Source organism: Mytilus trossulus, chromosome 12 (assembly GCF_036588685.1).
Source record: "Mytilus trossulus isolate FHL-02 chromosome 12, PNRI_Mtr1.1.1.hap1, whole genome shotgun sequence".
Lineage (NCBI taxonomy): Eukaryota > Metazoa > Mollusca > Bivalvia > Mytilida > Mytilidae > Mytilus > Mytilus trossulus.
In genome coordinates, this window is record NC_086384.1 from 12,691,280 (window position 1) to 12,763,368 (window position 72,089).

A 72,089-nucleotide genomic window follows, 5' to 3' on the forward strand; every position below is an offset into this window, starting at 1 on the left:
AGGCAGCGAAGTACATTCCATAAAGATCGATAACCTATATTGGTATATCCTGCATTTCTTAACTGTAAAATTTTTGTAACAATATCAGAAATAGCACTTTCAACTCCTCTTTTTTGCAATCTCAAACGTTTTTTAATTCTATAAAATGATCTTTCGCTCAGCATTATATGATGTATGTTTAGTAAAAACCCGAGTACTTCTTTTGTTGTAAATGAAAAACTTGTATAGTATACAACTAGTTCGTCTAATGAGGCATCTATGTCTGGATATGGAATAGCACTGGCCTTGCAGAACAGGAGAAGAGCAAGTACCATCTGAAACATAAAAGTGTACAACTTAGAACTTTAGACTGCTATTTTATTGCATTTGTTCCACTGAAATGGTCTTTTTTGATGTATAGTAAACTTGGGGAAGATGTTCAGATAGCCTTAAAGATTGGATCAAAATGAATGTATGCAAAGATATTTATCAGTAGATAACTGTATTATATTTTAAGCTGCGACGGCAGCATTTCGTAATTGGATGGTCGCAAATTAACTTTACTGGCGTTGGCAGAGCCAGTAATGGGTATTTGCAATCTTCAAATCACCAATTGATGCCGTGGAGCTTAAAATACATATTGTTATCTTCATTCTTATGAAACTGAGAGAAAACTCAAATCATAAATTTTAAATCTGCCATGCATCGTTTGCGCTTGTGTGTACATTATCATAACATCAATTGTCAATTGATGCCATGAAAATTAATGACGTTATCCTATCAAATGGAACTAAAATACTGAACTCCGATGAAAATTCAAGACGGAAAGTCCCTTATCAAATGGCAAAATCAAATGACAAAACACACCAAACGGATGGACAACGACTGTCATATTCCTGACTTGGTACAGGCATTTTCAAATGAAGAAAATGTAGGATTGAACCTGGTTCTATAGCACCAAACTTCTCACTTGTATGACAGTCGTATCAAATTCCATTCTATATAAAACGATGTACATGTATGAACAAAACAGAGATAATAGGAAGCTGAAGGACGCCTCCGGGTTCGGGAATTTCTCGCTAAATTGAAGACCTGTTGGTGACCTTCTGCTGTTGTTTTTTTATTTGGTCGGGTTGTTGTCTCTTTGACACATTCCCCATTTCCATTCTCAATTTTATAATAGGTCACATAGCAATAAAATGGGTATATCAGTCATACTTGTGTAACAATCTCAAAACAAATAAATATTTAACAAAAAGTCACCTATCAAATTAAAAACCCGCAAAGGGTTGCTAGCGAACTCGTACAAGCTTTCTAAAAACTGTTTTTTTTTCAATGCCAATTTATAGGTCTAATTTTGAGATTAATGTTGAAATATGCAAACGACTTAAGGTTGATTTTGTTCTACCAAACAGATCATATTGAAATTCTATCACGATGTTAATGTTGATTAAAGAGAGGTTTGTGTGGAAAATTTGGATTGTAATTTCAACCGTTTTTAAATCACAGTTACCTTGTTGACCAGACTACTTCCGCCCCTTTTTATTTTTGCTTATTTCTAACTTCCTCTGTGGTAGTTTTTTTGACATAAAAGTAATAATTAAAAACATTTTTAAATAAAACCACGGAAAGTCATAATCAATACAAACCTATTTCAAATAAGTCATGCTCTTAGTAGTTCAAATGTAAAGAAACTGTATTTTTGCTCATTTTGATATGCATGCAAGGTGTAACAAGAGTGCACACACTGAAATGTCACGCCTTCTTTACTAATCATTGATATTATGTTGATAGTCCTAAGAATAAAGCTTTATTACAACTGTCACATAAACTTAACATTAACCAAGATAGCTAAACAAAGACCAATAAACCATGTCAGGCAGACATGTACAGCTAACAATGCTTCCATACAACAAATATAGTTGACCTATTACTTAAAGGTAAAGAAAAATAGACCAAAACACAAAAACTTAACACTGTGCAATGAACCGTTAAATTGAGGTTATTGTCAAATAAAACCTGCGGGACTGACATTCAGATCATAATTCATTTCAGTACACCAAATATAGTTGACATTTGGCATATAATATTAGATAAAAAGACCAAGGATTTGTATAGTTAGACTCTAACTATACTAATCCTTGAAAAGACCAAACCTTAAAAAATTAACTTTGACCACTGAACCATGAAAATGAGGTCAAGGTCAGATGACATCTACCCGCTAGACATGTACACCTTACAATCATTCCATACAACAAATATAGTAGACCTATTGCATAAAGAATGAGAAAAACAGACCAAAACACAAAAAACTTAACTATAACCACTGAACCATGAAAATGAGGTCAAGGTCAGGTGAAACCTGCCAGTTGGACATGCACACCTTACAGTCCTTATATACACCAACTATACTAGCCCTATTGCTTATAGTATCTGAGATATGGACTTGACCATCAAAACTTAACTGTGTTTACTGATCCATGAAATGAGGTCGAGGTCAAGTGAAAACTGTCTGACGGGCATGAGGACCTTGCAAGGTACGCACATACCAAATATAGTTATCCTATTACTTATAATAAGAGAGAATTCAACATTACAAAAATTCTGAACTTTTTTTTCAAGTGTTCACTGAACCATGAAAATGAGGTCAAGGACATTGGACATGTGACTGACGGAAACTTCATAACATGAGGCATCTATATAAAAAGTATGAAGCATCCAGGTCTTTAACCTTCTAAAATATAAACCTTTGAAGAAGTGAGCTAACACCGCCGCCGGATCACTATCCCTATGTCGAGCTTTCTGCAACAAAAGTTGCAGGCTCGACAAAAACTAAAGTTGATTATTTTCCTTTCTTTTTTTCAGGCTGAATCGGAACCAAACAATTTATTTACCCTTTTTCCCTTGGGATCAGAAAGCACTACTCAAAATGATTATTTGATGACACAATTAAAATTGTATATGATTTGATATGGTTAACCATATATGCCTGTTATAAACAGGTCGGGAACTCTAGATTTTCTGACGTGAGAAAATATTGCATAGTAAAATCCAAAAACGGAAGGCTGTTGTGGCCTTAAAATACTGACCAATCGACTCAATGAACTGCAATGCATTGTAGGCTATTTCGAGTTTACTATGACTCGGAAACACGTGGAATTAGTAGGAAAACTGTCAACTATTATAGTTTCTGGGACTCTCATAATAGATGGTGTTGTTCTGTGAATGTGTCTAATGTAAAATACATAACATAATATTCAATTTGCATGTTCAGATTAAAATAAGTCTTGTTTACTGGCGTCACGTTTCTATTTTCCTTTTCGGCTTGTAAAAGTAGTTGAACTGTTTTTTATACGCCTGTCGAAACTTTGACGGACCTACAAATGTATTATGGTATATAATTGTCGTCTGTCCGTCAGTTTTGTTCAGTGGTTAAGGTTGATCTTGCAGTTGCGAATAAGAAATTAATACCCTTTGGCAAGGGATGGAAAAGTCCTTGTTTTGCTATGGCAAACCCCGAAAATATAAATTTCAATCAATATATGAAATAAAAGGTGCACAGAGGCATTATATTATAAAGAATTTGTGAAATTTTTATTAAGTTTTGTTCAATGGACAAGGATGAGTCTCGCAGATAAAAGGTACCTCCTGCATGGCTACCATAACGGACGGAAAGACGGGTGGGGGCAACGATTTCTATATACCCCCACGTTTCAAGTGGGTGGTATAAAAAGAACAAACAGTAGCTATTATGTTGATACCATGAAATATTTACTTACCAAAAGCATTGTTCAGAATGAGGGTAGCTTCCTTTGTATGTAGTCCACTTAGTCTTCTCTAGTCAAATGAAGAAATTATTAAAATGGTCTGGTTGATCGGGTGTTGATCATAACGAAAATGGCTGTTGAATGGACGCTCACGCTACATATGTAAATTGAAATGTGCTATCGCCATAATTATGATGACTTAGCTTTAACTTCCGAAATTTAAAGCGAAAAAAAATCGTAAATCGCGTTAATTAAGTGGTACCGTTTTACACAATAAAATCATCGCAATAACAAAGACGTCTTGTTGTTAGATATAACGAAATATTGCCATAAATAAGGCGACTTGTTGTATATATATAGCAAATATTGCGATAATTAAGTCTTCTTAGTGTTAAATTTAACAAATCATTGCGCTAAATAAAGTGCCTTGGTGTTAGATACAGCGAATTATTGCGATAAATAAGACGTCATTTTGCAATATACAAAACATTATCGCAATGATTATCAAATATGGTTTAGTTATAAACAATTACACAAGGCAGCTCCAGGCTTCCGTACTTATTTAATTTGAAAGTAAATAAGATATCTCTATTATTTTTAGAGATATCTTATTAAGTAAATAAGATATCTCTTTTAGTCTATAAGATATCTCTATTATTTTTTAAGATATCTTATTAAGTAAATAAGATATATCTATTATTAACTATATAAAAGATATCTTATATATTTAATAAGATATCTTATAAATTAACAGAGATATCTTATATTTTAAATAAGATATCTTATATATTTAATAAGATATCTTATAAATTAACAGAGATATCTTATATTTTAAATAAGATATCTTATATTTTAAATAAGATATCTTATATATTTAATAAGATATCTTTATAAACATTTTAATAAGATATCTCTATTTATATATAAGATATCTCTTTTAATATATAAGATATCTCTATTAGTTTATAAGATATCTCTATAAATAATTAAGATATCTCTATAAATAATTAAGATATCTCTATTAATAATTAAGATATCTTATTTAACTAAATAAGATATCTCGAAATTGAATAACTATAATAACGGCGTGCCATATGCAAGTTGTCTCATTGGCAATCATACCACATCTTCTTTTTATATGTATTGTTTGCACTTGTCCTAAGTCAGGAACCTGTTGTTCAATGGTTGTCGTTTGTTTATGTGGTTCATTGTTTCTCGTGTTTCACATAGATTAGATCGGTTTCATTTTTTTCAGTTTGAATTTTTTTGACAATAGTCATTTTTGGGGCCCTTTATGATCCTTTATAGCTACATTTGTACATTGTAGTTTAACTTAGTCGGTGTGAGCCAAGGCTCCGTGTTGAAGGCCGTACTGAGATCTGTAATGATTTTCTTTTTTAACAAATTGTGACTTGGATAGAGAGTTGTCTCATTGGGACTCATGCCACATGTTCTGACATCTAATCAAGACATACTAAGTAGATTGTTTTTCTTACAATAGATAATCATATTAATGACATATAAAACCATCTCATATCTTATTTAAAGTTTGTGATATTTTTAGCTAATATCGAATGAGAACTTAATATAATTTTATTTGGAAATATTGAGCTGCCCATTGTACACATTCTGTCCTCCTCAACGCCCATTTTGTGTCAACTACAGATGCTCCATCTACTTCCGAGAGATCTTTACGGGAAGCTAGTGCAGACATCGGTACAAATAAAGGTCGCAAGTTTATTTCTTTAAAAATCAACGCATTCATTGAAATATCTTCACAGTATCTTTTGCTATTCCAATCAACAAGCTTCGTATCTTGCATATATTTCACTAAATATTTACGATGAAACAACATTGTTTTACCAATTGTTAAAGATGGATTCTTACCCCTAACAATGTATTCGTTCATTGAATTGACGTAACGCATATCTCTGCTGATGCCCACTAATCTGTCCGGATTTTCACTCCATCGTAATAACATTATCGACAATAATGCTTCACTTATAAGAACATCGTCATCGATTACCATGACAGCATCAGTACGTATGTATTGAGATACATTAAAACGGTTATTCATGCTGTTAACTTCCGATTGAATGAAAGTAATTTTTGGTAAATTAATATTTGGCGTAAATGATGCGTTTTTATTATTCCATAATAATAAAATTTGGTCTATCATCTGATACTTGGTGTATGCAGGTAGGATCTCGTTATAGTTGGGGAACCTTTTCGTCGAATATCCCATAAGTACAATAGTGACACCACTATTTCCCACACAAAGTGTATCAGCTCCTACTAGCATAGCAGAAGTCAGATGAGGATAAATAAACATACATGGCTCAACATAATAACTTACTTCCTTTCTCCAGTTTTGCAAATGTTGATGCGAGATCATTATTCTGATTTTACTAAATTTCAAAATGGCTGCTGTTGCTTTCGCGGTAAAATTGTCAGTTTGTATGAGTATTATTGATTTCGTATTGTCAAAATCATTGACCATCATAAGCTGACTTTGTAAAAATGTAGAATTAACATTTGAAACAAAAAATATTACAGTTTGTTTGCCTTTACTTTGCTCAAAGCAAGCAGGATGTTGTGGGATAATGGTTTTTGCCACCATATTACGTCTGCGACCAATGAAATATACACCTTGATTCTTCAGTCGACGTAGCTCCTCGGTGTCCCAAGAAGCATACACTTCTTCAAACATAGACATGATATGTTTTGCAATCACGGTTTTGATACGAATTGGGTGCAACTGAAATTCACGATCATCACCCGGTGGGGTAGCTTCACCTCGGTAATTATCCCAAAGTCGTTCATGCCAAATAAATAGTCCATTTTCTTTTATCAAATTGATAGCCGAATTAAGAATAGATAATGCATCATAAACATGTTCAATAACATTAATCATGACAAGAGAATCAAATTTCCTGGTATTATTAAGTTCTTCGGCCGGTATAGATAATAAAGTAGTCGGTAAATTCATAAAAGTACCGTTTTTGTAAAAGCAACGTTTTACGTGCGTCATATAATGAAACGCCATTGGTTCTACCAACGTTATACTGGTTGCATTCTTGTCTTTAAGGATCGTCTGTGACTGGGTAAAGGGACCTGCGCCAAGCTCGATGATGTCACCTAAATTGTCTGGTAACGATTGGTAGAAATTAAACGATTTAGCATGAGCCTCATTCCGATCTGTTGCAGTTTCACGCTTATCCCAGGTTACCTGTTCGACTCTTTGAGCACCATGCCATCGTTCACAAGAGACTGACAAGGTACCAGTTACATTGCTATAGAAACATTCGTCACTCCATTGCGAGCAATGTTTGTTGTCGTACACTGCGCATGTATCTCCATGCCATGGTGGTTTACAAAATGTTTTGTCTAGAAAAGTTATACTCTTCGGCAAGTTAGTTACCGGAGTGGTATTAACAGTCTGGGCTTTAACTTTATAACTGCCAATGCACCAACCCTTTTGGGCGCCTCTGTAAATCCAACCTTCAGGAACATGCATTTCAATGTCATGAACTAAATCGTTATTCTTTAAATAGTCAACACCTTTCAGCACCGCCGGCCAAGATTTAGAACAATCATCTAACAGCAATAGGTTATTTACAGAGGCGACTCTTGCCATGTTTGTCATGTCTGTCTTTGGAAAGTGAGCATGGTGGGCACCGTCTACATGTATCAGATCACATTTTCCTGCAAACTGGGGAACGGTTTTTGTAGAGTCACCTTTCACAAGCGAAATTTTACGGTCACTAAATCTTTTCCGTATCCAGTCAATTGCCGAGTCTTCATATTCGGCTCGATCCCACATATCAAAAGCTGTATAACTAGCAGAATCTGTTGAATGTAGAAACAGTGTTGCACTATGTCCTCCAGCAAATCCAATCTCACAAATTGTTCGGATTTGGTACTTTTTACTGAATTCTTTGATCGCAGATATATAACTTTCAACTTGTATCTTTCCCTTTCCGTTGTATATATTCCCTGTGAAAATATAAATGGTGACAATTAAAATCTTCATATAAATTAGCAAAATTATTTTTGGTTGTGTAGACTTTGTTTCCTTAGTATTATGAACAAAACGTATCACAAATGGGAAAAAACATTTTTTTTTCAAAATAAGAAAATAAGATACGCTTTAGAAGATATTTGATCATTGTTTCAAGACGGTGGTACAGTGCTAAATAGACCCATTGGTGGCCTTCGGCTGTTGTCGCTTTGACACATCAACCCGCCCCCCCCCCCCCCCCCCCCCGATTGCCTTTCTCAATTTTAAACTCTGTAAATGAAAAGACAGAAGTAGAGAGATAAAACGGCATTCTAAATTCACTGATGGAAATCTTGATTCTGGTCATTAATATAACAACATTTAGATCTATGTAAAGTTCTGAAAAATCCTATTTGTCGAATAAGACTGCCATTATGTAATTGTCCATGTTCATGAATAGCTATTTGTCTTATTTGTGTCCTGTATAATAAACAATGCAGTAGAAATTCGTGCTCATGCTGCTTTTGCATATTACACCTGGTAGCGATATCTGACATATGTCTCTGATACAATGGACTAATTTTCTCGTTTGAATTGTGTTCCATTGTCTTATGACGTCGCGTACGGTGTTGGTGTTAGTTTTGGTAACGTTCTTTTGGCGTTATTTTTCATGCATTGTATAAATAACGTCGTACTTTTTTTAATTTCGTGCAGCTCAATCATACAGCATAATTTATATGAGCGGTTTGCTTGACTTGCTACGTATAGAACCGAAATGTAAAAGCGATACATATTTTTTTTAAATACAGTTAATAATACGGTGACAATTAAGGTAATTTAAAAAAATTAATGCACCGAAATACCTCACGGCTAATTTTGGTCTAATTTTGAAGATAAATATAATACCCTTCTATTAAGGCATGTCTGTGACTGGGTAAAGGGGTGCAATTTTTTGATAATCGCGACTCAAAGGTAAAAAGGGGGGATTTTAAAAAATCGAAATTTTTGGACATTTTGGACAATTTCTCGGTAGTCGCTCATGATAACTGAGAAAAAATTTCAATGGAAGCAAGCTCTAGGAGTGTTGCACAAATTCAGCTTCTAATATTTATGACAGATTGACATAGATCCCCGCAGCCAACATGTAAGAAAATAATAAAGATTGTCTTTATTTACAAAAAATTATCGATAAAAAATATTTATATTTAATATTTAGCTTTGCACTAATAAAGAACAATATATAAAGATATTTTTGGGAAAGTATTGTTAAGATAACATAACGAATAAAAGAGAAGTTAGTACTGTAAAGTTTGCACCCGGTCCATTTTGTAAAAAAAGTCTTGATGCATAAGTGTCAGCATGAACACGATAGTATATTAAGTTTTATTGATGACAATAGGGTAACCAGTGCAAGAGTCATATTATTTTGAAAATGCATGACGATGTGCATCCCCCCCCCTTTTTTTATATAAAACAACGCAAACAACAAAAAACAAGAGTAAGACTTTTGACTTTTACCGTTTTAAAGCACTATATATATCACACAAAAACGATTTACAGAAATTTTGATACAAATGAATATATTTGTGTTTATTTCAATAACATTTGACATTATTATGCACGTCCAATGATTTGAAGTGGACACAAAGAAGTACATTTTACACTTCTAAAATAATCGATAAAGTCTCCAGTTGGTTTGCAAGCCTACCAGGTGTCCACCTAGCATAATTTGTCTTGTTTGCAATGAAGAAATATGGCAACATAGAAGACACGGATTGGAGATGTAAAGTCCAATCTCCATCACGTTCTGCTTTGATATGCATAAGCATAACATTAACGGCTCATAAAAACATTTCCCAAAATTTAAAAGTTGGAGATGCTTTATAAGAAAACTCTCTGAACTCCGAAATCAACGGGGATAACTGTTCCCGGAAAAGAATTAAAAATTCAGAGAGATCTAAAATCTTGTATTAATATACTAGTATAAAAAAGAAGATGTGGTATGATTGCCAATGAGACAACTATCCACAAAAGACCAAAATGACACAAACATTAACAATTATAGATCACCTTAAGGTCACTAAATGCATCATGACAAGAAAGCATTGTTTGCCAGAACTTGTCGTCTATATTAGCAATTTTTCGTTGGTTTGAACACCATTGAAAAAAATTCTTGAACCATAGTGCCATCACAGTTTTATATGCTGATGTGTAAGCTCTAACACCGCGATTAAACTGCTTGCCTTGGAAAATCTGATCTACATTACATCCTGCATATGCACCCGAATCGACCAATAAATCCCGAAGCCCAGCTGATGCCCATATGTTGCCTATTGCTGAAATGTAACACTAAACCATGTGCAATCCACCTAATCTAACAACGTTTTGGTGAAAAATCTGAGGCATAGACCACTTTACTTGTTGAGCTATGGCATAAAGCTGTTGGTCGAAGGTTTGTACTGGGTTATTCTGACCTGCAGCCTTTGATATTTCTAGACATTTCACCATTGTCGTATACACTGTCGCCATGTCAGCAGGTTTTGCGTCTATGATTGGAGGATATGCAACGACGACATGAATGTTTTTCAGTCGGAAATTCTTTTGTGGAAGCCTGTTCAAAAAGGTATTATTTGTTTTTTATCATTCTGAATCCAAGGTAGTTCAACAATGTCGCGTGTAAGTGATCGGAGCAATAACAAAGCCATATCAGACACGTCAGATTTATTGGTTGTACATGATTCGATTTGACCGTATGGCTCGGTACATCTAGGTGAGCCGAATCTTTCTTTAGGCTTAAAGAAAGGCAAACATGACATAAGACTAGAAGTGTTCTCATCCAGAGCGAGGGATCTTTCTTGGTCCCGTTTTATTTTGACGTTAGCTAATAAAATTGAGAATGGAAATGGGGAATGTGTCAAAGAGACAACAACCCGACCAAATAAAAAAAACAGTAGAAGGTCACCAACAGGTCTGTCGGTCTGAAAAGTCGGATTATTCACAACCTGAAAAACTGCTCGAGCCATAGAATGGAATGTGTTTTTACCATCAAGTTTCTTCATTGATATCAACGTTGTCAGACCCTTCTGGAATGAATTCTCCACCTGAAATTTTAGGACATATGCCATTTGGGATGTATGTTTCATTTTGAGAACTTATAATTTCATGGTTTGCTGAACTAGTCAGAAATTGTCCAACCTCAGTGTAAGACGCACAAAATCCATGTGAATGTAAAGTTTCAATAAGATTTTTAGAACCATATTCACGATGCAACTGAAGAGCCAATGATAAACTCAAAGGGGTGAACTGTTTTTTATGCAGAGATATCACACACTCGGTTAAAGCAATACATTTCCGTACTGTATCACCTGAGAGTGAATTGAAATCATTCTCCATATGAAAATAGTTATCATCTATTAATCTGGCAAGAAAGTTTATCAAAAAGGTAGGTATGAATTGTAAAGCCGTAGGGATAGAAATTTCCGAAGGAGATGGATAAAATTCAGCCGAAATTTTGAAGGATTGTAAACTTCTCAAATGTTTTGCCGCATCATGTAGGGTCTGATCTTCTTGATGTATGGAATCATTAACAAAACTGGTTTTCATCTCAGAAATCCCCCCCCCCCCCCCCCCGCTTTTAAACTACTGGCAGCGCGAATAGCCTCAGAAACACTTTTAGAGCTACTGAAAATCATATTTGATTTACCCTGTCCTCTTTGAGACTGAACAACAATGCGATCACCGTAGTGATTTTCCAGTTTGTGTTGCAGTTTATAAGTTTCTTATTAAAAATACACATCATTGTGTAGAACTTCCGTCAGGTTCTTGAAAGCAATATCATGCTCCGACTCATTTGAAACATCATCAGAAGGTTCCCTTTGCCAGTTCAACATATAGTTAGCAATGCATGTTGAATGTTCATGATACAGTGCCTTGTCCGTGAAGTTCTCCATAGAGAGTAAACTTACCATTTGATAGTCAAACTTGTCTTTTGCTGCATTTAATATATTATCAGCACGTTCAACAGACTCGACTCGCCGTATATGCTTATCTCGCTTGTAGGACTTTGTTTACAGAATAATCATTTAGACCAGTCTTATTGTAATACCGTTGACCGTGTTTTAACATAAGTTGGTTCAAACACAGAATGGTTTGCACTTGATGTCGAGCATACTTCTTTCCCTATTTGAAATGTTTCCAAGTTTGTTTTACTTGTATAGGCTTTATAACAAGACCTATGATATTTTATTTGTTCTAATTAAATCACTTTCGTTGACTCAAATTCATCATAAAGGCGACGATAAACAATACCCTGTCTGACATCTATTGCGTCCGAAAGAGTAGTCTTCCCTTTTCTGTTGCATTTGACAAATATTTATTAGTAGATATTTGGCAAATAACGCAAGCCTACTCCTTTGGAATTGAGTGAGCAAACTTAACAGGACTCGTGTCTATTTTTTTCCGGGTTATTTCGGGGGTGTACCAATGTGGTTTAAAATTAGTTTATTCAACAACATCAACAAGAAATAAAAAAACTAAAAAACACTAACACATAAAATCTGTATACTTAGTCAAAAACTAGACTTTGACAATAATACAATTTTTTCTTACTATAGATGAAAATAAAGAAAATACAAAGAGGTGAAAATCAAATAGTAAAACTGCTAAATGATAAGTATTGTAAAACGGCACGAAAAACTTAATTTGCATGCTTTTTCGAAATTTTAGATATTAAAACTTCTTGCATATTGATTATTTTACTGTTTTTTGTGAAAATGTACCACTGAAGATATACATGTATATAAGAAATGTTATATACTTTGTCAGACGGAGACATTGTAAAAAAATTACATAACCATTTGATAATCGTCCAATTCACGTAATTCATATGTTCATATGATAAGAAAGTTGGATATCAAATTAAAGCTGATACATTACTCTTTCATCTGATAACAACTTTTATGATGATATCATTATTAAGAAATTAGAAATAACCGTTCCCGTTTTTGAAAATGAAAAAGAAAGAAATCGGAAAGTCACTCTTTGTCACAATTTTACAGAAAACTGCACCGCGGGAAAACTCTACGACAGGGCTTAAATGAAAGTATAATGTTAACTCTATCTTCATGTGCATTTTTAGCCGTGAGGTATTTCGGTGCATTAAACTCCTTAACTAAGCGACTTTTCCTGATTTGTCACTCCACTTAAAACGGAAAAATAATATTAATTTAAATTAGTATCCCCTTGGAGCAAAGATATTTTCTGATTCTTTTTCTTTTAGTTTAAACATATTTATTCATAGTGGATTGGGGAACAAGTTATTACAACTTATATTAATCCGTTTCCACTTTGAGGATTCGAGTGCTTCCTAGTATAACCTTAGCCTGCTCTTTTCGAAATCTAAAAGGTTGACTTTTATGTGCAATAGATATTGCTCTCTCTCTTAACACGGGTCAGTCATTTATCGCCCCCTTCTGACGGACTTTCATTGTTCCACAAGACCATCATACTCGCAATTTTTTTCTTTTACTAGTATCCGCTTAAGCTTTTGATAATTTCCGAATACAAATTTTACTAGTTGAATCGTTTGTTTCATCGCCTGTATTACATGTTAAAAGAATCAACAGCTGAAAGCAAATTCAAAACTAACCACAATAAAATTAATTTAATCAAATTTGCCAATTTCATAAAAGAAATGAAATCTCAACTATGAACAAGAAAACAGATAGGCACAGATAATTTTAGCGAAAAACTACTAGAGGACATTTCAGCGCAGACATTAGAGCCCATTTTAGCTCAGGGTTAATCCATTCAGCTGTATTTTCAATAGCCCATTTTAGCGAAAACTTTCTTAGTTGAATAATACTAAAACTACCAGCATTAATTAATGCTGGTTTAATATTAAAGTTGCATGTATATATAAGTTCACTTTTGTTCATCATGGAAATAAAAGTAATTTGTCACTCAGCTATTTACGTTTTTCTTGATACTATCATCAAATTGCAAACAACAACATATACAAAAATACAATGTACAGGCGAATGTGCACCACAATCTAGACAAGATAAAGAGAAAATCAGTTCCTACTGCAACATTATCAACAATATTGTACTGATTGTGCATGGGTTTTCTCTTCTAGATATGGGTCTTTGTTTTTTAATAAAAAGTGTGCAAACAAAATAAATATAGAAACAAGTATATAAAGAAAAAGAATGTGTCCAAAGTACACGGATGCCCCACTGGCACTATCATTTTCCATGTTCCATGGACCGTGAAATTGGGTCAAAAAAACTACCTTGACCAAAACTTTAACCTGAAACTCCCATTTTCATTTTCTATGTTCAGTTGACCGTGAAATTGGGGTCAAAAGTCTAATTTGGCTTTAAAATTAGAAAGATCATATCATAAGCAACAAGTGTACTTAGTTTCTAGTTGATTTGACTTCAGATTCATCAAAAACTACCTTGACCAAAAACTTTAACCTGCGGACGAACGAACGGACGGACGGTACAACGAACGGAGCCACAGACCAGAAAACACAATGCCCCTCTACTATCGTAGGTGGGGCATAAAAATGCAAGGATGAACTTAAGGATATTTCATTAAACCTTGTATGTGCCCATCGAAATTGATAAAGCAGCATGCCAGCATTTTTTTATCCTTGTAAGTTCCTGTGTCCCTAGAAACACACTATCCATTCTTTTTGATTTGAAAATGTGCAATATAAATTGATTCTTTTTCTATTATAATTGTTCATTCTAAGACACCAGGTCCCATGTACTGAATAGAGAACATTCAAACTAGTCCCCCAAACTGCCTCAAATAATAGATAAAAGGGAAGGGAGAGGGTTTCAGAAACATTAAACCTGTTAAGAAAGTTTTGAATAAGTATTCAATGACATATTTGTCGCTGGACGTCAGATTAACAATGAATCAATACACAAAAAAATGCGCCAATTTGGGTTACGCAATGTTTCAACCAATCTCATTATTATAATTAAATCATACTTTTGGTAGAGGAATTCACAATGTGTTAATCAAATTGACAATTTGTTATTTCTAATTTCTAATTTGTGATATCAAATTAATAATTTGTGATATCAAATTAATAATTTGTTATATCAAATAAAGTACTATATATATACCATGGTTATTACGAGTTAACATATTTAAACAAACGAATCCGAAGGATGAGTTTGTTTAAATATGTTAATGAGTAAGACACATGGTATATAAAATTTGTAATATAAATAAAATGATTGACAGCTTGAAGACCTTGAACTAAATTATTGGAAATTGATCACGTTACAGTTTTATCCAATGAAATGGATGCTCGCGCAAGTCACTTTTGTCACTTTGCGCTTAGTGTAAATGTATGTTCTTCTGCGGCGTATTTCATTTAATAGAGCCCTAAAATTTGCAGAAAGTAAAGAAAATGTAGGATTTTCCCGATTTTTTAGTTTTGCGCCCGTAAATGATCGTATGCGCAGGTAATTTCATTATGTTATCAAAAAGTGAACAAAAAAGTCGGATTCAAGTGACAAGGATTATATAATTATTCTAATGCAGGTAAATTCACTAAGATTTGTTTTTGGTTTTTTTGCTTTTCAAGGTATCATACATTTTAATCATATTTAACTGGTTGTTCATGTCATTGAAAAATGCATATTAATACATTTAAAGGTTTCGTACAAACTGCTTTTCTTCCGTCGCTTTATTAATTCGTTTTTTGATATTATTTATTAAATTTAATCACAATTTTAATTATAAACCACTCAACAGTGTCGGATCCAGGGGAGGTAGATAGTGTACTTCCCCCTATTTGATCGCAGAAAGAATCATGCTTTTTTCACATATTTGTATCCGATATTTATTCCTTTTTCTATAGTTACACCCCTCCCCCCTTTTTGAATCAAAATGTATTTGTGCATATGAAATGGTACTTCATTGTACTATTACATTTTTTTTTCAGAATCGAAAGAAGAAACTTTTAGTATTTTTTTCCAAAATTAAGGAAACTCGTAACAATCCTATACAGTTTGAAAAGGATTTCTTAAGATGTGGTACAGATGGTTTATGGCTTTTTGTTATAAAATGAAAACAAATGAAAATCTTGACCTTTTCCGTTTTTCAGTTTCCTAAATATTTCAGAGGCGGATACCATTAAAAAAAAGGGTGGAGCTTCAGCCATGGAATAACATGAACATGAATATGTTGTACCATAGCTAAGCTCCGCCTTCTTTCCTTTGGATTCTAGTTGAGTTGCATATTTAATTAGCAAAGTATGGTACAACATTAGTTTGCATATAATATACCATGGTTTTCCCTCAACACTCTCTTTAAGCAAATTATTTCATTAAAATATCAAAGGAAAAATTCCATTTTATGTTACAATAATTTGTTATATCAAATTTATTATCTGTTATATCAAATTCATAATCTGTTATATCAAATTGAAAAAAGTTAATCAGCATGGCATGAAAAGGCTTCCACAATTTTCAACGTTCTAGGACTACATGTCAAGTTTTACAGAACGTAACGTCAAAACAAGAAAAAAGCATGGTGTGACATTATGACTAGACAAAAGTAGTCGCTGACTGTGTCGTTAATACTTCCGACATGTGATCGAAAATGGGTTCAAAAAAAATCCCTGAACAGTAGATTTTAATGTTATATAGTATTTTTTGTGCTATTAAAATTTCAAATTTTCCCCCTCCAAAACTGTTTAATATGACTTATCATACTTGTAACAAAAATGTAAAAAAAACGGCGTTTTGTGACATTTTGAGTAGACAAAAACAAAAAGATCGCGTATATTTTTTCTTCAATATTTTCTCTTAAAACTTCGACACTATTTTTTTCATACACTTTAAAAAAAAAGTTTTCACGTTTGAATTAAATTTCATGTCGTAGAAAAGACTGCAACTGCCTGTTACTTTTCATAAGACACTTAGCAAATACGCCAAAACGTCAGAAAACGGCGAGTGTGACATTTCAACGGATTTAATAAAATTAACAATTTAGGACATAATTTAAACAATCCTTACTAATTGAAGACATAGAAAGTTGTATATTTATTGTATAATTTTGACACAGGAAGGGTGGATATGTAAATTGTGGTTTTGATCTGCAGCATTCGTTCGAATTTTGAAGAGCTCCAAAAATATGCGAGATTTGGGTTTTGTGACAGAAATACATGTTTCAAAAAATCATTAATTCTGCCACGATCTTTTGAAATGATGTAACATAACTTTTTATTAATTTTTTTCCTTATTATATACGGAATAAAAAGACATATCATTTTTGGGATAATCTATTTGAATTACCTTAAAAAATAACTCTTAACTTCACCCTTATCCATATTTTTTTTTCAATTTTCGACTTGACCACAAAACAAAGTGAACTTTTCGTCCTGGTCAGACGCGTCCAGTTAACGATGACGTCATAAAGAAAACATACATCATTAACACCAAAGACTACCCTTGCTAGGAGTACAACTTTTTTTTTAATAAGTTTAAAAAATGACAAGACTGATAACTTAAAAGCAAGGCTGATCATATGTCGCGGTGTTATTTGTCTACACGCTCACAATCAGTGTTATTAGGGATCATTCGAGTAACAAAATGAATAAAAGTATTGATTTTAAGGCATATTCCATTTCTACTTTTAATTACACACATTTTGATATATACATTTATATAGTTATCAATTCCGAAACTTCTAACAAATGCAATAAAGGCGAACTGGATTTGCAAAACCCGTATTATCACCAACACCGTACGCGACGTCTTTGCGGTATTATCGGAATTCCAATGGGGACTAACTGTGCACCACCTATTGCGGACCTCTTTTTGTATTTTTTTCGAGTAACAATTTATGACAAAAATAAGCAAAGACCCATCAAAACAACATCTGATAAACAAATTTAATAATACTTTTAGATATTTGGATGATATTTTGGCTATCAATAATGACGACTTCAGTATGTATATTAATGACATTTATCCTGGTGAACTTACTTTAAATAAAGCTAATACTAACAATGACCACTGCCCTTTCCTCGATCTTGATATCTATATCACTAACGGAAAGCTGAATACTAAAATGATAAAAGGGATGATTTTTCATTTCCTATCGTTAATTATCCGTTTTTAGATGGTGACGTTCCCTTGTCACCATCTTACGGTGTTTATATATCTCAACTTGTACGATTCGCTCGTGTATGTAACAATGTTTTAGATTTTAACAAGAGAAATTTATGTATTACTGAAAAATTATTACACCAGGGTTTTCGATATCACAAACTAGTCAAAACATTTACTAAATTTTATCATCGGTATAAAGACATCATTCGTAAATATAGCTCAACATGCAGACTTTTTATACGTTCAGGTATTTCACATCCAATTTTTTCTTTATAAAGCACAAAGGTGTCAGTATTCACCTCATAAACTTACAAAACCTTTGAATAGACTTATTAAGAAGGGATATAATTACCATACTGTTGTCAAGTCATTAAAGATTGCATATTTTGGCGTTAATATTGAGTCACTGATAAGGTCTTTGCGTCGGAACTAAACTAAAAAATCTAAAAACAGTTGTTGGCATGACACGGGTTATGTTCTTCTCATAAATGTTATGATGGTATGATACTAAACCCCTTACGGGAAGGATTGTGCCTGATGTTCATATAATGAAATCATAATCTTTCAGTCAGTTTAATTGAAGTCTGAAGCTGGCATGTCAGTTAACTGCTAGTAGTCTGTTGTTATTTATGTATTATTGTCATTTTGTTTATTTTCTTTGGTTACATCTTCTGACATCAGACTCGGACTTCTCTTGAACTGAATTTTAATATGCGTATTGTTATGCTTTTACTTTTCTACACTGGTTAGAGGTATAGGGGGAGGGTTGAGATCTCACAAACATGTTTAACCCGCATTTTTGCGCCTGTCCCAAGTCAGGAACCTCTGGCCTTTGTTAGTCTTGTATTATTTAAATTTTAGTTTCTTGTGTACAATTTGGAAATTAGTATGGCGTTCATTATCACTGAACTAGTAAATATTTGTTTAGGGGCCAGCTGAAGGACGCCTCCGGGTGCGGGAATTTCTCGCTACATTGAAGACCTGTTGGTGACCTTCTGTTGTTGTGTTTGTTTTATTTTGATCGGGTTGTTGTCTCTTTGACACATTCCCCATTTCCATTCTCAATTTTATTTGCTCATTGTTTAAGGCCGTACGGTGACCTATAGTTGTTAATGTCTATGTCATTTTGGTCTCTTGTGGACAGTTGTCTCATTAGCAATCATATCACATCTTCTTTTTTATAGTTAAAACAAATGAAAGAAAATTTAACCACTTAAGATTCTTATCAAGAAATTTTGATTTTAATTGATAAAAAATTATATGGTTATGATGAAAAAAAGACAATCTGGATATTAAAAGGGTAGATATTTCAAACTCCCTCGAGAAGATAGACTTTGTAAACTCTAAATGAGGAACATTTCCTCTTGAAGTGTAATTATATAAATATTAAACAAACACCGCCTAGCGCATACAGTAGATGATTCCTCCGATTGCTGCAAATTTATGTTTTTTTCATGAAGAAAAGGGGGGATAAATGAAATCTAAATTTAAATAAAATTAATATAGACTGTCAGAATGCATTATAAATCATTTGGATTTTTGCATTTCATTGGCAAAACGTTATAATGTTCTGGAAAATAACGCAAACAAGTTGATATATATCGCCCATTTCCGTTTATGAACGGGTTTTTGATATCTAATTCAGATAAGGTACTTCTCATCGTATTCAATATTGGACAGATAATTTCGACGGTCAGTATCTAAAGAAATTGTAAGGCGTGCTTGACCAATCATGCAATTAACCCAAATAACCTTCATATATAATACTACTATTGTAAAATCCTCAGTTTGTATTTACTACTTGTGTATATTGAATTTTGTCGCATTTAAAAATGTATAAAAGTGAGGAAAATGTGTAAAAATCAGTTTGAAATTTAGCAAACGATCGGTACGAGGCAGTAAAATCGGCTAACACAAAAAGAATAGAAAATCACAGAAATAAGATTATTCGCAGTTACTGAAAACTAGTCAAAGTCAGTCAAAGCCAATTATAACTAAAACATACATCATGTTCTCCCAGGACTTAGTGTCAACCAGTTTACATACAACGTATATTTCGAAAAAGAGTAGGCTAATGCCGCTACAAGGGCAGCACTCGCACCCGCAAAGTGGAGAGGGATTTATATAAGTTGTAATAACTTGTTTCCCAATCCACTATAAATAAATATGTTTAAACTACATCCAACGGATTTGTTGGTTTCGGAGTATTTAAAAGATGAAGGAAATAAGACAGAATAAAATTATTTACTTATCTATCTATTTACAGTTGTTATCCTGCTTTTGGAATTCTTTGCGGAGCATTTTCATGAAATAAAGGGGATATTTGAAGGCGACGCATCGTAAAGAATTTCAAATGCAGGATCAACGTGTGATATGGAAAGACAAACCATTGCTAACTTTATATATTGTGTGGTGTTGTGCGTTGACAGAACTTCCCAAAACAACTTAATTATATTCAGTAAAATTAGGGTAACCGCGAATAGAATGGAGAATAAAAGGGGGATCAAAAAGACAACAACCCGACCAAAAAACATAACACAACCAAAGGTCTTACACGCAGCAAGAAAATCTCCGCCATTGAGGCGGACTTCAGTTTGTCTTTGAAAAATAATGTATCCTAATAATCTAGCAAATTAGACTTCACAATAAACTCCAAAACTTAAAATTGAACCAAACTATATGTAAAAACACAAAAGACTAACAAGGGCTATAGAGGTTGCTGTTTTGGGACAGGAGCACAATTGCGGCGTTACGGAATTTATCGTGATAACTCTATACATTGTTTTAAGAATTCAATTTGAAAAATGTATAAAAAATGATAAATTTGTTCAAAATTATTAATTTAAGACAAAGTTAATGTAAACTACCAAATATAAACCTGCGTTACCTCTAATACGAAAGCGCACCAATGTATTAGGCTGCGAGCAATAGCACACACACACAATCTGATTTCCATTGGTTTTTTTTTCTTCTTTCAAATCACTGTCTGACATATTTCCATTGTTTTCATTTCTTGCTGTAGTTCAAATTAGGACTCATTTATCAATTATCTCAAGTTTTTGTTATCCTCTAGAGCTACTGTAGGGAATTTGCATATGGTTGAATATCGTACTATGATAAACATGTAATCATTCGCTGGTAAATATCTATTAAACAATTGAATTGTTTTACATTGTCATTTCGGGGCTTTTTATAGCTGACAATGCGGTATGGGCTTTGCTCATTCTTGAAGGCCGTACGGTGACCTGTATTTGTCAATTTCTGTGTTATTTTGGTCTTTTGTGGAGAGTTGTCTCATTGGCAATCATACAGCATCTTCTTTTTTTATCCATAGATAATATCATTATATGTATAGTAAAGTATAATAAACTTACCGTATATTTTACTCTCCGGTGACTTTTTACGTATTGTCACATCTAATTCGTCCAACAGTTTATACAAACTATCCTCATTATCACCTTCGAATGTTACTTTAGTTTCTATTGTTACAGAATTATTAACAGAGAACACCTGAACAGATTGTTGAAATTTCGCACGCAATATATTTTTAACAAATTCCACATGATCAACTCCGGCGAATAAAAACAGAAGAACTAGAAAACACACAATGAGCAACAAAATTAGACATTTCTGAAATCTTCGAAACATTTGACTCATGGTTGTAACCGTGTCGAGTTAGCAAAATGCTAAGCGTACTATCAACAACTGTACAAGTGTGCGTCCGGTTAGTAAAATGCTACGAGCACCATGATCAACAATTGTTCGAGTTTCAGGTTAGTAAAAGGCTATGAGCACCATCAACAATTGTTCACGTGTCTTGTAAAAAAAATGCTATGAGCACACTCAACAATTGTCCATGTGTCTGGGTAAGAAAATGCTACGAGCACCCTCAACAATTTTTGTATATATAAAGACATCCACTTAAAACAGATGTATATTGTGACAAGATAATCCACTTCCTTCTCGGTTGTATTTAAATCTATTTAATACCCTACAGGATAATAATGTAGTGGTCACTACAATACATGTACAATGGTCAATATTACCTGTATATATAATATCTGCTTAATTGGAGAGCCTAGAGTTCAAACATCCATTATTAACGAGCCAGGTACATATTGAATTTATCCGTATAACTGTAAATAAACGCCGTCCATACAAATTTATTTGAAAATACTCGTTAAGATATATTTAGGGAGGTCTTTTGAATTTTAGATTTTTAAGGCAATTTGTGGTCATTTTATTTCTTTCAGTGATTTACAAATAATTATAAGATGGTTCGGATTTCATATATCTCACAACAATAGACATGGAGAGAGGCATACAATTAGAAGCATATATATGTATAAATATAGCGTCTGTTTGAAATTAACTCCAATTGTAGATTTTTTATTTTATATAGCAAGTAAATTATTTATTATAGTGACATGTGATCATAAAATGTTTACATAAAATATATGTAATAAATATGAAATTATATAAATTATTTTACATGCATTGTATACGCGTACATAGGCTATCTAAAAAATATATTAAAATTTGCGCCTCTAAATGTTTTTAAAATACAGCGTGAAGGAGGAAAGTTTGACGAGTGAATGTCAATGATTCAAAAACACTTCATTGTACTCAAACTAATTAAAATATAGATCTCTGATTTGATTAATATACTACTTTTAGTACTGTGACCGTATTTTTTTTTTTGGACAACATTGATGTTTCGATAGATCTAAATTTGGCGAATCAAATGATAAATAATATACCCGTAAAGTATGTTTAACGATTAAATTTTGAAAATATTGAGTCTGGTCACCGTACTAGTTATACTACTCGTAGTAAAACGTAGTATAACGAAATCAGAATGACGTATCATAAAACAATCGCTAATAACGACTTACTTATTATTATTTTCTTTAGTTACATCTTCTGACATCAGACTCGGACTTATCTTGAATTGAATTTTAAATGTACGTATTGTTATGCGTTTACTTTTCTACATTGACTAGAGGTATAGGGGGAGGGTTGAGATCTCATAAACATGTTTAACACCGCCGCATTTTTGCGCCTGTCCCAAGTCAGGAGCCTCTGGTCTTTTTTAGTCTTGTATTATTTTAATTTTAGTTTCTTGTGTACAATTTGGAAATTAGTATGGCGTTCAGTATCACTGAACTAGTATATATATTTGTTTAGGGGCCAGCTGAAGCGGACACCTCTGGGTGCGGGAATTTCTCGTTACATTGAAGACCTGTTGGTGACCTTCCGCTGCTGTTTTTTCTATGGTCGGGTTGTTGTCTCTTTGATACATTCCCCATTTCCATTCTCAATTTTATTTACGTTAATTTTAGCGTGTAACTATTATACACGCCTACATAACGACGACGTCCACGTGCGTTTCACAAACAGTGGCCGGTACGCAGAAGAATCTTTGGAATTTTTTATCGCTATACATGCAATCGCTATTTATATATAGGCTAGCACGGGAATCCCCGAAAACAGCACTCTTTTCATTGGAGGTATATATGTAACATAGAAATTAGCAGACGAAAATAAGTACAACAATATTCTGAGATCACCTGACTATGGAAAAAAATCAGTCCGAGAAAACCTCACTTTTTTAAAGATGTAATTGTGGAGGGAGTGCAAGAGCATTATTCTCATTTTTTTTTAAGCACTCTAGTCTCTCCCAATTTAGAGCAGAATAAAAAGAAGGCACTCTGGTCAAATATTGTTCAAAAGTATGTTTTCACACCACTGAATATTTTAAATAGACACTAATGGAATTAAACCAAACAAATTAGTAACAAAAAGATTGTTCTTTTGATAATTTGTCAGATGAATGCAAACACTATGTTTGTAAAGCGAAATCAGTCAAGTACCTGTTCGGTTATACTCTATGTCAATGTTTTATTTCCCTACACTTATGATATACTAAAATCTCGGTAACGGAAAGGATCATATGTAAGCAGTACTTGCGTGATGGGTCTTAGACCCTTTGCATTTCAACGATGTAGATGTAGATCACTAACCGCTTTTGATATGCATCTTAAATATGCACACTTCCTTGTTCCTGTTTTACTTCTTGGAGCTTAATCTACCTCGACCCTTAGGCTTACATTATAAATGATACGTACTATTATAATAAGCACTACAGTAGCAGCGGACACTTTATTCTGTTAGTCGTTGATGTGTCCCCCGTAAAATAGAGAGGCGAGGAATACCAAACGGTCAAACTTGTTCACACTCATAAGTCTAAAAATATAAACTGCTAAAACGCAAATTATAGCTAGAAAAGAAAAAAGAATGAAAAGGACAAAGAGACAAAACAAGTTCACTATCTTGTAATCTGTTTAAACCCAACATATACATGTAAAACCTAACTGAGAATAAGCAACACAAACACTTTTGTACAGTTGTACTCCTTTCTTAATCGCTTGTATAAGTCATACTCAAATGGTCATGACCATACACGTATTGTCAAAATATCCATATTTGGTCCGGATCATACACATCAGTGTTTATATTTAGAACGTAAATTTGGTTTGACAATCAAACATTTCCTGTTAAAACACGCGGACGTGACAGAAGACACCATACTTTATGTAGCGTCAACAGTAAGTAACGGATCGAAATATTTGGTAAACTATTTTTTTTTAACATAACTTGATATAAAATTATGGTTTGAGTCCAGATATATATGTTTTTTATACTAGATAATTCACCATACATGTAAGTCCATAGCACTCCCAGTCTAGAAGAAAGACAGTATAGTATTGCTGAAAGACATAATCTTCCGTCTTATCATATGGTTATCTAACGGAAGATACACGTTAATTTACAAGCTTTATCTAATCCATGTCTCCATATAATAAAGGATATATTTTTGGAAGAGTTGATTTTATATAAAAACCCAGGACTTGTACAATGTATACATACAGTTGTACTTCATCTTGACATTACAAATAGCTTGCACATTCAAGCTGTAGAAATTTTTTCTACGCACGAAAATCTGCTCAAAAGACATCCTCACTTGGTCTTCTTATGGGAATCAACGTACCGTCAACTGCCCCAACAACATTGGACATACCAGACAAAGTATAAAAATCCTGCTTGATTTCTCTCAAACAAGGCTGGTCAAGTGGGAATTTTATTTTGTGCATAAGTGTGGAAACCAACGAATTTGTTACTGAGGATATTATCCTGCTAACAGAAGAACGGCTTATTCCATGGATGTCTCCTATCTCGGACAGGACCCCCCTTTTGAATAGTACCTTACAGTTGTCAAAACTTGATGCAAAGAGGGATGGCGAAGTTTCTAAGTGTTGGCCTCTCTAAATGAGGGGCAAGCATATCTACCAAGTCAAAAATACTACATCTATCTAAACGGTATCTGGGATGTCATTTAAATTGTCCATAATACTTGTCCTATCTCTGAAGACTCGTTCCCTCTGCAGTGCCCTGCTTTCATTGTTTCTGAGTATAAGTAATGCGACTCCCATCTTTGCTGATATCTCATTCTTTGATTTTAATTTTCAAAAAAATTAAACAGGATTGCAGAACCACAAATATAGTCCCTAGTGTGTGTAACTTACCATTTTTTTTAAATCTCTTCCAAATTTATTTTTTCATGTTTTATGCCTAATATAGTAAGTAGGGGATTGAAATTGCACTGTAAAAAAAATGTGTCATGCATTTAAAAGTCACTGCCTGTCAAGTAGTGATTTGGTCCAGCTAAAAAAGGTTAAAAATTAGCATTTCGAAAGCTAATTTGTCCCAAAAATAGTACAACACACTGTAAAAATATTATTTAGAAAGCGCAGGTGGGATTTTTTTAATTTTCATTTACTGTCTAAAGAAAATGCACTACGAAATAACTGTGGTCTCGGACCACATGTAATTGCTTATTGATATCTATATCCTAGCAATTACTTTCGTAAAATATTCATTAGAAGAAATAGTAATTAGTTTTCGTAATGCAAAATACGTCTTTTCGACAGATGTTAACATTAGATCGACGACACATACATGTACTTGAATAAAATCTTAACATCTCTTAAGACTAATAAGAAAACCACGGTAAAACATAAATTCAGATATCGCCGATCAAATTTATTCGTTCATAGTGTATCAATTTACGTTTTTTGATTGAGTTAAGCCAGCCAATTGATATTTTATCGTGTGGTTTTCTATGTTGTGATGTTTTAATATGCTATTGTTTCAGAAAAAGGGAGAAGGTTTGATTCCATTATTAAAACGTTTAATCCCGCTGCAAATGTTTGCACCTGTCCTAAGTCAGGAATCTGATGTACAGTAGTTGTCTCGTTTGTTTATGTAATTTATACGTGTTATTTCTCGTTTCTCGTTTTTTTATATAGATTTATAGACAGTTTGTTTTCCAGTTTGAATGGTTTTACACTAGTAATTTTGGGGTCCTTTATAGCTTGTTGTTCGGTGTGAGCCAAGGCTGCGTGTTGAAGGCCGTACATTGATCTATAATGGTTTTCGTTTTTTTAATTGTTATTTGGATGTAGAGTTGTCTCATTGGCACTCACACCACATCTTTCAATATCTTATTAAAGTATGTATATATGGGGTACTAATAATATGGGGCTATAGCATGAATAATGTCTTCTTTTTTTTTTTTTTTACATATTCCCCATTTCCATTCTCAATTGTATTAATATTGTGGAATATGACAGCTCTCTCGCAAGTAAATAAATCCTATCTGTTCAATATAAGGTCATACACTACAGGCACTGGGACAAATTCTACTGCATCTACTCAGCGAGAATAACAAACACTGCAGTAAACCTGCTATTGTAAAACCCCTTACTGATATTGTTAATTTGTCATTATCATCATCGACCTTCCCTGACCGTCATAAATGTTTTATTCCTTCTATTTGTGTTACATTTTATCCTTATAATTGGAAGCGTTGAACAAAATCCTGGTCCAATTGAACATGAAAACGATTTTTCTCGTGAAACTGATAACTCCATATCAATATGCAATATTAACATTCGTAGTTTACGAAATAAGATTGATTTTATTCAAAATTTCGCAGAAGAGTTTGATATTGTAACAGTCACTGAAACGCACTTAGATCCAAACATAAATAACGAAGAATTAATGATAGATTCATTTTCACAAAATATATTCCGTAAAGATCGTAATAACGCCGGAGGAGGCTTACTCATTTATACAAAAGATGATATGTCAGTCACCAGAAAAGGTGTACTCGAAAACCACATTGACGAAACTATCTGGGTGGAGATCAGAGGTAAAGGTCAAACTTTTTTATTATGTTGTACTTATCGACCGGAATGGTCAGGTGTTGAATATTGGACACGGCTAAATCATGCTATAGAACTTGGTTATCAGTATACAGAAAACATTGTGATTTCTGGAGACTTGAATTCAGATTTATTTTCGTATAATAATAATAAGTTATATGATATAATTCATCAATTTAATTTAAAAAACGTTATTAATAAACCAACAAGGGTAACTGATCACAGTAGTACGTTACTTGATCCAATCATTTTAAGTGATGCTATACAATTTTCTTTTTCTGATGTACTGAATGTACCTGATAACATCAGTGACCACGATGCCTCTATTATTTTTTTACAATGTCCAAAGTCCGAAACATTTATGACTTTATTTGAATAATGGGATAATTTCTACGGGACTATATAAACAAATTTGTTTATATAGTCCCGTAGAAGTCATAAATGTCGGTACTTAACTTTTGCAACTTTGAAGTGACCGATGCATTACCCTTATTAAAAGTCTTAACTACCCCAATACACTTAAAAGTAACATGTGTCATGGTGTTTATGTAACATGGTCATTCAGTTATCTGAATGAAGTGTTTATTCACATTATAAACCCCACTGGCTAAATTTGCACATGGTCAATAAAATTTTATAAATGGTCATTTATCCGGACAAGTGAAACTAAACTGTGATTATATTATACTTCAAACTTTGAAGGACATTTAAAGAAAATCTCTCTATAATAATAATAACAGATAACAGTAAATGAAATATGAAAATAAATCTGTCCAGGACCAAACCAGTAGATGACTCGTAGATCTTAGTATATAACTTGTGGTATGGACCTAGAAAATTGTAATTTGTGTAAACAAAACGTTTTGGACGTTGAGGCAGTTCTGCCTTGGTTGATTTTTTTCCGTAACTTGTACAATAAGTTATAGTATGCATGTTGATTTTTTTCTGAACGAAATTACAAGGTTCTGTTTTTGATATAGGGCAGAGACATATAATACAAGTATCATATGTCTCTGTATAGGAATATTTTTAACTTACTTATAAAATACAAAAAATACCCAGATCAGTGGAGACAGGACATGTAACCGAAACATGCATGCCAGTTATAGTTATTCTGATAATAGAAATTGACTCAAGTGACAATTCTGATAGTATAATAGAAATCGGACCTAGTGAAAATTTGGATGACACCAAGTGAAACACAAATGATGTATCTTATGTTATAGTTATTGACCAAGCAAGTCGGTATATGTTATTTAATCTGCACAGCACAAGATGACCCAATAACCCGAACGACGTAGGAGTTCGGGTTATTGGGTCATCTCGTGCTGTGCTGATTAAGTGAAATTATAGAATATGGAAAATTTGGGCACAGCATTGGAGAAGCTGTAGATTTTAAAAAGGTTATTTGTCAAAAAATTATACTGAAGACACATCTGTATTTGAATCAATGATTCCTGAGCTTCAATTTTCGCCATGTGAAGCAGTTAAAAAGCTTTTAAAAATATGGTGGTCAGGGTTCTCGTTCATGTAAATGAAAAGAGAGGGAGTTTCACTTATAATATAAATGCTAAAAGAAAAAGATGTTGTATAATTCCCAAAACCATATTAAATTAAACCCACACCACTTAGTAATGTATTTAACAATTCAAAGGAGAAAACTCTGAGAGAAAACTAACTGTCTAATTTATCCACAAAATAGTGAACGAGAAACTTAGTAACACAGTAACAAACTACAACCACTGAATCCAGCCTCCTGACTTGAAAATAGGCACATACAGAATGTGACTGCGTCAACTTTAGCATGCTAGTTGGTGTCCAATCCTCCCCTTATCAGGGATAGTGGTGTAATAGTACAACATAAAGATTACAATGTGGTGATTGAATAAAAAAAATCTATATAGGGTGTATCAATGCTTTTTTTATATAACAAAATCCATACTATAAGTTATTGGTCAAGTACTAAGTGAATTATAATTATTTTGTACAAAATGCTACATGTTCACAGACAATTGAATTTATTACAAAGGATAATAATAATATATACTGGAATGGTCCTGGGTCCAATTAATTTTATATTTTTATGTGATGTATGCTACTGAAATTCTTCTGCAAATACAGGGCCACCCGGTATCCCAAGTAGAAAGACCCCAATAGATATACATTGAAAGAAGATGTGGTAAGCGTGCAAATGAGACTATTATCCATTCAAATCAAAATTTTCAATTATCTTCAATTTCTACGGAAGATTGGCTGTCGAAATGCTAACATTCAAATTTTCAATAACAGTTAACAGCAAATAGATTATCACAATAACAGATAACAAAATAGAAAATAGTCCTATAACAGCTAACAAAGAATTAGACAATAACAGCTAACAGTAAATATATTTTCAGAATAACAGATAACAAAGAATTAAAATGCCCCATAACAGCATAACAGTTAAACCCCTTGCCCCCCCCCTCGTTTAACACTAATATCAGAAAAGCAATTCGAATAAGGGATAGATTACGAAAAAAATCAATTAAATCTAAAAAAAGAAACGGATATTTAAATATAAGAAACAGAGGAATAAAGTTAACAATATGAAAAAGGAAGCGAAAGAAAATTTTGAGAAAAACTTGGAAAATATAATACTAGATAACGCTTCAGATTCTAAGACTTATTGGAAAATTATGAAGATGCTGATTAAGCCAAATAGAGGATCTAATAATATACCCCCATTAAAAATATTCTTAATGATAATCGTTTTGAGGAGTTCGCCGATAGAAACGACGAGAAATGCGACATTCTAAATAAGTATTTTTGTTTCATTTCATCGCTAGCAGATGTTGATGCTCAATTACCCGATTTCGACAAAAAAACTAACAATTTATTGAATGATATAGTGATTAGTACTAGTGAAATTGTTGATATCATAAAAACTATAAATCCCAAAAAAGCGTTCGGCCCGGATGTCATTAGTCATAAGATGCTTAAAATTTGTCCCGACAAAATTGCAATTCCATTATGTATTATATTTAATAAATCCTTGCATCAGTGCAAATATCCTTCCAGCTGGAAAATTGCAAATGTTATAGCCTTATTTAAAAAGGGGGATAGTTCATTACCTTCAAATTATAGACCTATATCACTCATAAGTTGCATAGGCAAAGTCATGGAACGTGTTGTATATAAATATGTTTACAACCACTTACAAAGATTTAAATTAATTTATGAGTATCAATCGGGTTTTCTTCCTAAATGTTCAACGGTTCACCAACTGTTAGAAATATATAATTGCATATTGAACTCACTTGACAATAAAGAGATAAGTTGTTTCGTTTTTTGCGATTTCTCTAGAGCCTTTGATAAAGTTTGGCATGATGGTTTATTACATAAAATGAAGGCTTATGGTATAAATGGAAATCTGTTAAAATGGTTTAGAAGCTACTTAAGTGATAGAAAACAAAGGTTGGTTATCAAGCAATCTTCTTCAAAACTTTGCAGTATTTCAGCTGGAGTTCCTCAAGGGTCGGTCCTTGGACCATTACTTTTTATAATATATATAAATGATATTGCAGAAAGACTTATTTCACTGTGCAGACTCTTTGCAGATGACACATCGTTCAGCTGTGCGGATCGTGATGCTTTTCAGATAGAAACTGTGATAAACCATGATCTAGAACAGCTGAACGAATGGTCCAAAAAATGGTTAATATCTTTTAATCCAGATAAAACAGAAATTATGTTATTTTCTAATGTGGAAACCCCAGAAATGAACTTTATATTCAATGATAAAAATATACCTATTACAAATATGCATAAACATTTAGGGGTTACATTTAGCAATGATGCTAAATGGAATGCCCACGTTGATAATATTATATCAAGCACGTCTAAACATATAAATATGCTAAGGAAGTTGAAATATAAACTGAGCAGGAAAAATTTAGAAAAACTCTATTTAGTTTTTATAAGACCTTTATTTGAGTATGCAAGTGAGGTTTGGGATAATATTGGGGTAGGTTATGTCAATAAACTGGAGCAATTACAGCTCCAAGCTGCTAGGATAGTTACGGGCTAACCTATATTCACAAGCTCAAGGGCTATTTATGAAGAACTTGGATGGGAAACATTAGCTGAAAGAAGAGAGAGAAGAAAAATCCAAATGTTTTATAATATTAAAAATAATAATGTTCCAGAATATTTGTCAAATTTAATTCCCACAAAAATACAAAGTATGACGGTTTATCCTCTACGCAATGGAAATGACATCATTATTCCATTCTGCAGACTAGCATTAACTAATGGTTCTTTTATTCCATCAACCATACGTCTTTGGAATAATCTTGATGATTCAACTCGTGATGTGGAATCAATTAATAAATTTAAAACTGAACTAAAAAACCGTTACCCTCAGAGTAATATTTTTGTTCCGAAGCAATAGGAATTTGGAAATCGAAAATTGAATATAATTCTCACCCAACTTCGATGTTTTGCATCATCCTTAAACTATGATCTATATAGGGTCAACATTATTTCTGACCCTTCCTGCTGCTGTGGTGTTAATCGGGAAGATTCCTATCATTTCTTTTTTAAATGTATATTTATATTCAAACATACGAAATAAAATGTTTGAAAGTCTTCGCTGGCTTCCAAATGATTGTAAAATTAACATAGAACTACTTACCTCGGGTAGTTGTCTTCTTACTTTAGAGCAAAACCGAAACATTTTCAAAAATGTCTTTGAGTTTATTAAAAGTTCGGAAAGATTTCAAATTGTCTAGGTAGCAAACCATGATCGCACACACATCATCATCTAAGATTTTTTCTCCCTTTTTTTTTTGTCCTTTTTATTTTTTTTTAATTGGGTTTTTTTTTTTTTTTTTTTTTTTTTTTTTTTTTTTTTTTTCTCTGTTTTCAAAATAATTTATTCATTAATATATTTTTATTTTTATTTTCATTTTTATTTTTTATTTATTTTTTCTGTATTATTATTGTTTTCTTTTTCTTCAATCTTCAATTTTCCGTCTTTTGATCCATATTAATATATATATTTACCAAATTAGATATACCATTCTTTACATGCATGCTCATACATATATTTTTGTATTATATTGCTATAAATGTTAAATGGAGAAGACTTCATAAGTCTGTTTGACTTGTGTCTTATCCAATTTGTACTTTAACAAATAAAATATGTTTAAACTAAACTAACTAAAACCGTCTTAAGGAAGCTCAAGTTGCACCTATTCACAAAAAGAATAGTGTTTTAGAAAAAGGAAATTATAGACCGGTAAGTGTATTACCGGCTATTTCTAAAATTTTTGAAAATGCCATAGAAGTACAATTAGTACAGTACTTTGATAAAATCTTCAGTCCTTTTTTGGCAGCTTTTAGATCTGGTTTTGGATGTCAGTCAACTTTATTAAGAGTGATTGAAGATTGGAAAGTAGCCTTAGATCAAAATAAATACCTTGCAGCTATCCTGATGGACTTGTCCAAAGCATTTGACTGTCTACCCCATGACTTACTGCTACTGAAACTAAAAGCTTATGGTCTATCCAAATACTCACTTGATATGTTATATAGTTATTTAACAAAAAGAAAACAATGTGTGAAAGTAAACCAAAATTTAAGTGGTATGCTTGACATATTTAAAGGGGTACTACAAGGTTCTATCCTTGGACCCATCCTATTTAATATTTTATTAACGATTTGTTCTTTTTTGTAAAAAATTGTTCTTTATATAACTATGCTGATGACAATACTTTGTCAAAGTCTGGAAATTCCTTACAAGATGTAATTTCTGCTCTTGAGGAAGACAGCAATTATTTAATACAGTGGTTTTCTTCCAATAAAATGCAGGCCAACCCAGAGAAATTTCAAGCTATCTCTCTTGGCAAAAAAAAATACCTGATAAAAAGATTGTGTTTGACTTGAATGGTATTTCTATATAATGTGAGGATGAGGTGAAACTTCTTGGAGTTCCGATTGAAATTAAACTTTAATTTACACATTTCAAATATTTGTAAAAAGGCTGCAAGGCAATTAAATGTTTTGAAAAGAATTGGGAAACATCTAAACAAACTGAGTAAGCTTACAATTTACTACTCTTTTATTATGTCTAATTTTAGTTACTGCCCTTTGACTTGGCATTTCTACTGCATCCACACATCACTAGTAACACACTCAGCAGTATATATATAAAAGAAGATGTAGTATGATTGCCAATGAGACAACTCTCCACAAGAGACCAACACGACACAGAAATTATAGTAAATTAACCACATCATTGCGCTTTAGATGACTATGATGTATTTTGGTTTACTGCTTCATTGTTCCATTATGTCTTACGCCATTTTAATTATTGTTTATTGATTTCATACGTCATTCATGATTCAAATATCTAGCTTTTAAAACCTATAATTATTCGATTTAATTCTGTTCAAAGTAACCATTCCAACAATAGCTTATTGTATACAATTTGGGCTATTGGGCTTTAAAAACCTTGCAAATAAATTCTGGCCTGAGGTGTAACCTGAAGCACACCAGATTCGCCTGTATGTCTGAATCAACTTACGGTATTAAATTTAGTTAATTGTTGAAGATCGTACGTAGAACTATGATTATAAACGTCGCCTAATTCTTATATTAATATACATTATTACTTAATATTCAGGATACATGTGTAGAATATTTTTTTAAAGGAGATTAAATTTATAACAAAGAAAAAAAAACGTAGGGTGAAAGTATACTATACTGTCACAAATAGAAATATTAAAGAGATGCGGTATGAGTGCCATTAAGACAACTCTCCATTAAAGTCAAAATGTGTAAAAAGCAGAAAATTATTGAAGGACAATACTAGTTTATAACTAAAGGTAAATTCGCAATTTTCCAATTAAAACATTTATTTGTTAAAATGTCTATTAACAATTATTTTTGAACAAGTTTTCAAAATTTTATATCGAAGTACTCAGAAACCCATTGTACACATATGGATCGTTTTTCTATCCATCTGTTGGCAGGAATTGCTATTGACAGTCCATCTACTTCTGGTAAATTTGTTCGATAACAATGGTCATTCATTTGCACAATTAGAGGCTTAAGTTTTGTAGCATTAAAAATCAAAGCATTCATTGAAATATCTTCACAAAACCTGGCTCGATTCCACTCTACAAGAACTTGGTCGTTCATATATTGTTCCACGTACTTCCGGTGGAATAACATCGTTTTGCCAATTACAAGAGGCAAATCACGATGACGGCGGCCATAACCAGAATATTTGTTACCCGGAAGAACAAACCGACCATCCAATCCCAACAGTCTATCCATATTTTCAATCCATCGATATAACATCAACGATATCAAGGCTTCGTTTAATAGAACATCGTCATCGACGATTAATACAGCATCGGTATGTAGGTATTCCGATACATTGAAACGATTGTTCATCGAGTTCTCTTCGGGTGTGATAAACGTTATCGGTATATCGTAATGGAGATTTAAAAAGGGTTCATTCTTATTATTCCATATAAGTATTATTTGATTTATGATGTTCATTTTAGCGTACGCTTGCAAAATTATAGCATAATTAGGCAAGCGTTTTGTTGAAAACCCCATCAGAACTAGTGTCACTGCAGCGTTTGTTCCAACACACACGGTATCAAAACTATTCAATAAAGCGATAGTTAAACGCGGGTTAATACGAGCACAGGGTGATGTGTAATGAATTATTTCGGATTCCCAATTCGGTAAATGCTGATGTGAAATTAGTATCTGAACTTTTGTAAATCTGAAAGTGTCCGACATATTTTTGTTCATGCTCTCTGTTTGAATGAGTATGATTCTTTGAGTATTCACTGATTGATCAGCCATCTTTATCTCCTCAGTCAAAAATGTATAGTTTGAGTTTGATATGAAGAATATAATAGTTTGTTTGCCTGTATTTTTTTCAAAGCAAGCAGGTTGTTCTGGTATATTACTTTTCATTTCTTTGCCAAGTTTTTGGCCAATGAAATACACACCTTCATTTTTCAATGTACGTGAATTCGTATCCCAAGAGAGAAACAGCTCTTCAAACATTGTCATCACTTGTTTTGCAACTAACGACTTAATCCGTATTGGATGAATATGAAACTCGCGGTCGTCTGGAGAATTCGTAATACCTCGGTAGTCATCCCATAACCTTTCATGCCAGATAAATACACCGTTTTCTTTTAGTACAGTTACAGCAATATTCAGAATGGACAATGCGTCGTATACATTTTCTATCCCATTAATCATAACAACAGTGTCATATTTACGTGTGTGATTTAATAATTCGTTTGCATGTATTGATAATATTGTTGTTGGTAAAGATTCGAAACTGCCAGTTTTATAGAAACAGTTACCCACGTGATTAATATAATGAAAAGCCATTGGTTCCAGTAAAGTGATACTTGAAACTGCTTTATTTCTTAATATACTTTGGGATTGGGTAAACGGGCCCGCACCGATTTCTATTACATCACCTAAGTCGAATGGTAGTATTTCATGATAATTGATAGACTTAATATGAGCGTTTGTATCGCTATTTCTGTCCCTGTAATCCCATGCAAGATGCTTGACCCTCTGAGCTTTGTGCCAACGGTCACACGAAACAGCTAAAACACCGCTTTGGTCATTATAAAAGCATCCATCACTGAGGTTCGAACACGGTTTAAATATTTGTTCCTCACATTCTTGGCCCTGCCAAGATGGCATACAAAACACTTTGTTCAAAAATACGAAACTATTTGTCTCAAAATTTCCAAAACTTTTTAGAGAGGGTTGTTTATACGAAAATAAATTAAGTGAATTTTGAACGAACTGATTGAATGACCAAGTTTTTTTAAAATGGCCGATACACCAACCTTTTTGAGAACCCCGGTGAGACCATCCTGTTGCTATGTATTGCTTCATATCATAAACTAAATCAGTTTCGATGAGATGTTTCACAGCTTTGGTAACTGACGGCCATGAGTCTGTGCAATCATCTATTAAGAGCAGGTTATTTACAGAAGCAATTCTCATCATATTGATCGTGTCCAATTGTGGAAAGTGAGCGTGATGGGCGCCATCTATATGTATGACGTCACACTCTCCTTTGAATTTTGGAACTGTTTTTGTCGAGTCACCTTTAATTATTGTAATTTGGCGATTTGAAAACTTGTTTTTTATCCACGTTAATGATGTATCTTCGTACAAGGAGTTTTCCCATTTGTCAAATGCTGTGTATGATTCGCCATAAACGGTGTATAAGAACACAGCTGCACTATGACCGCCTGCAAACCCTATTTCACAGATATTCCGTATCGGGTAATTTTTGTTAAAATCTTTAATAGCAGTTATGTAACCTTGTATTTGTTGTGTTGCTTTTCCGCTGTAAATATTTCCAAATATTTTACTTTCTGGTACTTTTGTACGAATAAGTACGTCCAGTTCATCTAGCTCGTTCAACACCGAAGAAATATTGCCATAGGTAAAATCCGGTGACGTTAAGTTCCAAATGCCTTGGTTTATATTTGTTTCTAGCCTCTTTGTTTTTTTATTGAAACTTGTGAAATGAACATAATAAAATAATGAGCTACTGACACAAATTGTTAAGAGCAAAGTTTTCAACAAATATTTTCTTTTACAAATATTTCTGTACATCTTGTTGTGGAAAATGTTATAAAATATTCTTGAACGTTATCATATTGAAATAAGTGTTTATTTTGGATTTATATATATAATTATAAGAGAAAACTGTTTTAAATCCGTCAAATCCGGAAAAGTCAGGAAAGATTATTTCTGTATCCTATTTCTAAATACTGGCCATGTGTTTACACTATGTAATCATGTGTTATTTGTATTCTTTTAAAATAATAAAATGCAAGTTCTTATATTGAACAATGATAACATAAAAAAAAACACATGTGTTTTGGGTGGTTTTTGTTTTTGGTAAATGAAAAATAGTCAGAACTTGGTATTTGAATTTGAAAATAGAAGTTGTAAAATCAATTTCATACCTAGAGTCACTTCTAAATTGTAATAAACATCTTGCATGTAGAAAGATTATAAATATTACGGACAATTCAGGATAATTATACCTGGTTTCTATGTTTTTAAATTTAAGGCAAAATATTTGGAAAGCTGTAAAATTTGACAAAGTTTGGTTGAATAGATTGGTATCTGACATCTGTACAGCATATTTATGATTGATATTTCAATTGTGAACATGCATCAGATTTGCATTTGATTTACAATTGCAATTGTCGTACCGATAACATCTATTACTTCTGATGCAAGTATGAACAGAAAAGTAAAAAAAGTTCCAAATTGCCGTCATGCAATTTTTTCCGCCGCGAAATTAACGAAATTTTAAAATGGCGGTCTTTAATATTAGTTCCATTACTAAACTGGGGTTCGTGTTGTTTATTCTTAAGTTTTCTATGTTGTGTCATGTGAACTATTGTTTTTCTGTTTGTCTTTTTCATTTTTAGCCATGGCGTTGTCAGTTTGTTTTAGATTTATGAGTTTGACTGTCCCTTTGGTATCTTTCGTCCCTCTTTTACCAAGGGCTTGCTTTCTGAATGATAGTATAGTATGATGGATAAAATAAATATTTATTTGGCTGTATACCGGAAAATATAGGCCTTGTTTAATCCTATGGATTGTTCCTGAAGAAAAGATCATATATCTCCGGGTATTTAATACCCAAAGTACTTTATATCTATCGTATGGCATATAATCTTATTTTGTTTATTTCCGGATCTGTGGCTGCATTTTTAAATAGGAAACAAATACTTCTTATAATAAATATAGATATACTCCTACGGGGAGCGGAGATATTTTTTCGAACTCGGCTATATATAATATATATAAGAAATTTACCTTAAGGCATAGGAATGCATATTGACAGGATATATGTAAATATTTCCCTACTACACTTATCCCACGCTTTAAACAGATAACATTTAAAATATTCTTAGTCAAACTTTATCCGAGACTACTGTATTTCTTAAGCATTTTTTAGAGTAGTTTTGATAAAAAATGAAATACTATAAAATTAGTACATCTTCACGATTTTTTAAGTTCTTAGTTTTGATTATGTTGTTCTATTAATTCACCATTGTATCAGACTAGGAGAGGGATGAACCACCACAAACATATTTAATCCCGCTACATTATTTATGTGTCTGTCCAAAGTGAGGAGCTAATAATGCAGTATGTGTCTGTCCATAGTCAAAGAGCTCAAAAATGCAGTATGTGTCGTTCGTTGCTGTATTTCATATTATTTTTTTTGTTCAATGTTTTGATCGTACATCAGCTATGCTTTTAGTTTACTCGTATCAATCGTGTAACATTTTTGATGTTTTGTCTCGTTTTGTTTATATAGATTAGACCGTTGGTTTTCCGGTTTGAATGGTTTTACACTAGTAATTTTGGGGCCCTTTATAGCTTGTTGTTCGGTGTGAGCCAAAGCTCCGTGTTGAAGGCCGTACTTTAACCTATAATGGTTTAATTTTTAAATTGTTATTTGGATGGAGAGTTGTCTCATTGGCACTCACACCACATCTTCCTATATCTATTGATGTCTGGGCATTGTATTGCTTGCTATATATTCGCAGAGACATGTATAGTGATTAATGAATAAAATTGAGAATGGAAATGGGGAATGTGTCAAAGAGACAACAACCCGACCAAATAAAAAAACAACAGCAGAAGGTCACCAACAGGTCTGTGTCTCCTGTTATGTGGTTTTGCTACTAGTAATTGTTGCAAACTGTAAGATAAAGTAGAGTTACTCACTTTGTGGTAATTAAGACCTGAAACTGAATCCCCCCATCAATGGTAGCAACATACCTAATTTATAGTCCTGTACTAAATACATTTCAAATCTAACAATATGTTTTTAAAAAAGTCATGAGTTTTTTTTTTGTATAAATTTTAATTAATACGCAAATAATACATTCATGACTGATTGTTTTCGACTTATCTTATAAGTCATTTGTGGATTATTTTGAATAATAAAAAATGAAAAATGAAATTATAATAGCAATCAAAGACAAGTTCTTAAATATGAAAATGTCAAAATTCATTATACTTTAAATTAGATTGCTGGTATTCTATTACATATTCTGGGTACACTTGATCGAAAGTAAAAATTACGAATATATTCGGATTTCGCACATTATCTACACAGGAGTCGAAAAGTTCGAAGGGATCCAAAGGGTTCCTTGATGGGGGACGAACAAACGACGTTTCTCCAAGTGTATACTCTCCTGCTAAAACTCGAACAACAAACATCCGTTTTTTTCGTCCAAAATCCGTGTAACTGTCGGCAGTTTGAGCCATTTTCGCAAAATAACTGCCTTTGCCATATTTATGACCTATTTTACTACCACTGAATCGGAAGTCGAAGCCTTGGCGACATATTGCATCAACTATGTCTTCGTTAGTACCATGAAATAGTTGTAGTTCCATTACATTACCACCGCATGTTTTCTTCTTATTCATCTTTTCTCTTTTACTACAAAAAATCAAATTATGTAAATTATTACAAAAGTATTTTGATTTTTACCTCAGAATCTCTAAATTTGAATGTGTGTTTTTCGAGTGTTTTTCATATTAGCGGTGTCTTTTGTTTTAAAGAGGATATGAAAAATTGGATTCTTAGAACGTTACATGTATGAAAAATATTAAAGTTTGAATAAACAGTAAAACGGCTTAATACGATCTAACACTTAAATGACTATGCTCTGGAGTTCCGAATGAGGACTACTTGGACATATAAACCATATTACAATACGACCTGATATATCTGTATGGTCTGATCGCACCTAGCCTGTACAGACTCAGTTAAAGCCAAACTGATATGACTACTTGTGAAGATTGATCTCAATGGCATCATACCACATCGTACTTTTTTTTTAATATATAATGTCTTACAATGCCAATCAAATGACTACACGCGCTGACAGCTACATGCAACAATAGTCTAAAGGCATACGTGTCTATACAGCCTGAAATTCAGACGACGAAAACTTGCAGCTACATGACTTTACGAACCTACAGTCAAATGAATATACGGTCTGACAGCCAGATTACTATAGATCTTACTGCTAGATGACTTTACGGTGGTCTAGCACGTGCAGTGTAATGACTTTAAGTTCAGATAGATGAATCAAGGTCTAAAAGTAAGACGATGAACGTTTGTATTTTATGTATGCTGTTTTCATTTCATCTTCCTTCTGTGTGTTTTTTTTTCATATGTCAGCCAATTCTTCGAAATCATTTATAAAAATGATATGTACCGTAGGAAACTTACCTCGCATAATTCATCCATAATTCGCCGTTTTCAATCCTCTTTATCGATGTAATATTGCATGACTTTGGCATTGTTTCAAAAAACATTTTCCTTATCGTGCAGCCTTCAGGACCAGTCTTATGGCATTCTACCTGAATGACAAAGCGTATGTGTATAGCGACAGAAATAAACAATTGCAACTCATTTGTAAATATCTTAAGTTTGTGATATAAAGGAAAATCTGTTTGGTAAATGTCTTTTCGATTTACTTTTCAGTATTTGTTTAAACTTTCATATCTAGATTTTATCTCTTTTTTTCACCTTGGCCAAAAATAAAAAATCCTCCGTTAGTCCATCCTTTTCATCCACAAATTTAAGATATTTCCTTATAAAATATACATAATGCGTTTACCCTAGCAACCAATTCGTTATGAATAGGGGATTTGTCATGCAGTCAACTTTCCAACATCATTTTTATAAGAAAACCTTCTTTTTCTTAACACAAGATTGAATAGATAGGCAAAAGATTATTTATAATTATTTGGATCTGCTTACCCTTCCGTGGCACCTGTCCTCAACACCGTTTTAGATATGGTTTGTGTTGCTCATTCTTAACTTTAGTTTTTTATATTGTGTTTTGAGTACTATTTATTTACTGTTAGTCTTTTTCTTTCATTAACCATGGCGTTGTCAGTGTATTTTTTCGACTATTGCGTTTGAGTGTTTCTCTGGTACATGTATCTTTCGTCTCTCTTTCTTTATAGCAAATTATTTTGTATATATATTTTTATATACACCTGGAAAAAAGTATTGCAACACCAAAAGGAAAAACAAATTTATAAAACATCCTTTATTACTTTGTGATATTATTTATCGAAATAGAACTGGTTTATCATTATTTAAATCTCACCTGAGTTTAATAAATAAAGGTCAACTCGATAAGTCATAATTCGCACGTGCAGGCACTGTACCCGAAAGCTATAAAACAGGTGTTTCTATCCCCACTGATTGCAACCCTTTAAATTAGCAAGTTTGTAAAGTTATATGATTAAAACAATAGAATGGGTCTTCCACAGCTCTCAACTGTATTAAGATGCAGATTGTTGGCCTGCGAGCAGCAGGTATGTCGCTTCGACAAATTGGACGTAGTGTTGGTCATCACCATTCAACAATTAGTCGTATAGTGAAAAAAAAACCAAACAACCAATGATGTTAAAAGACCTAGCAAGATTAGGCCCTTTAACATCAGATAGAGAAAACCGAGCTTAGGAAGGCTGGTGAGAGGAACACCAAGTGAGTGGTTGCCATACCGAAGCCTTTCAAAGAGAACTGTAAGAAATCGACTTAAAGCTGTTGGTTATCGTGCTAGAAGACCAGTAAGGAAAATTTTGCTAACACACAGACATAAGCCTGCCCGTATGCAATGGTGCAGACCTCGCCGACGTTGGAGTTTATGGTCTTGGAGGAAGATCCATTGGTCTGATGAGAGTAGGTTTATGTTGCACACGGTTGATGGTCGGGTACGAGTTTGGCGTCAGCAAAATACTGCGTATGCTGAAAAGAACATCATTGAAACTGTTGCATTTGGAGGTGGATCGATTATGGTATGGGGATGTGTTTCACATGACTGTAAGTTAGCTCTTAAAACCGTTAGAGGAAACCTGAATGGCCAAAAATATCAAAGAGACATTCTTGCGGCAAGTGTGGTGCCTCACTTTGATAATCATCCTCTGAATTCAAGACCAGTTTTTATGAATGATAATGCTAGACCACTTCGGTCCCGTGCTGTTATCGATTATCTGCGTGGAGAAGCAATAACAACTCTTCATTGGCCTGCTTGTAGCCCAGACCTTAACCCTATCGAGCATGTATGGGACATTATTGGCCGAAAAGTGCGCGAAAGGGCACCACCAGTTCAGACACTTGATGAATTAGACAATGCACTTCACCAGGAATGGTTGCAGTTACCCCAACAACAAATTCGTCGATTGGTAGCAGGCATGAGAAGACGTTTAGAGGCAGTTATTCGTGTGAATGGAGGTAACACCAAGTACTGATTTTTAAGCCTATAAAGTTCAACGTGATGTAAACTATCGTTTTAAGATTTGTTTTGAAATGTCTGACATTGTTATATTCAATTACAGTAAAACTTCATTTTGTAATCAAAATTGCTGTTATTAAAAAAAATATCATACATTTTTTTTATTTCGTTTTAATGCCAAAGTTATCATTAACAATGTACCAATATCATTATACAAATATTTAATCATATTCTATCTGAAAAAAAGAAGTTAATTTTCCAAAATTTGAAAAATCAAGGTGTTGCAATACTTTTTTCCATGTGTATATATCAATTTTGTACATTATTGAAAAAATGTCCAAGCTTATTAAGACGTTACGCACAGTATTGGTGCTACGTTTGTAACGTCAGAAATGTTCATCGACGGAACGTTGAGAGAACGTTATTGAAGCCTGTGTTAACGTTTGCATCTAAATCTTAGCATCCCGCTTTTTGTTCTCTTCTTCTTCTTTTTTCCTTTCTTTCTTTATATAATCTTATTCTTTCAGTGGTGGTTAAATTTGTTTTGGCCTACAAGAACGTAGTTTATGAAAAAAAAATTAAAATGACAAAATAAACGTTACGTTGAAAATCACGGAAAAACGTTACAAGATTGCACGGTAACAAATCAGACTAGACATTTCGATTTTCTTATTATTTTTGTGTCTTTCATTATTTATTCAAAATTCTTTTTATGTGAGAAAGACTTCTAAAAACACATTACGAAAACAATACATAAATTAAAGAATAAGGTACACAATTGATTTATATTAAAGTTCGAATGTACAACATCTTTACGGAAACGTACATAATTTGTGCAATTAGCACACGGTAACAAAATGGACTAGACAAGCAAAAAGTTAAAATTCGATTAGAAAATTCCACTTCCCAACCATATTTTTGTACTATTTGTAAATGGTATTAAAAGCACATTAAGAATATATGTTTTTTTTTCGTTTACATATAATGGCATTCTATAAAATTTCTTACCGTAGAATCCATTGTAATTTTTATCTCCTTTTTCATATGTCTTTTTACATGTGTCTTTTGAACATTTCAATGCATCTTCTTACTCGCATATTTGAAAAAATGGCCAAAACGTCGGATGCGACGTCGTAGCGAATTGTGCTAAAATTTCGCATAGCATTTCCCACTAATTTGCGTGCAAAAATAAGATATTCTGATTCAAATTACTAAATAAACTCAATTTCCATGTTACAAGTTACGCTCATATTTTTTGACGTTTTTTCCCTTTAGGGTTATTTGATTTAATTTTATGTTATAACTTTATTATTTCAAAGATATTAATATAAAACTATAGTCTTTTAGACAATACATATCATACCAGTTTTCATTTATTCTAAAAGACATGCTCAAATTAGGAAGAAAACACGCGGAACTAGTAGGGTTCACCAATACTGTGCGTACCGTCAGATGTTTTCAAAGGAATTATAATATAAATATATAATTTGGAGTTAATATTGGTACAACATTAATTCGTTCTACTATCTGGACACATACCAAACTATAATGATGGATTAAGCCTTCTGGTCGGCGTCTTTTATCGAAAGACCATGACGACGGTATACTAGATGTTTGATCGTAGGTCAGTGGTGTTAGTACAAGTGTTGAACATGATGTTGCTCTCTTCATGGTGCCGGTATCAGCTGATCTGAAATTATCCAGAATTGTAGAACTAGCATATGAGGAATGAAATATTGAAAAAAGGATTCCATGGTAGAAAAAAATCACGGGGAAATTAAAATTCCGAATTAAATGTAAAACGACAATACTAAAAGATGAAAATATTTTAGAAATAATATACAGTAACTCTCAAATTATAGCATTAATAAGCATAATGTTTGAAATATGAAAAGAATGATGATTATTTATAAAGGTGTGCAAAAATGGTTTCTAAACAGAAATTCCATTGCTTCCTTGGAACAAATAGGGAAAAAAATTAAAATTGCAGAACCGGAGTTATTGTTCGCCATCTTCACAGTATTCAACCAAATGCTTTTGAGTTTTTCAATATGCATAATAAAATTAAAGATGATCCGATATTGAGATTGAGATTGTTCCAGAGAAAGACCTCATATTCTTTGGCGAAAAAGTGTCGTTTACAATTGTATTAACAACAGAACGTTTTAATGCATATTATGCAGTAAGTTTACAAGTATTGATGAATTCCTAGTCAAAGGTTTTATACTAGTAGGTGGTTGTAATTGAAGCTTCCGATTTATGGTTTCAGGTGAGAAAACTGGTAAATAAGGAATTTCAACCATTAGTTTTCAATATTAGAAAGACATAATATTGTTTCTGCTCAATTTACTGACTGTTTTATAATATTGTAAAATGTCAGCTTATAAAATCATTTCGAAAACATTCCGTTATAGATACAGGTCTTATCTGTTGCACACCAAAGTTAACGGTCTCACCTTAATAATAAAGTTTTAAAGGTTAGATTCCCGAATTACCTATTTAAAGGTGGTACTAAAAATGGTATAAAAAAACTGGTTGAGTATAATGTCGAAGAAAAGAGTCAGATATCTTCAAGGGTTAACTAAATTATGGAACGTCCAAATTTATCCTAATTTTTAAAAAGATCCAAACTAAAAATTATTTGGCAGTAAGGAAATCTTGACAGACAAAAACTCTTGGAAGATATTTAACAAACCCTTATAGTTTGATTCAATTAAACTGAAAGTAGAGCACCCGTCTACTGAACCTCTACAACGTACTTTCTCTTTTTCATCTCCACATCTTCAGCACAAACAAATACAGGCCTTCTACGAACGCATCTTTCTGTTTTATGGACCACATTTTTCTGAACCATTTTTTGAAAGTCCATTATGTAGTCGTGTCCACTTGTTTTGAACTTCATCTGACCACATGGGTTCTCGTGGTAATTCATTTCCAAGCTCGCACTGTCCAAAATAGTAGCATAACCTGTGACATTCTGAATAGTAAAACATAAAGGTATATATTTATAAGATTTTTCTGCCCAAAATAGCAGCATAACCCGTGGAATTCTGAATAGTTCACAACAAGGCTCTCACTGTCCAAAATGATAGCATAACCTGTGACATTCTGAATAGTAAAACATAAAGGTATTGTATCTAAAATGTATCTCACTGTCCAAAATAGCAACATAACCTGTGACATCATGAATGATAAAACAGAAAGGTGTTGTATCTAGAATGCTGTAGAATTTGTATTTTACCAGATAAACATGTAGATGTTTATTTACTGTTAGCACTGCCATGGTTTTGTAATTACACAGAATACGATGGATGGCCATGTGAAGGAGTATCTAATAACCCTTCCGGAGCACATGATATAGAAGATTAATAATTAAACAACAGTACAGAACACTTCATTATCCCTTAATTTTAATTTCTGCTATAAAGATGATGTGATTTCACTATCTTTGTTAAACGCATCCATCCCATGAAACTTGAAAAAAATGGATATAACAGGAACAGTAATTTTTCCTGCATATGGAGTATATTTCTACGAGTTGCTACGATTTCAGTGCTTGCATTTCCTATCATTATTTCCTTGATAGAGAGTTACAGGGAAACTTTTTAACCAAGAGTTACAAGTAATGCATTTGAAATCATCTGATATATTATAGAAGTCATCACGATAAAAAAGATGTGGTATGATTGCGAATGATATAATTATCCACCAATGTTTAAATGAAGTGGATGTACAAAACTTAAATTTAAAGAAAAAGAATTAACGTAATGATAAAAACAGTATTCAGCTTCCTCACACGTCTAAAATAAACAGACAACATCACCAAGTTGGTTGGCCGTTACGAACTATATGTTTCACAGATGACAACGGATATGTTCCAAATTGTGTAACCACAATACGGCTATCTTTCCTTACATTTTGAAAAGGCGAACTACCAAATAAAAATACTGACATGAGTAACATAACTGCTTACACTTCCGGGGAATATTAAATCTACCTCAGTTTTTTGTGGCGTTCTTGTTTATTAATTTGTCTCACGTGTGTTTTGTTTTGTAAACGGTTTTTTGTCTTTTGATCTCTTTTCGTTTTTTACCATGACGTTGTCAGTTTATTTTAGACCGACGTATTATTTTGAATATCTCTTCGGTATATTTCGACTCTCTGTCATATAAAGCTAAACATGAGCAACAGACACCAGCAAAATCCGCGGATATGTAAGAAGCCGGAAAGGCAAAACAGATGATGGCGCATCTTTGTCACCTGTCATGTTGCTCGTGTTCATTTTGTAGGCATTCACTGGAGGAAAATTAGAAGGGTTTGTGGTTATAATTCGAATATAATTATCCTTTAGATCATCCGTTGTGATGCAGACATTCTAAAACGTTCAACAAACGCGTGTTTACGTCTGTAATAAACACTTTCAAAGTGATGACTTTAAATTTATTATTTGGAACCCTTGGATAAATAGCTTTCAGCAAATTCTATAAAAATACATGATTGGAAACACAAGTTCTTGAAAATACTATCAACTTAGAGATATATGATGCTCTAGTTAGGCAGTTGATAAAGCACAGAGACGGTCGATGAAAAGTATGTACAATAAAGATGAAACTTCTTCACGGTAGCGAGAAACATTGACTTATCGGCTTTGAAATTTAAATACCTGTCCACCATAAACAATCCACCTTTCTCTTTGATCTTCCCAATACCATTTGTATTCTGTTGCTAAAGGTTGAAATTTCTGGACCGCTGAAGACTTCGTAGATAACCTTCTAACATTTATAAAAGTACCTTTTTTCTTCCCTGTCATTTGTATGAAATCTATATTCATTCGCATTTGCTTGCTGGAAAAGACAGATTAAGACCAGAATTATATTTTATGATGTATATGCTTTACGCACTTTGAAAGTTTCACCCGAACTATTAATAAAATTGAGAATGGAAATGGGGAATGTGCCAAAAAGACAACAACCCGACCATAGAACAGACAATAGCAGGTCACCAACAGATCTTCAATGCTGCGAGAAATTCGCACACCCGGATATGTCCTTCAGCTGGCCCCTCAATTAAGCCGCACTTTGTTGCTTTTATTCGAATTCGTTTGATATGTTTGAGCTTTTAATTTTACCATTTGATTGCGAACTTGCCGTTTTGAATTTACCTCGGAGTTCGGCATTTTTTGTTATGTCACGTTTCGAATATAGGCCTCGGTAGGGACCAATTTGTAGCTCCCTCTTCTCCGGCTCCTTTGGCCCTGTGAATTCTTTAGAAATCTGTCAATTTTTATTTTTGAATGGTCAAACGTGAATTGTTGTCAAATTTAAATTTTTATTGACAGTTACTGCCAGGTAGACAGCCGATTATGTCCATGAAGTATCATGTTTTCATATTCTATGTGCCTATCAGCTTGATTGCAGTGATTTCCCATACAAAACTTTTTTTAATTGGTAATGTTTGTTGGTTAACATTTTATTTTTGGCAATAACTGACGTAATGGTTAGACATTGGTGTTGTCAAGTTAAGATCTAATGGCCGACAATGTAGGCATAATTTGTACTTTGGTTAACATGGACATAACATACTTTCATTGGTTAATACAATTTAACACTTTTAAAGCCGACAATAACATTTTGTAAGCTTCAAAAGTGTTATATGAATGTAATTCAATCGTTCTTCATCAATTTCTCTGTCTGTTAACACATTTCAACATACATAATCTCTACACAGTACATACCCAAATTGTATACAACAGTCAACATTGTACACATCACAGTATTTCTGTTCAATCTCCACATTTGACGCTGGTCTGTAATCAGTCCATTCTCCTCTCGTGTCTTTAAACTGCCATTGGTACATACTACCTTTATGCTGCATGTTACATCTAGCTCCATATCGACAATTACCTCTCAAATAATAGATGCATATTTCATTAGACTCTGCCTGGAGTACACGTGGCTCATCAATGTCACAACTGCATGCTAATGATAAAGTCGACATGCCGGTAAACAGGCTTGGGTTTGATTTTGATCTGTAAAAAGGTCAAATTATCCAGAAATGTGAATTTTGAAGTGATGTGTTCATAATAATATCAATAATACGCTGCCCCCGAAAAACAAATGAATACTTGCGATTGAAATAAGAAATGCAATTCTTTTAGTTGTACACTTTTAGTTTAGTTTGTTGTTCTATATTTGAATAGTAATGCAAACCCGTTATATTTCAAGTTATCTGATATGCCACAGACAGGGTCGTGTCCAGGATATTTGAAAGGGGGGGCGTAGAATAAAATATTTCGCCGAGCGAAGCGAAGCGAAAAATTTGTGGGACCTTTTTTTGGCTTAAAAACATAAAATAATAGAGAATTGCACTAATGCAACGGTTCCTGACTTGGAGCATGTATATTTTAAAGTTAAAGTGTCAGGATGTGACATTTTTTATGCCGAGTTCTCTCCATTAATTGTCTATGGTATATTAAAATGATTGGATGGATCTTAATAGGAGTAGACCAATAACGAGAAATTCCAAACTCAAGGGTATATAGGAGTTACTTAACATTTCAATTCCTAGGCCAGGATTTTATTAACGAGAGGCGTGATTACGGTTGAGGGTCCATAAGGAAGCTCAGTAGCTCCTGAATTTCAACAATTTAGCATCAAATTATGAAGTTATCCCTCTATTTTTTATTAAGTTCGGGTTTCGTTGAACGACACACATGATACAAGACAAATAAACACTGAAGAATAAAGTTCTTTCGTTCTGAGTATTGCTTTAATGTGGAAATATACATATTTCTAGTATACATGTACCTTGACGCAAAACCTAAAATGAACACAGAAAAATACTGACGGACTCTCATTTTCAATTACTAGAGTGGATTCATTAGAACCATTTTACGTGGATTTCTCATGGCGTAATCGTCAATAATTTTATCAAAATCAAGTTTAATGTCTCTGTGAACATATAAAAGAAGCAGAGCATTTAGGCGATCCTCCTTCATGGTGCTTCTCAAATCATTCTTGATCAACTTAAGGGATGAGTTAGCTCGTTCGGTGGAGCTTGACGTGACGCTCGTCAAAGTAAGTAAGAAGAGAACTTTCATGATGTTTGGAAATAAAGTCGAGCATGCCCTTACATCAGCAACGAAATTTTACGGTTGATGATGACCCATCAGATTGGGGAATCAGTATAAAAAGAAATCAGAGTATGTGTTTAATTAATGAATATGATAAATTGCTTTTATTCTATACAATACTAGCAGATTATAACGATAGGCTTTTTTTTTTTTTTTTTTTTTTTTTTTTAAAAAACCATTACGCCCTTACCTGGACCCGCCCCTGACAGATGACTTGTGGCCATCAATATGTACTATATATGGCAAATAAATTCTCAACTAAATCCTTTTCTGCATCACTTACTACATTGTCATTACCTGATCATGTGATTCATAGGTTGTAGTCGTGCCACAAATCAATATTTGTATACATTACGACATCTTCATTACCTGATCATGTCATGATTCCTACATTGTAGGTTATCATCGTGCCACAGTAACTTGTTATTACCATTAACTAAATCCCCATTATTTGCAAACGCCATATTCAATGCAGTTGGTTATTATGATAGTGCCACGGTTATCGGTCACGTGTTATCGGTACCTCCTCGTCAGTATCATTGAATACATCTTCATAACTTGATCATCTCACTTTCTCCCGGGATGTGGTCTTTTCACAATTAAGAAGGAAAGGTTAAATTCTAACTAACATTCTGCAGACAGTATGCATAAAAGAGCTATGGACTGTATTTTTTTCCTACTTTGAACGATGTTTACAGATATCTACCTGTGTGACATTATGACGTAAAACGCGCGATTCTACGCCTGAGTCAATGTGTATCTAACCATTCAGTCCCAGTATGTAAACTATTTCAATCGTTTATGAGTGGATTTAACATAAATAAATTTCTAACAATAAGAAAGCAATGGATGAGCTTGTTAAATTTGATATATGCCATTTTTGCACATATGTGACTGCTGTCCCCCTATTTGTAACATTTTTACCTAATACGTCTGTTTGTTCTGTTAATGCATCGTTGTCAATTTGATGGTATTTGATGCGACTGTTATACAAGTGAGAGGTCTAGCTAGCTATAAAACCAGGTTCAATCCACCATTTTCTACATTAAAAAGGCGTGTACCAAGTCAGGAATCGTTGGATGTGTTTCAGCTTTTGAATTTGCCATTTATGACTTATATCTAGAAATTTAATATGAGGGTCGTTTGAGAACAAAACTTTACAACAAAAGAGATGGTTTCACCTTCCGAATTGTGACATTTTCATTTTTAAAACCAAGAATTTGAAGTCATCACTTCGTAAATTTTACTGAGTTTGATAACCGTTATTGAATATCCGTTTCACTGATGACATCGGATATGTTCCTTATGTAGTACACTACAATCCTGTTACCTTTTCACGAACGTGACCAATCGAATGAGACTATTTACCGGATTTGTACACCCTGAGCAACACGACAAGTGCCACATGTGGTGCAGTATCTACTTTCTCTGTCGGAGCACCTGCGATCACTCCCAGATTTTTGTACGGTTCGTGTTGTTGTTGTACCCCTATTTGAGACATTTTTACTTATTGTGTCTGTTTGTTTTGTTCACACATCGTTGTCAATATTATGGAATTGATGCGACTGTCATACAAGTGAGAGGTTTAGCTAGTTTTTAAACAGGTTTAATCCACCCATATGATAAGTACATAAGAAAATGCCTATACCAAGTCAGGAATATTACAGTTTTTATCCCATTCGTTTGATGTGTTTATTCTTTTGATTTTTCCATTTGATTAGGGAGTTTCCTTTTGAAATTTTCCTCAGAGGGTTTTTGTGATTTTACTTTTTACTGGCACTTCATCGTCTATGTCACTACCTAGATCGTCATTACCTGAGCATGCCACGATTCCTTGGTTATGGTGGTGCCATAGTTGATGATACTTCATCTTTATTTTCACTGATGTCATTCTAATTACCTGGTCATGACAAGATTCCTGGGTTGTGAACGTGCCATAGGTGCGGGTGCTTCATCGTCCGAATCACTGACGTCATCGTCCGAGTCCTCAGTGAAACACTCTTTCAAATTTTCTATAATTCCTGTTGCAGTCTGCTTTATATTGATGCCATATTTTACTAGAAGTTCTAGAAAATCAAGAAATTGAAAATTAAGATAATTAACAAACGATACTAAAGATAACTAATTGTAAAGTCTTTAAACGTCATTCAGGATTGAACTTGAAAAGATTGTTTGTCTGAAACAATTTTGTTTTAAATAGATTCTACTTTTACTCGTCTTTGTCTAATTGAGCAATGCATTCATCTTTTAAACGTTATATGCTTTAATACGTTAAAAAATTGTCACTTCAGATATTTCAGACACTAAAATATTCACATTATTTCCCCATTTATTTTGTTAAGTTTTATATCATCAGATGAACAATTGCAAATGCAACAAAATAAATTCATATCAATATTCAATATCGAAATAATAGTACAAAATATTCATATTCTTTAGTTATAGGCTCTAAAAAAAGAAAATCAAACTTTTTGACACTAGATAAAATTTCTACCTTTCAATTGAGGATGCAAAATGTTATGATTTCGCTTGCATCTTCTTCTAAAATGACAGGATCCCGTAACATACGGTTTACAAATATGCAGAAATTTACAGCCATCTTCCTTTGAACACCCTTTTTCTAAGTTGTAAAATTTGCATATTGGTGGTCGTGTCACCTGGCATCTATTTCTAGGGATTTTGAAAAGATTCCTTAGCTCGTCGACATCGAGTTCCCCCAAATCGTGATATTCTAAAAGTGCCTTGTTATAGTCGGATTCTAAATTGTGACCAAAACGGCATCTAGAACCTTTGACGGTACAAGAATTTGATAAAAGATAGAATTTGCAGATGTGTAATTTATTGCAATTTTTTTCGCAATTTCTTCGTATTCCGCTGTGCGATGAACAGAGCTCTAATGTGGTTTTTGCTTTGATAAATTGAATATTTAATTTTTCTTCAACAAAAAAGTTGCTATCGAATTTTCGTAGCAGAGGAAGAAATGAAAATCGAAAATTTCTTCCAAGACTTTCCTCTACTTTCACTTTTAGATCTCCAATAATTAAACACCCATATTTGGCTTTGCAGAGAACCTGAATAGCAGCTTTGACGATCTGTAGGTCAAACTTCTTTAAATTTCGTTCTGGTTTGGGTGGTAGTTCTCTTAAGCCTGCCATGTCTTATTAGGATGATGACTGCTTGTATGAACAAATCCTATGTGTGTGATTGGTACATCGATACACAGGTTTAACCTAAAATAACAAACAAAAATCATACAGTTAGAAGTATTATTCCATAAATGTAAAGATTATTTTTCGATAGAACAAAGATTCACTTTTGTTTTTTTATATATATTCTTAATCTAATTAAAATTCAGATCTTAAACTATACGTTTCAGTACACCCATGCTTAAATTTTCATTTCAAATGGAAATTTCAGTTGTTATGGTTTAAATGAAAGTTGTCGGATTTGTGATTCAGAACATTAATAATGAACACAACTTACATCTATTTTGATAAGTTTAAACTGTATTTAAGTCCGATTTTTGGGGTATTTGTGTGCGTACGGTGTCAGAAAAACACATTTCAAATGATATTTTTCCGATTGTCTGATCGCTTGATATCTGCAAAAGGGACTTTTTAAGAACGTAAATTATTATTCTAACGAACCAATTGTAGCTTCTTTATCATTGTATGTAACAGATTATCTACAAACTAAATGCAATCAGCGCACGGGAGGTTCGTGTCTATCCTGTTACCGCTACTGAAATCAGTCGTTAAATTATTCTCCCTATGTATATTCAACCAGTCAGTGTTGATTTCAAAAGTGAAAAGTAATCTTTTCATTTAAAACGCCTCGTTTCTTGAACGACAGTGTAGACAAAAATAATTTCAAGACATTTAGTGAAAAAAATATAGTGTACTTTTTTCATGTCTATGCTGTTGCCAATTTTGATTAACTACACCAATATTATTCTTGTAAAAAGTGCAATAATGTGTTTGAAACCAAATGCACAATAGAAAACCATAATCACTTCACCAAAGGGAGTAGTTATTTAACAACAGCAATCAAAACCGAAGAAATTTGTCTATCCTGTTACTATGGTAGCTATGATTACAGTAACAGGATAGACAATTGTAGACAAAAACGTCTTTAAATTTTTTATCTTAACATATAGGTGCAAAATGAAATATTTCATTGTTTGAACTCATCTTAAGGTTATAACGTCTTTTAACTTCCCAATTAAGCATTTGCAGGTGAAATGCTGATATCGGTTACAAGATAGACAACTAGAGGCTCTAAAAAGCCTGTGTCGCTCACCATGGTCTATGTGAATATTAAACAATGAACACAGATGCATTCATGACAAATTGTGTTTTGGTGATGGTGATGTGTTTGTAGATCTTACTTTACTAAACATTCTTGCTGCTTACAATTATCTCTATCTATTCGTTAGTTTCAGTGGAAAATGTTATTGAAAATCTACAAATTTTATGAAAATTGTTAAAAATTGACTATGAAGGGCAATAACTCCTTAGGGGGTCAATTGACTATTTTGGTCAAGTTGACCTATTTTTAGTTCTTACTTTGGTGTAAATTTTGCTGGTTACAGTTTTATCTCTATCTATAATAATATTCAAGATAATAACCAAAAACAGCAAAATTATCAATTCAGGAGCAGCAACCTAACAACTGATTATCCGATTCATCTGAAAATTCCAGGGTAGATAGATCATGACCTGATTAACAATTTTACTTCCTGGCAGATTTGCTCTTAATGCTTTGGTTTTTGAGTTAAAAGCCAAAATCTGCATTTTACCCCTTTGTTCTATTTTAGCCATGGCGGCCATCTTGGTTTGTTGGCCGAGTTACCGGACACATTTTTTTATTAGATACCCCAATGATGATTATGGCCAAGTTTGGTTTAATTTGTCCCAGTAGTTTCAGAGGAGAAGATTTTTCTAAAATATTACTAAGATTTACAAAAAATGGTTAAAAATTGACTATAAAGGGCAATAACTCCTAAAGTAGACAACTGACCATTTTGATCATGTTGACATATTTGTAGATCTTACTTTGCTGATCATTATTACTTTACAGTTTATCTCTATTTATGATAATATTCAAGATAATAACCAAAAAAAGCAAAATTTCCTTAAAATTACCAATTCAGGGGCAGCAACCTAACAACAGAATGTCCGATTCATCGGAAAATTTCAGGGCAGATAGATCTTGACCTGATGAACAATTTAATCTTGTCAGATTTGCTCTAAATGCTTTGGTTTTTGAGTTATAAGCCAAAAACTGCATTTTACCACTATGTTCTATTTTTAGCCATGGCGGCCTTCTTGGTTGGTTGGCCGAGTCACAGGACACATGTATTAAACTAGATACCCCAATGATGATTGTGGCCAAGTTTGGTTAAATTTGGCCCAGTAGTTTCAGAGAAGAAGATTTTTGTAAAAGTTAACGCAGGACGACGACGGACGACGACGGACGACGGACGCCAAGTGATGAGAAAAGCTCACTTGGCCCTTTCGGCCAGGTGAGCTAAAAAGGTAAGAGGATAAACTTTTATATAGTGGTATATCAGAAACGTATTTTCCTTTAAACAGAGCTTTTTCTATAAAATTGGGAATCGTAGATACGAATTTCTTGTTTTGGGTTACAATAATTCATATTTTGTGAAGAATCACACTGAATCTTCCAAAGATATACTGAAGATGATATTATCAAAATGCTGGCCTTGTAATCGACAATATATATGTTGAGTTTGGAGGATTTATATTTCAACAGACAGTCGGTATTCCAATGGTTATACTAATTGTGCACCCTTGCTGGCTGATTTGTTTTTGTACTCGTATGAAGCAGAATTAACTCAGAACCTTCTAAAAGACAAAAAGAAAAAGCATCTTGCGAAATTCTTTAATTTTACTTTCCGATATATTGATGATGTTCTATCATTGAATAACCCATACTTCAGCCAATACTTACATCTCATATATCCTAGTGAACTTGAAATTAAGGATACTACTGATACTAGAAGGACTGCTTCATACCTTGATCTTTTCCTCAATATTGACGTAGATGGATGACTACTCACGAAAATCTATGATAAACGGGACGATTTCAACTTCCCAATTATCCATTTCCCATTTCTCAGCAGTAACATACCCTTTGCCTCTTCGTATGGTGTTAACATATATCACAATTGATACGTTATTCACGTGGTACGGTACTTATCAATCCCAATTTCATGTATTTAGTTTAAATGTTTAATGTTATATTTGTAATTCTATTCGGATTTTGTCCAGTGTGTTAACGTCTTTTCTATTATATTTATGTGTTATGAAAAAAAAAATTAATCACCGCATCCATTTATTACATTTGATTTTTTCCAACGTAATATGTACAATAATTTCCGTTTGATTCATTACAAACTGGACATATGTATATTATAGTTAATTGCTAGTAATAAGTATTGCAATATGCATTGTGTTTAAATATAATATCAGTATTTAGTTCTATTATAATCTTAAATCAATCCTAATTCTATCTTACTTTTGAGATATAGTTTTTCATATGTGACGTCATTTTTAAGCTGTTTCAGAAATTTCATTAATTCAACTGTGACGTATTTTTTGTGTCTTTTCGCAACTTCGTATGTGACGTCAGTTTACTTTAGGGAGCTACCATTTGATTTTTATGGGGGGGGGGCTAGGATGAAAATTTTTGTCCTGCATTTTTTTAAGTTGTAATCTCTGTCCTGCCTTATTATTTTTCACTCTTTTCGGTCCTTTTTTTTTTTTTTTTAGTTTATCCTGACTTTTTTTTACATAAATTGTCATCCTGACCTTTTTTTTTTGCAAGTGTCTCATCTTGCCTTTTTTTTTACTCAAAACTCCTGTCCTTCCTATTTTTGTCAAATTTCATTCTAGCCCCCCCCCCCCCCCCCCCCCCCCCCCCTAAAAATCAAATGGTAGCTCCCTTAGTTTCATTATGTATATCTTTTATATTCTTTTGATAAAATTTACTGTTTGCAATAGCATTAATTGTTCTAAATAATAAGGATGTTCTCATCCCATTAAAAACACAGCCGTATTTGACACTACTTTTTTCAACTTTTGATCTTCAGTGCTGTACAACTTTGTACTTTTTTCACTTTCGATCTTTTATATCTGGGCGTCACTAGTGAGTCTTGTGAGGACAAGGCGCGTTTTTTGGCGTATCAAAATTTTAAAACTGATGCTTTTTGTTATCTATTAATCATGTGTTTCTTTGTCTAATACGTTCTCCTACTAATTTGTATTGTAGTCCTGTAATATTATGTTGTCATTTTAATGTTATGTTTAACATAGCCATTAAAGTGCGAGGCTTGGCATGCCACAAAACCAGGTTCAATCCACCATTTTTTTCTTGTAAAAAATGTCATGTACCAGGTCAGTAACATGGCCATTGTTATAGTATTGTTCGTTTCTTTGTTACATTGTAACGTTGCGTCGTTTGTTTTCTCTTATTTTTGAGTTTAAATTCACATTGCGATAAGACGTGTCACGGTAATTGTCTATCCCAAATTCATGTTTTGATTTTGATGTTATATGTGTTATTCTCGTGGGATTTTGTCTAATGCTTGGTCCGTTTCTGTGTGTGTTACATTTTAACGTAATATAAGCTTAACATTTTATCTAAACCTTTTCTTGATAGCCAAAAATTTCTTTTGAAAATGGTACCAGGATAAACAAAATAGATCAAAAAATGTTTCAAGATATTCTTGTTTTACATCATTAAGATTGAATCTTTTAATATGTTGTTCTTAGAGTACTGTTTGTTTTGATTTGCCTATGAAGAGAGTCGTATGAATAAGTAACTTTTAATAAATTTTTCAATTTCAAAATTCTACATTTTTTGAAAATTACCCATATGGTGGTCGTCGAAGACCATGACGAATTCGGAGATCAAAATAATCCTTAAACTGATGTTTTCTTGACGAAAAAAAAATATTTATGAATGCGTAAATAAACTCACCACAGATACAGGACCGCTTATCAACTACTTAATACTCATTAGTCAATGTTAGTAGCGCTTGAATAAAACAAACAAGTAAACGATGCAAGATTGCTGAGTTAATCAACCCCTCCAAAATTGCATTTTACGTTTTGGCAATTTATATTGTCATAACGCCTTACCGGGTCATCGGATTGTCTAATTATTCTGCAATTTTAATCATAAGTGTATGTTTTATGGGTCAAAAGAATATTTGTAGAGAGACCATTGTAGAACATAATAAAAATGCTTTTCATCAGTCAACATCTTTCTTATTATTTAACATCATCCATTTATGTTTAATCAATATGTTATGGATACCTTAAAATATGTAACAAGTCGGTACGAAGATAATGAGGGTGAACAAGAAACCGTATCACAGGGTAAGGGACCGGTCAACATTTATCGTCACATAGGACCGGTAATACAAATAAAAACATTTAATAAAAGTTACAACCCTATGGCTTTCTGACTGAAAAAAATGTATGTTCTATGCCAACTTAGTAATAAAGAAGTTGGTGTCCTATCCTACTTTTCCAATGTATTGTAAATAAAAGTATACTTAATAGAGGCATTTAACATATGTTTTCTTTATAATATGATTACAAGCAACAGTTTTATGTTTTATTTTGTTGATTCACAAACAATTACAGGCATGGCATAATCATAAATTACACTATGAATATATCATTGATAAAAACAAAGACATTGTATAATGCAATCAAACCACAAATAGGTGTTTGTTAAACTGAACAATTAATGAAGCTGCGTGTATCTTAATATATAGAATTTTATCAATACCTTTAAATATTAATTATAAAAACAAGCTCCAGGAGAAACATGATATTTGGTTAAACTCTTTATATATATTTGAACCTGAAGACCAATAGGGTGCCTTTGAATGTGTTTTTTATTAGGAATGGTAATAATTGCTTTGACATTTTCCCATTTACAGAAAATGTACCTGATGTGATCCTCCGAATGATTTTTGGTTGATGTAATGTACATGATGTATGTTTTTTGTACTTCACCATATACCTTCTTATTACTGAGTTTAATAATTACATGTACATGTAGGTAACTCTGCAATAAAGGAGGTATATCATGTATAATGAAAAGACTGAATAAACAAAAGGAGATATGACTTTTTAGATGTCTTTACTGCAATGTTTGAATTTTAAAATGACCATTTATCTTAGTAATAACAAAGATAATGACAAACAAAGAAAAAGACAAAATCAAAAGAAATGTGAGATAAGACCAGAAAAGGAAACTAGAACGGTGCAGTCAGTTATTCGAAATGTGAGGAGGAGATCATTGTACTGAATTCTTTTTACAGCGCTGTCTGGTGTAAACCAAGTAACAGAAATGGAAGACATTACACAAGTGTTTCCTGGAAAAATCAGCAGGTTTGATTCTGACTGTCTTTCGTATATGCTGGAGGAGGGGTTCTTCAGAGAATCAGCTGCAGAAATTGTAGAAAGTGTACTGTAGCGCTTAGAGTTTTTAACAGTGTACATTATATGTTGACAGGAGTTAAAATTTTCTAAATTTCATGCAAATTTGGGTCCCAACTATACAATATAATTCAGCAAACAAACTGTCAGTCTTTTCAATCTGTAAATTTCTAGATCCATCTTTTCATTATAATTAATCATGTTTATTACATGTAATTCAACAAAATGTAAATCAATGTTAAATTATTTTGTAAGACTTCTAGTTGTTATAGATTGATTTCTGTTTCTATTTTTTGTTTATGCTTACTACATGTAATTTTTTTTAGTTATAAATTTAACTGTTTTCATGCAATATACTGTACATGTATGTATACAATTTGCCTAGCCATACAACATTTGGAGTCCTAATGCAAATCCAATCCATCACATTTAAAATTATTAAATACATGTACTTTACATTTTATTAAGATTATTGAATACAAAAAAAACAATATATGTAAACTAAATGAACATGTGTTCCTTCATTTTGTATCCTGTTTTTTCTGCTTCAAAAAACTCAGCAAAATTTTTGTCAAATGTGGTTTCATATTCTGATTTTGTTATGCACTATTTTTACAATATTACATGTAAGTAAGAAAATCTGTTGTACTGTATAACAAAAATGTCTATATAATTTTAAAAAAACATTTAAAATGATTTTAGAAAATAAATACCTATCTGTTTCTGGTTACAATTGGTTGAAAAATTAGGTAGGGAGGTTAAGAAGTTATGTTTCTATATTGTTGTATCATGGTACATTTTAATGATTTCTATTTATCAAAGATTTTTTTTTTTATCTTCCATGTTATTTTTTTTGCTATATATTTTGTTTGTTGTTTTATCAATTTAATTTTTTTTTTTATTATTTACATGAGAATTTAACTTGATTTTATGATTTTTCTTATTCTAGTCATAACATGTAGTTAAAAATGCATAACTTTATTGACATTATTTTTTTAATTCAATTTATTAGATTATTTAAACATTACTGTTTACATGTAAATAGTTATTTCAAATATGTAAATAATTCCAATTTCATTAGATAGTTAATATATCTTCTTTTACATTGATATATTATAGACTGTTATTTCAAGTTTTTTTTTATAAATGTTAACAAAAATTAATTCAAAGTAATCGTTTGATAAAATCTTGTGTCCTGGGGAAAAAGAGATGTCCCAACAAAAGCGATTCCGGAAAAAAAGTATCTGTCCTACTGCACTTCGCACCGGTCCTTTGTGTAGATTAATATTGACCGGTCCCTAAAACATGTTGATGTTAAGCCTTATTACAAATTTCAGAAAAGGTCTGATTCGCAGTTCTGAGAAAAACGTCTATGGACATTTATGCAATTGATGGACAGACAAAGATCATAAAGCAATAAACACCCGGTTTGCAGCGGAGGTGTGAATAGCGGGAAAAAATGGTTGTTGCGTCTCAACAAACATGGACTTATGCAGCCAAACAGACGCCAACGCAAAAGTTGTTGTATGATACTCAAAAGCATAAATATAAACTAAATTTCCCGATAACTTCTGTATAGCAAGTACTACCTCAATTGGAAAAAGTGGATATAAGGGTTAACTTAACCATCAAAATGTAAACGAATAAATTACATTATCTAAACACTAAGAAAACTGATCGCGAATGTGATTCATATCACAAAAAGAAAAATCTCCAAATGAAATGAGAATTTAGCAATTCAATCACAAATAAAGTATGTTAACAGTAAAATGTTTTATTAGACAAAAAAGATTTTGTTATCTAAATGTTGTAAGCAACATTAAATAAATAATGTGTGAATGATAAAAGTCAGGCAAAAGATACCGGATGGACATTCAAATTTGAAAATAAACTTACAACGCCATGGCTGAAAAAGAATATGACAAAAAAAACACAAGTGTACACGAAACATAACATAGATAACTATAGACTGAATAACATGAACCTCACAAAAAAAAACTGGGGTTGATCTCGTGTTTTCTGTAGGGTAAACAAATTCTGATCTACGTGTACGGTTTAAATCCAACGGGAAATATCTCTTGTTCATCAGTATTCTCGACACTTATTGATACTGAGTTCCTTTGTACGATACAGGCCTTCATTATTGTCATTTAAATATACAGCCTTTATATCGAGTTTTATTTTATATATCGTTTCTCATGTTTTGTGTTGGAGTTTGTCCATTTCTTATATTCCTGGAACGGCAATTTTTTAAAATTGATCAAATAAGAACACTAGTAGCTTGAACATGTTCAATAAAAACTAATGAAACCAAAATAACCCTAAAGAACTAATAAAATTTGAAGGTTATTATATCGAATCGAATTTAGGTGTAACTCCATCAGGGGTCAATTCCCAAATAACATAGATGAAATTGATTTGTTGAACTATCTTCCTGCATAATACACGTAATAAGCAATAATAGAAATATTTTAAAAAGATGAAAAAATGGTGTATTACTAGTATTGACAATCATAGAATATGTATGACTTTGTTTATCATGTTTACGTGGCAGACAATCAGAATGTAAGCGGAAGTAATAAATAATCTATATATGCAGTACACATGTGCAATTGTATGCATTAGAATATATAAATGTAAAAAAAAACTTACCAGTTAAAGTAAATTACAAAAGATGTATAAATTCAAATGCGGAAAAAAATATAGTACTTTTTACCGCCATGCTGCAATCAAAATATTGACACAAAATACCTGTTACTGCAAATATTGACATAAAAGATATCACAGGTAGATAAGATGCACCTTGAACTTTATTGACATTTAAATATCAATCGCGTAATATACTCGGTATCCCGATGTGCCTAAACATATGAAAATGAACGATCATTTTTTTAGTTGTATCCTACTTTGTTAGTCAGAAATATGAATCTTTTTGAAAACACATTGAGTGTCTTCTTTGGATGTTTTATGATATATACTAAAAGTACTGATAAAAGATGCATTAACGATATGATACTATAGCAACTATGGTTTTCCAACAGTAAGATCATTAATTGATATAAACATAATTTGTAGCAAGCTAGACATTTCAGCGTGTGTGCTCTTGGTTGGGTTTTTTTTATCAAAATTCTTCACTACTAGATTTCTTCACTACTTTTTTGAACATATTTTATAAATAGATTCGGAAAATACTATTATGGAATATTGCTCTGGACTGCGCCGATGTACTATCAATTCCCGAGTCAGTTCACTCATCACTATAGCTTTAGAATTTGTAGAATACTTAATACGACACATGGGGAGGAGTATTCACTAGGATTGAAATGACACAGTTTATTAGACACATTAATGTGACAATGGCTTATGCAATGAACAATGAAATTAAAGCATATTTTCAATGAGTAATTCACCATGTGAATATATTTTTGCTCTAAAATATAGAAGAAATGTTCCGAAATACTTAAAAAAAGATTCGTTCGCGTTGGGACCTGAGATTTATTTTCTTCAATGAATCTCATGACATGCACTTTCATTTTCATAGGTTGACAGGTATGGCTCAGTCATGCAGCTAACTGTCACTTGCCAGTACTTTGGTACTGACATGATTCATTACAAACTTTTTTAGAATTATCCGTTTATAAATTTCATATTTATAAAGAAACAAACGTTTCAGCTCCCTCAGGCAAAGCTGGCCTTCATTTTGGCAATTTATTTTTGGTTTTTCTTGTCAACCATATGACTCGTCAACTGTTCCTTTTTGTATACATCTTTGGCTTTTAAATATTTAGCTTTGGGAGCCTTCCGATGAAAGATAATCTAGAAAAGCGCTTCCAAAGCATACAGTTTATATCATAAAATTGAGAAAGTAAAATAATGATGAATGAGTCAAAGCGACAACCACCCGACCATAGAGCAGACAACAGCCGAACGCCACCAATGGGTCTTCAATGTAGCGAGAAACTCTTGAACCCGTAGGCGTCCTTTAGCTGGCCCCTTAAAAATATGTATACTAGTACAGTGATAATGGACGTATTTTCACTCTTTGAATGCATACTCACTCAATGCAAATTCTGATATTTTCCACTAACTAGGCCTGTAACTCCCTGATGTCATTACGCAGTGGTCTAAACTTTTTGATCTCATTGCAACAGGTATTCATAAATAAACTCATCACATATACCATGACTGAAATTCTGCATTTTCGCCAGACGCGCAGTTTGTCTACAAAAGACTTGCATATCGTTTGTACCGAAATTGATATCAACATTTATTTTCAAATTCAAAAGTAATTATGCAAGTATGACAATACCTTAATCTCATTAAAATCAGCTGTTAGTTTTTCGCTACGATACTCTCTACCCTTAGAGAGTATAGCTTATCATTACATCTGATTTTAATGAGGTTGTTAAATAACTCGTTTTATAGATCAACTAATCATAGATACCAGAATTATTTTTTTTATTTACGCCAGACGCGCGTTTCGTCTACAAAAACTCATCAGTGACGCTCGATCTAAAAAAGGTAAAAGATATCCTAATAATACGAAATTGAAGAGCATTGAGGACAAAAAGATTTACTTTTCATCAAAACAATCAACGCAAAATATTTTAAATCAGAGTTATATATAACCTAAACTGGTTAATAGCAACATAACAAAAACAAACTTTCAAAATCAAAGTTATAGCTAACCTAAACTGGTTAGTAAACAGCAACATAACCAAAATGAACTCCCAATGTCAAAGTTATATAACCTTAACTGGTAATCAACAACACAAACTGTTATCACAGAGATATGTCTCGCTTTTTTGTAATTTCGTAAATGCAAATGTTGAATAAAAAATTACAAGACTTTAACATGTAAGTTTAGCAAATATACAAAGTCAATAAACTATGACTGAAGGTACATTGCTAAACAATCTCCATGGAAATGACATGAGCCAATGCTAGTACAACTGCATGCCAAATATCATTGACCTGTCATTAAGTAGTTCTCTTGAAACAAACACAAACTCATACATGTAAAATAAGCAAAATTTCAAAGTCAATAAACCATAACTGAGGGGGAGGATAAAAAAAATCAATGGTAATAAGATGTGCCAATGTTAATACAATGCATAACTGAGGGGGAGGATAACAAATCCATGGTAATGAGATGTGCCAAATTTGGTATCCAAGAAAATAAATGAATCCACAGTAACCTAAACTGGTAAATAGCAACATTTCCAAAATAAACTGTCAAAATATCTCAATTAATATAGGGATAACTCATCATTAATGTGTTTGACAGAGTTTGAATCTTTTAGTGTATTTATAATTGCTGAATGTATCAACGGATTACATTTCTAGTTGTTCGAAATCATTGTCAGTATCGATGCACTTCAACTAAGTTGGTGCAAATTTGATGATGTTCATGTGACAGTGTGTGCAAATATGCGGATCTGGTTTTCACATGCTATGCATCTTAAAAATGTAGACTTTGAGAATGATGAATCGATGCCTACATTTGATTTCATTTAATCTATCATTGTGTAAATCTATACCACAGACCTTTTGAAAATGGACACATGCAGTCAACTTCAACATCTATTTTGTTAGCGTCTTTGTTAGATTTTTTATATTGCTATAAGACGTGTTACGGTAATTTTTTATCCCAAATTTATGTATTTAGTTTTGATGTTATATTTGTTATTCTCATCGGATTTTGTCTAATGTTTAGTTCGTTTCTGTGTGTTACATTTTTATGTTGTGTCGTTGTTCTCCTCTTATATCTAATGCGTTTCCCTCAGTTTTAGTTTGTAACCCGGATTTTTATTTTATCGATTTATGAGTTTCGAACAGCGGTATACTACTGTTGCCTTTATTTTTTTGTTTGTTTGAATTGTGTTGTGATGTATATTTATACAAGTGTTGCTAATTAGTGGCAACTATCCCTACAGTAACCTAGTAACTCGTACAAATTGGAGGTTCAACTAGCGGTAAATAGATGTAAACCATGTTTAACCCACCATTTTCTTTGAAAATAGCCTATACCAAGTCAGGAATATAATAGTTGTTATTCTTTCCTTTAGTTGATTTATAACGCTTTGTTCTGACTGTTTTTATATACTTCAAAGTTTTTTAAATTTACCTTTGAGCTTAGTATTTTTTATAGACATTCATTTTAATTTGTAAATTGTGTGTATTAACTGTTTTCTTTTATGTATAACTGAATGTTCACGTGGAAAAAGAAACAACATGAAAACCATTCGCGATAGTACAGCTGTTTTTCTCACTAGGTTTGATGCAGATCAAATCTTTTTGACAGTACAGCTATTTTTTTTCCCTTAGAAAGGTTTGATGCAGATTCAATTTTGGATTATTTTTTTAAACGAAAAGATGTTGAAGGGCGGTACCTATTCTAGGAGTCAATTGAAAATCGACATCACCTTAATTTTTTTCAGTTTCCGTTCTTACCATAATATTCAAAATGATAATAAAATAATAACTTGATTGGTCAAAAGTGTGCTACCTGTAGGATGGTAATCGTTTATAAGCATATGCAGTTTTGATTAAAGTGCTGTGTTACATATCATGTATATAATTCAATTTTTGTTTTATCAAGCATGACAAATTTAGCTACAACACTGTTATTGCCTCTTTTCAAAATGTGTGTTTTCAAAGTTAGTTGAAATCTTGTCCTCAGAAATCCTGGATAATATATGCAATAAATTTTACTGATATATATATTTCGATCAATATCATGTAATAAAATTATATGGTGAGTTTATCAACAGATATACAAAAATATCCCAATCTTGTATAATTCTAGGGGTTATCTAATCATTTGAGCTTGGTCAATGTTCTCATTAAATGTATTGTTTTGTCCAAATGAATTTTCAAATAGATAAAATGATAAAACAAACTATTGACATAAAAATGTCTCACATGTATGTAATTTGAAAGTAAAATGTAAATTTTGAAATTAAACAGCAGTGCTTTAGCATGCACATATGCAAAATATTCAGAAACAATGAACTGTGGTTTAAAGTTCAGTTCAATGACACTGCTGTCCAAAAAAGCCTACCTAAGTCTGGTTTTTGACTCAGTTAAGGTGAGACAACTACTAACACTTTATAACATGATATAGTGTTGCCGAATTTTAAAGTAAAAATAGATAATTTGTTTAAAAGATAATCTCAACTCGTTTGAATTGCATATTGTAATTTATTGTCAGATAAAAATTTGCAACAAGCACATATATTCTTAAAATATAAACATAAATTAACAACATTTCCACACCACATATACTGCTAATGCTTCATTATACATATCATAGCTTTCAGAATGATGGAACATAATTTGTAAACTAGTGTTGTACGTTTAATAAAAATGTATTTGGATGAAACTTTGTGAACACAAATACTCTTATACATGATAAAGAAAATTTAGAAAACATCAAGTTTTACTAAATCAACCCTTGAAGACCCATCAAATGTCATTTGCCACCTTACACCTTATATTGCACTTACAAGTATCAGGGTTAAGATTGTCATGAATACATACATAAATATTAACATGCTCTATATTTGTGATGGTTTGAAGCTAAAATGTACCATTTGAGACAAAGTCATTTTTAAATGATACTTAGCTTTGTATATTTATTGATGTATATCAGGGGTGGATTCAGCCATTTAAAAAAGGGGGTTCCCAACCCAGGACAAAGAGGGGGGCCCAACCCAGGATAAAGTGTGGGTAGGGTTCCAACTATATGTCCCCATTCAAATGCATTGATCTTCCAAAAAAAGGGGGGGATTCCAACCCCCAGAACCCTCCCCATAGATATGCCACTGTATATTACTTTATTCATTGTTAACCACTAACAAGTCTGTATAACTTTAGAGAAAATAAAAGTTCTTTTAATTTTTTTAAATAGTACAACAGAAAACCTATAACGGCAAAGACCACCATTGATTGGAAAATCAACATCATTGGGCAAATCCTTCAGTCTTCATAAATTCAAGAACTCGAAAATGGTGTTTAATAAAACCTTGTAGATAATTTAATATAGAATTTAAGGTATGCATGAAATTTATGAAATTGAAACAGCAGAACTTATAAATTCATATCTACTCTCCCAAGTTGATTGGTTGATTGGTGTTAAACATCTCTTTTAGCTCAATTGGGCTATTTAAGAAGGTAAACCTAGGTTAAGGGAAATAACTCTAAAAATCATCAGTACGTTTGTGTCAGCCATTTTCGTAAATATGTTCTAAGCTTCTAGGATACATAGATTATTTTCCATCTGTTTCAGGTAAATGCTTAAAATACATTCATTAAACTTGACTATTACAAACTCATCACTCAATTAAAGAGTTATCTCCCTGGCCCAAGGTCTACCCCCTTAAAGTTGGTCAGTATTATCGATAGGGGAACCTGTAGTGCTGTCGCAGAACTACTGAACTGTGAAAATTTTATAAACATGGAAGTTTTTAACAACATTGACTGTTAAGTACAGCCCTTGCATGGTCGGTGACAGTTTTAGTCCAGGCCCCCTCCCCTTAAAAATGTGTAATTAAAATTTTGTTGTCTGTCTAGGGAATCACTGAAGCATGATTGGAACAGTTCCTCTCTTAGGAAATCATTGCCTTCCCCTTATGAAAATTTCTGGATCCACCAATGGCATTTATCAGTGCTGCATAATATATATATTCCTAAATATACTTTGCATATTACAATTAAACACAATAAGATAATAAATGTAATTGAATTAATTTGATGAAAGTTAAATTACAACTGAATTATATGAAAGCAATTAAATTCCAATGAAAACAATTGAATGACAATAATTCAACTAAATTACAATGAATTAGTTAAATTAATTGAATAGAACTACAATGAATTTAATTGAATCAATCACAATAAATACAATAGTGATTTACATGAAAAAAAAAAAATTACAATGATTCTAATTGAATTACAATGAAAATAATCTAGCAACTTGAAATAGAATTGAATTGTCATGAATAGAAATAAGAAGGCTAAACATAAATGTCTCTATTTTACTTTAAAAAAAAAAAAACTGTTAGAAAATGAAATAGCAATTTACTAATTTTTTTCTGGTGGTAGTTGGAACCAAATTTTGTCAATATTTTTTTTAATCTATCAACTAGCAATTTCAAAAAAGAGTGTTAATAATCATGTCAGTCATGACACTCTGTCATAACCTTGGGGAATTACAGTTTAACAGCAGTGGTACGGACCCAGCACTAGTAAAAATTGTAAGGGTTACCAGAACCCAGTCTCTTGCCTTCTTTATGAAGCTAATAAGTGTTTTAAGGTGGTACCTAACACTACAGGGAGATAACTCTGTAAAGTCAGCTAAACGTTTTAATTCCGTTGTTTTGTAAAAGGAATATTAAGCTTCTCAATGATCAAAATTGATGTTTGTCAAGTTGCTATATAACCAGTGTAATTTTTCTGACAAAACGGTTGGTTCAAATTATTTTATATTTTAATATTTTTGTTAAAGGGTCAAAGTAAATACTTTGACAAAATTTTATGAAAATTAAACGAGCCAAATTAATTTTAGTGAAAGTGTTGGGTACCACCTTAAGAATTTTAACTGCAGATGGTATGTTATGTATACTGGAAGAAAACTATGCCCATATAATTATAAGTAACATATAGTAGTACAGGAAATATATTTTTACAAAATTTCCTTTTATATTCTATCTTTTGATCTTAAACAAGAAATCCAGGACAGTTTACAGAGTAATTCAAATTTCAAAAACTTTAACCACAGAGTGAATATTTGTGGAAAGATGACGGAATATAGATTCGTTATATGTCTCATTTTTTCAACAAAAGTTGAAGGCAAGGCTCGACAAAAAAATCACAATTTTAACTCTGCCACCAACACCAAATTCCTTCAATTACAACAAACTATAACTAATAAAACAATTGAATAATTAAACCTGCTGAAATTATTGACAGCAATAAAAACTTATATGTTTCAATAACATTAACGATACCAGTTTTTCTGCACCATATAGGCTAAAATTGAAAGCTTAAACATCACATTGCAATAATAACAATCCATTCCATTCTCATTTAAATTCACTTTGTGTGCATGTATCTTAACTACAAATTAACAGCTTCAACTACATATGTGGTTTTGACTTATTAGCTTTAAAGTTAAATATAGTTGTGTTAACTGGTATATCCAAATTTCCCTTTGGCTATATGGGTAGGTGGAAGATTTTGTAAATCATTTTAGAAAATGTCCAATTTTATTTTTTTTAGAATATGTAAAATTTGGTGCTTTACATGTACAGTGGGGTCCCCGGTGTCCTCGCTGTCCGTGATATCACGCATACGCTGATTTTGTCATATCAACACAGTAACACAAACAAAATCGTTCTTGTTATTGTTTTAAACTTCCAAAGGGATAAAAAAGAATAAAATTGATAAGTTCAAGAGTAAATTAATAACTGCAATCCCGTGATTTTCAATATTTGACCAATTTCCATTAAAAAAATTACATCATCAGATAAAATTTGTTTTATTTAAGTCAAACTTATATCAGATTGAAATAATTTTTGCTGAGGCTGAGTAATTGCTCTGCATCCTTGGCAGTCTATTTGGTTCAAAAAAGCTATATTTTGTAGTATAAAATCTTTCCTTTATATAAAATTAGCTATTTTTGGAAGGCATGCGATAAATCACCGGACATTAAAGGAACTCTCAGAACAGGGGTTTCCCTAACTTTGGACACACATTGCACAAATTCTAGAGAATGAAACCATACAAACAGAAGATTTTAGGAAATACGAGTATGTTATGAAAGTGTTCACCCAATATTATTCAATTATTGGTTTTATCAGTTAAATGAAGTGAAGTCATAAGTCTTAGGTGCACAGATACACTGGACTGCACCGTAATATTCAAATTTCTGCAATATATCTATCTTACTTAAAATATCTATCAAATCATTTTCTGTGTAAAAACTTGTGTGTGTGTGACCGTGTTGACAATATTTAAGTGAAAAGTAAAAGCATTCTATTGCAAGATTCTAATGGAAACTAATTACATAAAAACTATGAAGCAATTAGAAAAAGAACCCTAAGATGTTAAAGTTAATAAATCTTGAAAAACTGCATCATCATGAGAAAAAATAAATTCAAATATATGTGCTTATCAAAAGAATCAGGTTCATTATGAATGAAATTAAACTCTGTATTTATGAGGGTCTGGATGAGATTTGCAGAAAAGGGAATAATTCATGGACAAAAAGTGGAGAATACAGGTAAAAAATAGACAAAAACAGATCATGACGAGGAAAAAATAAAGAATAGTGAAAATGACTTAAATATTTAAGGAATAAAGATTTGAAAGACCTCCATCCAGACCCCCATTTATGATACCCTGAGATATCAGTTAATTCGCCGGTTCATCACTTGGCAAGTTATTCTACAAATGGTTCTTGTAAATTTCTAAACAAATCAATTATTCAAGAGTGCCTTGCATAAATTCTGCAGCTTTTCATTGTTTTTATGAAATTGGTGCACGATAATGGAAATTTTTTGTGACTACGTATTATTTTAGGCATTTATAAATGTTATGTCCAAAATTAAAATAGTTACAAAAATTGTATTTTCTTTGGCAAAACCAGTTCTAAATGCCAATTATCTTTTAAAATTTAAATAAAATTTTCATACACAAGCCAACACAAAACATAACAAACTATAATCAATAACTTAACAAACTTCAAATATAAACTTAAAAAATAGATCTGGATAAAACTTCATTTTGGGTAGATTAATATGTTTGTCAAAACAGCAAATCAGATGCATTACTATAAAAATTCAACTTTGTGACAAGATCTCTAATCTAACCGGTCCTTGTGCATTCAAATTGAACTCTAATTACATTATACTCAAACTATGATTTGAATTAAGGAGGTAGACCTAGGTTAAGGGAAATAACTCTTAAAATCACCAGTACGTTTGTGTCAACCATTTTCATAAATATAATTCTAAGCTTCTATGTTACATAGATAATTTTCAATCTGTTTCAGGTAAATGCTTAAAATACGTTGATGAAACTTGACTTTTACAAACACACAACTGATTTAAAGAGTTATCTCCCTGAACCAATGTCTAACAAATTAAATCCCTAATTTTCTATATTCTATAATGTACTCAGGATAAACCTGATCAAAAGTAAATATCACATGTATAATAGGATTCTGTAAATTGTCAACACACGAGTCGTATAATTCAAAAGGATCACTGGGGTTTCTTGGTGGAGGTCGTACAAATGACGAACTTCCAGGAGCATAATCACCGGGTAATACTCGTACTACAAACATATGTTTCTTAACACCGAAATCTGTATAGCTATCAGCTGTTTTTGCATACTTGGCAAAGTAGCTTCCTTTACCATATTTATTTCCCGTCTTGCTTCCGCTAAATCTAAAATCAAATCCCTGCTTACTGATAGCGTTAATAAACTTTTCATTTGTCCCGTGGAATAATTCTAATTCAGCTATGTCTTCTTCTTTCTTCTTTCTTTTCATTTTCTCTCTTTTGCTACAAGTATAGAATCATTGATTTCACAATTTGTCTTTAAATAGTTTGTGTTCACAAATTTTCCACTTAAAAAAAGTCATCTACTCATTGGTCAATATCTGACAACCTAGAAGTGCTCATATGTTACAACTCATCATTGTTAGAGCTGTTGACCAAATATGAAGTCATTCTTTATCTGAGAGAAAAAGTAATCCTTGTTTTCAAAATTCCAATAGAAAACATACTTTATATAATTGTATAAATAAACCAATTTTTCAAGACGTTTCAGCCATTGGCCTTCTTCAGTTCTTTATTTTTCCTCTCAACTACATGGCTGACAGATGTAATGTCAGCCATGTAGTTGAGAGGGAAAATAAAGAACTGAAGAAGGCCAATGGCCAAAGTCTTGAAAAATTG

General features: G+C 32.6%; 3 protein-coding genes across 4 annotated transcripts in view; all 3 read right to left on the bottom strand.

Moving 5' to 3' along the window:
- Positions 1 to 5,321: 5,321 nt before the first annotated feature.
- LOC134693009 (uncharacterized) lies at positions 5,322 to 21,908 on the bottom strand. The gene is made up of 2 exons (XM_063553688.1): positions 21,263 to 21,908; positions 5,322 to 7,742 (listed from the first exon to the last, which is right to left on the bottom strand). The coding sequence occupies exons 1-2, from the start codon at positions 21,543 to 21,545 to the stop codon at positions 5,329 to 5,331; spliced, it is 2,697 nt and encodes an 898-aa protein (XP_063409758.1). The 5' UTR covers positions 21,546 to 21,908; the 3' UTR covers positions 5,322 to 5,328.
- Positions 21,909 to 39,253: 17,345 nt separating this feature from the next.
- LOC134692222 (protein mono-ADP-ribosyltransferase PARP11-like) lies at positions 39,254 to 50,109 on the bottom strand. The gene is made up of 8 exons (XM_063552673.1): positions 50,015 to 50,109; positions 48,248 to 48,541; positions 47,177 to 47,357; positions 45,577 to 45,621; positions 45,273 to 45,490; positions 44,053 to 44,203; positions 40,494 to 40,624; positions 39,254 to 39,695 (listed from the first exon to the last, which is right to left on the bottom strand). The coding sequence occupies exons 1-8, from the start codon at positions 50,107 to 50,109 to the stop codon at positions 39,254 to 39,256; spliced, it is 1,557 nt and encodes a 518-aa protein (XP_063408743.1).
- A 21,160-nt stretch (positions 50,110 to 71,269) lies between these two features.
- LOC134692090 (zinc finger CCCH-type antiviral protein 1-like) overlaps positions 71,270 to 72,089 on the bottom strand; it is an 11,556-nt gene continuing 10,736 nt past the window's right edge. For both annotated transcript variants that reach the window (XM_063552468.1, XM_063552467.1), the window contains exon 9: positions 71,270 to 71,693. In XM_063552468.1, the coding sequence (XP_063408538.1) occupies positions 71,270 to 71,693 (424 nt within the window). The remainder of the gene's footprint in view (positions 71,694 to 72,089) is intronic.

Coding starts and splice junctions, on each gene's coding strand:
- LOC134693009 (XM_063553688.1), bottom strand. CDS start 21,545: ATGAGTCAAATGTTTCGAAGATTTCAGAAATGTCTAATTTTGTTGCTC. Junction 7,743..21,262: donor ACCGGAGAGTAAAATATACG/GTAAGTTTATTA, acceptor ATATTTTCACAG/GGAATATATACAACGGAAAG.
- LOC134692222 (XM_063552673.1), bottom strand. CDS start 50,109: ATGGCGTTTGCAAATAATGGGGATTTAGTTAATGGTAATAACAAGTTA. Junction 45,622..47,176: donor GGATTGTTTATGGTGGACAG/GTATTTAAATTT, acceptor TTTACTATTCAG/AATGTCACAGGTTATGCTAT. Junction 39,696..40,493: donor TTATGGATGAATTATGCGAG/GTAAGTTTCCTA, acceptor GATTTTTTGTAG/TAAAAGAGAAAAGATGAATA.